Genomic DNA, 72089 nt, shown 5'->3' with positions numbered 1-72089 from the left:
TCCAACTCAATTGTCCCATTCCTCCCAGGCTAGGTTGCCCAAAATAAACAGCGGTCAACGGTTACGTTCAATCGTCACGCCTAAACTTTCTTTTTCAAAAGGTACGGTGCTGAGGAGTGTTTTCAGAGAAAATTGGGTATTACCATCCGTAGAGCGATTTAAATCTCGGGGTGTAACAATGCAGATCGCCGAAACTTACTTTTGACATGTGAAAAAGGCGATTTTCAGTTACAAAAAGCTATATCCGCCGAAGGCGACCTCCATTACACCCAGACAATCGGCACGTTAGCACTATCTCATGGGTGGAAGAATAGACTCTTGGGTAATTAGGTAATTCATTTGAGGGATACAGAGCAAAAGCACGTCGACAAAGAAAGAAGAGAACAGCACAAGCGCATACTAAAAACTGAAATTCTTATTGAAAACACGAAATTTTTATAGGGCAAACCCACGTGTTCGTGATTAAACAAAAAGACCTGCATGTGGCATCAAGATATCCAATCTCTGCTTTGTGTAGTGCTACCGAGGGCTTGGCGACACAACTGTCTCCTGCCTCGAAAATAAAATATGCTTCGAGAAGCTCACGTGTCGAGCGTTCTTTGGTCGACGTAGGAACTTTGGTTCCTCGGAAAACCGGGCTGCAATTACAATCAAGGCAATTCGATGAAAGGTTTGTTGAAGGCTGTCCTTTCATCGACAACCGTAGGTCATTCAACCTCTCATTGAAAAAGCGGACAGTGTACCCAATGTAGTCGTTGCCACAAGAGAGATAAACATAATATACCACTCCCTTACCACAGTCTGAGAAGCCGTCCCTATGTTTCAATTTACACTCAAAGCACTTCTCTGCAGTGCCCTCCACCTTTCGTTGAGCAGCACCACAAATTCTGCGTAACTTATTTGTCGCGAAAAACACCACATGAACACCGTATTTCACGCCAACCTTCTTGCGATGGCATGACACACGAAGCAGGTAGGGAATACTGATGAGTGCCTTCTTATCAGGAGAGTGGATGTTCTGAAACTTTTCAAAAAAAAAAAAGTGGCCGGGCTAAATTGTACTATTGAGGTTCCGAACGAAGGTGCTATACAATTTCTAGATCTGGTTATTCTGTTTGATCGTTCTCATGTTTGCTAGCTTTATTCACCACGTTCTCTAAAGCCAATTTTGGATTTTAGATCTAGCCACTCAAAGCTAATACAAAATGGAGTTGCTGTTTCTTGTCTGACGTCAGCTTTAAAGAAAACATGCCCACGTCTTCTCGCAAAAAACTTCACTAAGCAGCTGGAGCGGCTTCGGGAGGCACGCTTTCCAGCGGCCATTCTGGCTCGCCTTTGTGAAGAGATTCTGCGCAGATTGAAATCGGAGATGAAAGGTTCGGCTCGTGTGGCGAGTGAACCTGCTAAGAAGGCACCCGTCACTATTCCCTAACGGCATGGTGCGTCACGCCATCTGAATGAGTTCGGTGCGAAGTACGGCATTCTTGTAGTGTTTTCCACAAAAAATAAGTTAAGCAGCATTGGTGGGGCTGCCGAAAGAAAGGTGAAGGACACTGCACAGAAGTGGTTTGAGTGTAAAGTGAAACATCGGGACGGCTTATCAGACTGTGGTAACGGAGTGGTATACACCATTTCTTTCTTGTGGCAACAACTACATCGGGCAGATGGTCCGTTGTCTCAATGAGAAGTTGAATGACCACCGGTTGTTGACGCCACCCGGTAATTGCAGCCCGGTTTTCCCAGGAACCAAAGTTCTTGCGTGGCACAAAGAACGCCCCACAGGTGAGCTTCTCGAATGGATGGATGGATGGATGGAAGAACTTTATTGTTTGTCCGGCAGATTAACGGCCCGGGCTCAGGTCTCCAGTCCAGCAGGCCCGTGAAATGAGCTTCTCGAAGCTTATTTTATTTTCAAAGCAGGAGGCAGTTGTGTCGCCAAGCCCTCCATAGCATTTCACAAAGCAGCGATTGGGTATCTTGATGCGCGCATGTAGGTCTTTTCTTCTTGAATTACGGCCACGTGGGCTGTCCATATAATTTTTATGTTTACAATGAAGATTTCAGTTGTTAGTATGCGCTTGTGCTCTTCCGTTCTCCCTTTGTCGACGTTTTTTTTTGCGTAGTTTCCCTCATAATCTAGTGAATTGTTGGTTAACGTCTTTGAAGAAAATGCAGAAGACACTGAAGAGCGTTCTCATTCCCCCAAATGTCCCAAACCTTCCGACTCTCCCCTGTGTTATCTCGTATTCACGAAACATCAAAGTGACAAAAAAAATTGGCCGCGTATCTGCGTGCTTCGCTGCAAATGTCGTGTAAAGACGATAGAAGAGGCGCTGCGTGAGATATGGACGCCATCTGGCAATACGTCGGGGAACATGAGTGCTGTGTTGCGTGCTGGTAGTCCCGGCGCAGCAGCAGGCGAAGACCGGCGGTGACCAACGCGACCGGCGGGGACGCCAGCCAGCCCGAAAACGCGGTTTGGCGCGAAGCGCTGAAGCAGGGAAACGTCCGCACTGAACGAGTACTCTCCACACACTCTTTTATTTACACGTCGCCTGGGTAAAACAGGAACGCCAGAGCGGCGCCCACAACCGGCAGCCTGAAGGCCGCCCACAACGCTGCTTTTTCATTTTTTAAATATTTTTTTTCACCATCTTGGCCTTCTCAAAACTAAAGTTTTTCAACACCAACCCATGGCATCCGTACATTGCAATACAGAACCGAAACCGAAACACAACAATGAGCTCGTGCGAAGGGCACGGAGGAAGGCAAATTTCAGCGCAGTCGCATTTCAGCTTTGTTGAAACAGCGCTCACTAGACGACGACGAAGTAAAAGAAGGCACAGGACAGGCAGCGCCTGTCCTGTGCCTTCTTTTACTTCGTCGTCGTCTAGTGAGCGCTGTTTCAACACAGATGCACGCATACCAACTCGCCCAAGCTTCCATTCTTATGCATTTTCAGCGCAGCTTAAGAAACTAGGGTCCTTAAAATTACGTATGTATGCATTTTCTATTAAAGGAACACGCCACCTAATATTACCTAGTGATGTTGCACCTCAGATATGCATGATATTTACTTTTTGATCGACAACGTTCACAAGTATGGACAGCCGTACCAGTTCAAGACGGCTGGCCCTTGGGCAAGTGGTTCAAATTTGGCCGAGTGGCTGAATCGAGGGACGTGCCGACAAACAGAAAGACAGACAGACAGAAAGACAGACCAAAATTTCTGCGTTTAAGTTCCCCAAGAAAGACTATCGTCTTTAAAAAGGGAATAAGTTACCTTGAAGTGCAAATGTGTATAGTGCGTGTTTTACTCATAGTATTTACCGAAAGCAATTATCGAAAAAGTTCCTCTAGAAGCACACTCGAGATGGGTTTTCGCGTGCAACATTTTCTTCAGCCCGAATTCCCGCATCATGCGAGACAGGCATTGAAGGAAGACAGGGTCCACGCGGAAAGTGTCCTAGAGACGGTATCCCCGATCTCCGGCTTCTTGCGCTTGGCGCAGAACGTCCTACAATGCGTGTCTCCTTCGCCGTAATCTTTAAAGGAGAACTTTTTCTTGAGTAAAGGACTAAATTTTGCTCCTTAGCAGCATCTTGCTCATTAACAAAATTTTCGACAGGCACCGACGCACCTTTACATTTCGCTCCGAACTGCTGAAGAGGTTGTAGCAGTTTCCCAGAGAGAGAGAGTTTCTTCTAGCATAAAACTCACGAACAAGGTGCTATACAAATATTTTATACTCCGAAAGTTCTGCTTATAGCTAATATTATTCTTGTGCTTGTTTTGAGCTGTGCTTTGGGCTGTGCAACTGAGCTTTGCGATTTCCACGTTTCTGAAGCGTAGTAAGCCATTTATTTTTATTGTCACTTCATTTTGATTTGTCTTTTCGTGCACACGGGAGAACATATTGACAGCCTAAGAATCATGGTGCTACAGGCTGTGCGTTTGCAGCCCCAGCGCGTTGAAGAACACAAGAAAGAGAACAAACAAATAAATTAAAATAAAAACGAATTACGCTTCAGAAAGGTTAAAATCGCCACAGAGCATCAGCTTTCACGCTCGTCAGTCATGCCGTCGACTGCCCGGCAGTCCTCTACTGATCAGCCTATGTCACTATCCATGTGCTTGTTGTACTCCCCTGAGATTTATCGTTCAGTTGCACAGCTGAAATCGAGCGTTTAGCGCTATCCGAGCAAGCACAAAAAAAAAAGATTAGCTGTAAGCGGAACTTTCGGAGTGTCAACGAGTTGAACAACACCTTGTTCATGAGCTCTACTTGAGAAGAAACTCTCTGTCTTAGAAAGTGCTTCAACATCTTCAAACGGATCGGCGCAAATTGCACAGATGTGTCTGCGTCCGTCAAAAATTTCGTTTCTGAGCAAAATGCTGCGGAGGAGCTAAACTTACTTAGTCAATTACTCAGCAGAAATTTCTCCTCTGAAGACGACGGTTAAGGGCAAACGTCATTTTCGGACATCCTACACCAGGCCCAAGAAGGCGGAGACAATGAGTGCCGTCTCCAGGCCACTTTCTGCGTGGACCTAGTCTTCTTTCAATGCCTGTCTGGCGTTTGTTGCGCATTAGGGCTGAAGAAACTAATGCGTGTGAAAATCCCAGTCGAGTGTGCGTCCAGACGAACTATTTTCGATTGCTACTTTCGCCAAGAACAATACTGCGGCGAGTAGAAACACGCATACATACAAATTTGCATTTTAAGCAACTTTTTATCATTTTTTCTGTCAATTTGAAGTTTCGTGAACATGCAATAACATACTTAGAACCTATAAAGCATGGCAATGGCAACTAAATTGATATGCTTGCTAGGTGCTTGCACGTGAACGTCAATATTGGCATTTTGGTGGCTTTGTAACACGGATCTCCCAAAAATAACACAACAGGTTTTTTTGTAGATTAAGTTAGAGCACGCGCTTGGGTTTAATTCTGGCGAGTTTAAATGAAATTGAAGTTGGTTCTTTAATTATATTTCAAAATATTGCGTTTATAGAGACATGCTTTGACGTATGCATTATTGGTGCGCGTTTGACATCATTATCAGCACTCATATTTAGCACAATTGCTCAACTGATGTGGGGCAACACTCCAGAAAATTTTGGATATTCTGAGTTTTGGAGACGCGGAGTGAAAATAAAATCTGAAAATAGAGCAATGTAAAGCAATCTGCCATATATGCACTCAATTAAAGTGCGTTTTGGTATGACGTTAGAACGGTAAGGAACTTGTTGTGTTCCGTCAATCGTGCAGTTCCTTACCGTTCTAATACCATATGTGCGATTTTTCAAAACGAAATATGGGCAACAAAACTGCGCCGTAACAGCATTTTGTAAACGCACGTTACACATAGTATGCCAAGCAAAATTTTGAGACTCCCAGCTACAACAGTTGATTTCTAGGATTTCGTCAAAACTCCATTTTGTAGCATTCGCAGAAAGCAGTTCGGCTGAGTGGAGAAGAAGAACAAAGAACTTTGTATATAAAGTCCAGCGAAGTTGATTCCGGGGTGGGTCTCAGCCCCATCCTAGGCACCGGCGCGAGCCCTTGGGCTAGGGCGGCTTCCTCGGCTCGCTGGAGGGCTCAAAGTTTTTCTTCTATTTCGGAGCTGAGCAAAGCCTCCTCCCAGGTGCCTTGCGGTTCGAGACTGACTCCTCATGGTTTCTGTGGGCTTTGTTGACTAAGCTCGAGCACTCCCATAGTATATGATACAGGGTAGCCCTTGCAACTCACGTTTTACATTTGTGTGTCAAACAGAGTTCAGGGTATCAGAGACGAAAGATAACTGGTTTTAGGTAAGAGTGTGTTTGCAGTGGAGACCACAGAAATTTTTTGACTAGGCAAATTTTTTTTTCGCGGAACTAAGATTAGTTTCGTTGTCCTGGTTACAGAAACGCGTATTCAGGACCACGCCATATATATATATATATATATATATATATATATATATATATATATATATATATATATATATATATATATATATATATATATATATATATTCAGTGATATTTAAAGGGGGTCCTCGGACATGCACAGACGTTCATATCTGAACACACCCTGCAAAGCTAGGCGAACATGAACGTGGTTCAGAACTTGGACGAACCTTATCTCCGCTTGACCACCCGCATGTCTCCAATCTCCAACTCGCCTCCATCATCCACTCCCCTCCACTACACTATGTTAAACTCTCCATCTTCAACACGTTTCCCTCCTCTTTACTCTCACTTATATTTCCCACCCCATGCTAAGCTATACCATGCAGTGCCAATCAATCCATTACCCTCTCCTCTCCTGCTTTCTCTTCTCAAAGCCTGACCTCCATTAGTTACCCCTTGGTATATCATACAATACAATACTATGCTTTACCCTCTACCCCTTCACCTTGCCCGTTTTCTAACCCTCACATTATTTCTCACTTCCTCTTCCCGCCACTTTATATACTATACTAATGGTATGATTTTACCCTCCCTCTTTCCTCACCCTCTGGTCCCTCTAACAGCCCCTTGCTATACTATACAAGACGGCTATTCTCTATCCTCCCCACTCATTCTTTCCATTCCATCACCCTCATGCCTTAATGCTTTTACGCACTCCCCTCCGCCTCACCCTCACATCATTCTGCCTCACACTCACTTTCTTTCCCTACACTGCTGCTATACTCCCATCTTCACCCTCACATAATTCTTCCTCACCGTCACTTATCTTTCTCACCCCTTGCTTTACCATGGTATACATGACTATGCTATGTGTTACCCTCTCTTCTCCTTCTTTCTATCCTAATCACATCACTGCTATTCAAGCTCACTTCCCTTTCTCACACCTTAATATACTATACTGTACATAAGTACGCTATGGTGTTACACTTAAACCTCCTTACTCTGACTTCCATTTCCTACTCCCTTGCTATACTATACTAGAGATGGCCATGCTGTGTCTCATTCTCTTGCCTCCTCCTCACCCTCCTATGAGAACGTGCGGGCAATGGTACGGTATAATATATTGGTATGACGTGAGATATTTTGGGCTAGTTGGCTTATAGGTTCAGCAGGCAAGTATAAACGTCGCAAAGACAACACGTAAGAACATAGAAACACGCACACACACGAAGCGTATCGCGCGTGTGCGTGTTTCCTTTTCCTCCCGTATTTCGTTGTTTCGACATCTGGGAAAATAGACAAACAACTGATTCTACCATGCAGATAGGTTAGTACAGTCACGCGTGCTATTTGGTCGTGATGGGCAGAGTAGAATATTTTACTAAACTTTTTGCTACTCATGTGCAAAGTCAACATCGTCTTTTTTGTCCCCAATTGGTAGCTCGCAATACTGCCTAGACTGGACAGCTCTTAAATGACAATAAAATGAAACAAACGTAATGCGTTGAGTCGCATTGCAATGATAACTGAAATATGTGTACCGCAAAGAATATTTCTCAATTTCCTTAACCAAATACGCGACCATTCATAGTTTAGTTCAAGCAATCATAACTTTATTTATTGCTATTTTTCAGTATAATAATTATACACCATGCACGTGTATTCATACACACATCAGCTTGTTCGGAGCTGGGTTTAGCAGAGGAAATACGGCAACGTGACGACAGCTTCAGAACAAAGAGCGGACTGACATTTGTTCAAAAGTACAAACATGCCAGCCAATTGGCTGTCGAGTCACCTTATTGTCGGAGTATCGGCCTCAATACCAAGAAAGAGCGAGGCATAAAGACGACCTCAAGGCGAGGGGAACAAGATTTTCAATAACCGGGAGTCAGTTTACCGGAAATCGCTAAGAGTACATGCGTACGTCGATGGGTGCTTGACTCTTGGAAACGAGGAAACGAAGGCTCGTATTATCAGTACGATGGCTCCACCTCTAGAATGCCAGAGACTTGGAGATGAATGAAGTTAAGACGGGGAAAGGTAATGTTAAAGGTACTCTGGCTCCAACGCGGCCACAAAACAGAGCCTCTTTTTCGCGGCAAGCGCCAATCTTCTTGGTTTTCTCTGCGTGCAAAACTACTAGGAAGAGAGTTGGTAGGAAGGAATCAAGCGCGGCTTGAAAGAATTCCCTCGCAGCGAGACGTGCGTGGTTGTGTTCACTAAGAAAAAAAACCAAACACAGGCTTTTCGCTGGCGGTACGGAGTCAATCTGGTCGAGCCAGGAAGTAGCCTTTCTCAGTGCTGCGGGGCGGTCAACGGAGCTCCTTGGCGGATGCGACAAAACACGCCTTGAACGCCGATTGACGGCGTATAGCGCATCTGCGCTGCTCTTGTTCGCTTGATTTATGCGCTAGGTTGGTGGCCCATAGCACATCTTTGCCGCGATTCATATTCGCAGCCCATGTAGTTACAGAGGCACGCATTATCACCCAGCGCTGTCTATCGAGCTTGGTGGTCAATGACGCCTCCAATTGTCGGTCGCCGGAAACGCTTCCTGGATGGTGCGGCGTGGTGTTAAGAAGGCGCGCACTGAGCAGCCTCACCGGCGTAGGATAAGAGACACCTTTGAAATAACCGGCCATGGTGAGTAGCTATGCGCAGAAGGCGACCATACCGCGACGCTCACGGGCCAACGCGTTCATCCTCGTCTATTTCAGCCACCCCGTTTATTACCATGGATGCAGGCGGAAGAGGCTAAGAAAATCTAAATGTAGAAGTCAAAACAGCTCTCTGGGCCGGAAGAACTGCGCCGCTGAGCACGTGTGTCGGCTCACATTCACGGCTTGAGATACTTGGCAGCGTGTTGAACAGCTTCGAGCATCTTTGTTTATCCTTGGCAGAGGACTAAATCTCTTGTGTTCCATACGTTTCCGGACTGTGTGCCAACTTTGCATTTCAATGAAGGCAAGACTATAATTTTATTAAATTTCATTTTGTTTCTAATAGCCAAGACTAAAGGCCCAGCCACCACAATAAAATGACGAACACAACAGCCTCATTAATTTTACTGCAATAAAAATGCGGTTTTTGAGAGGTATCTGTGCCACCTGATGGAGGAATGGGTTGGTTAGCGCTGGATTATTCGCTGCCTAACATCACGGGACACGAACGTGGAAGGAGCTGCTTGTAGTATGTCGCACGTGACCAATGTTGTTGTTTAGGAAACAGGCAATTTCAGAAGCTGGAGCGGCAAGCATTCTTTCAGCAAATGTTGCAGTTCTTTGTTGTTTTCATTGGATCAAGCTAGAAAACCCGAACGGCCAGGGCACAGCGCCAATAGGCGACAGGGCGTTATATGCCCGATCATCGGTCCCTGAGATATGGCGGATGTCCTCATAAACAAGGTTGATCCCTCCGTCATAGGAATCGGTATAACACGAAAGTAAAACGTGGCCTTACAGAATTATTTAAATGTTTACTGCACATTGATATAAAAGAGCTTGCACAATCTCTATTTGTGTTTGGCTGCCATATCACCGTTTAACGTCGATGTACTATCGCGCTCAGTATGAGCTACATCACGCGAGCGCGTGGCCGTGCGAACTCGAAAGGTTTTACAGTGGCGCCGATCACGGCACATTTTTGAGTTATCGGGAGAGAGTTTGGCTGCTCGTCGAGCGCGCATCGCCCCCACTTGCTTGCATCCTCGAAGTTATCTATTTCGAAGCTGATATCACCGCAAGGCTAAACGAGGCCGAGGGTGAAAGCAAGTGAAGGCGATGCGCACTCGCACGGACAGCCAAACTCTCTCCCAATAACTCGAAAATGTGCCATGATCGGCGCCACTGTACAACCTTGTAAAGCGCTCGGTCACGCACTCGCGTGATGTAGCTCATACTAAGCGCGATAGTACTCGTATTGACGCTTAGTGGCACATCCTTATTTTGACGACTAACGCCCATGATCACTGATTTACTCAACTACTACAGCTACCACAAGTTTTGTGGTAGCTGTAGTAGTTGACGGTGGGACCGTAATCAGAGAAAGCGGTGTGACAGCCAGAAGAGCGTCGGTGACTGGACGCAGAACTTGGGCTAATGTCGCCATACCGCGGCATGTTAAAGAGTAAACAGGACACCAGGCTCGGCTAGAGAGAAACGCAACGCCCGTCGCGTATCCTTTTTATCCCGGCCGCGATTGTCCTCGGGGAGAGCGTAAACGGGGAACGCTGTGTTACAACCGACCGAGGCAGGCGCGAATCGTAGAGCCATTTTAGGGGCGAAGCACCTTACGTTCTCGGCGTGTCGGCGTCCATCGTCGTGTGTTGTCGCTGCGTGCATCGTCGTCTGCTGTCATGACGGTCCATTTGCTTGAACGCAAGAGAGGGCGCCATCGCATCAGCGCTCGCCGTGTCGCGCGAGAGAGCGAACTGCACTATGGAAACGCTCTTCCTGCAATTAACGCTGAACTACCAGCCCGCGAGGAATGAGAACGCACCCTGTAACAAACAGACAACGCGGTCGCAGGCAGCGTCTGCTAGAGAGTTTGTTGAATAAAAAACCGACAGCTCGCGCTGCGCAAACGTTCACCGGCCACCCTGTATATATAGACACTGAATGTTCACCTGCAATGTAGTGCCGGCGGGAGATTTCTCTTGTGCGTAGTTGAACAAAAAGTCACGGTTTCACCGCAAGGGCGAAGCAATGAATGCGATAGCAAGAAAAGCGGCATGTGATTGACGCGCTGCTACGCTGCAGAAACATATACCCACCGGCAGCAACTACCGCGCGAGCAGACAGGAAGGACATGGTTAGAGTGTACTAGAAAACATTCTAGTACACACTAGCAAGGTTCTCCCTGCGCAAATATTAGACGAAGTGAGCGAGCTGGCCGACGACATTTAAATGCGCCCGTTGCGCTCCTGGCGCCATCTCGCTGGTAATGAAGAAACGCTTATAAGCGCCTGCCATTTCTGAGTACTGCCAGCGGTAAAGGGTGTGTATATAACGCTCGCCGTTAGCTACCTGAAAGATCTGCGCTTTGTGGCGTAGTGGTTAGCGCCACGCGTTGCGGAGCGAACGGTCACTGGTTCGATTCCGCGCTTCGGAAGCATTTTTCTGTGGGTCTTTTATATATTTATACATACTTATACGGTGCATGACGGCGGCGGCAACAATCAGCCGTGACTGTCCATATAATTGCTATCGCAATGATACATATTCGCCGTGTGCACCTTACCTATAAGCGGACTGCGGCTCTCTGTGTCTGATATTCCTTCGGTCTCTCATTGCCCATTAGCAGTGATTTTGCTGTGGGAAAACACAGGCGCAAACTGCATGCTTCGCCCTTCACAGGTGTTATGTTAGTGGAGCTGAAATACCCATTTCCTACATGCTTCCTCTCTCCCCAATTTTTAGGGCCGAAGCTCCTTAAAGCGGCAACCGTTCGTCCCCGTCGTAGTGCGTAAACAGTCTTAACGCTAGTACCAGATCTTGACCTCCAAGGTGGTGCCGGTGAGAGATTTCTCCTGTGCGTTGTTGAACAATAAAAAATTCGCAGCGTGCGCGTTAACTAAAAGCCGAATTCTTCTGTCTCTCATTCCCCATTAGCAGCCATTGGCATGTTCCAGTAGGAAACGTTAGTAGAAGTAGAAGTGTAAGTGTTAGCTAAAAGCCGACTTCTTCTGTCTCTCATTCCCATTAGCCGCCATTGTTTACCTCCAAGGTATTGCCTGGTGAAATTTCTCCTGTGCGTGATTAAACAATAAAAAATTTTGTTCAAAACGCCGTTGATTGATGAAATAAATCTACGAAAGACGCCAGATGTTTTTGTAAAAGCAAAACGAAAAGACGCCAGATGTTTCTAAAGCAAAACGAAAAGACGCCAGCTGCCTAACGAAAGACGCCAGATGTTTCTCCTCTCCTACGGTCCCCCCCCCTATCTTTCCTCGCGGCGCAGCGGCGCCGACGCAGGCAGCGTCGCGAGGCAGCGTCGCGGCAGCGTCTTGATTGAAAAATCACAGCATATCCACGGAGTGAATGATGATGAGTGGGCGAAGCTGCGGAGGTTCACCGGTAAACCGTGAATCTTCGGTGAATTCTGCCCAGTACATCATCACCGACGTGAGCTCAGGCGCGTTTATCTAAAAGGTTCGATGAGAGTTATGACGACTTGCAGCTCACTTTATTTTACATGTACGCTGTGAATTTCCATTGTTTAGAAAACCATTGCTTTAGAAAACATCTGGGGTCTTTCGGTAAGCAGCTGGCGTCTTTTCGTTTTACATTAGAAACATCTGGCGTCTTTTCGTTTTGCTTTTAGAAAACATCTGGCGTCTTTCGTTGGTTTATTTCATCAATCAACGGCGTTGTGAACAAAATTTTTATTTTTTAATCACGCACAGGAGAAATCTCATCAGGCACTACCTTGGTGGTAAACAATGGCTGCTAATGGGGAATGAGAGACAGAACAATTCGGCTTTTAGTTAACGCGCACGCTGCGAATTTTTTATTGTTCATCAACGCACAGGAGAAATCTCCCACCGGCACCACCTTGAAGGTCAAGATCTGGTACTAGCGTTAAGGGCTCATTCACACTGGGGAATCCGCCCGTCACAGCGACCGGAATTCGCGCGCCGCCGAAATTCCAAATTGTTCACACCACTTAGCAACCGCAGCGCCGAAACTAGGGTGTCTAGTTGTCATCGTCCCTTCGCGCGAAGGAACGCTGGCATCGACGCGCTCGGCGTTGTGTACTCGTTGCGTTATGGCGAAGCGCATAAACAGGGGCAGGGTCGTCGAACTGCTGGGCTTGCTGGAAAAGGAACTTTCTGGCGATGTCTGACGAGGAGAAACATGCATTCGCCGAACAAGAAACGACGCAAGCAGTTGTGGGTGGTTCGTCCTGATTTGCAAGACGCGAGAAGCTTGGTCGAGCCCTGGTAATGCTACCCGTTTTGCGAGATCGCGATGATGTATTGCAAAGATGCTAATCGCGACAACACTTGGCAGTTGTCGAGAGCTACAGGATGATTACGAAAGACATCGCTGTTCCTGCGGGCTTCGACGACTGCGATATTAAAGCGCGCCGCCATTTTTCAAATGTTCGACTCGCGTTTCGATTGGTTCGCGGTGAGGGAATCCGGCGGCAGCTGCCGCAAAAATCGGTCCAGGACCGATCGGCGCGGAAAGGGATTTTCCGGCGGATCTCGCTACCGCCGAAGCGGATTCCGCGCGCTCTCGCCGCCGAATGTCTCAGTGTGAACGCGCCCTAAGATTGGTTACGCACTACGACGGGGACGAACGGGTGCCGCTTTTAAGGAGCTTCGCCCCTAAAAACCGACCGCTCGCGCTGCACAACCGTTCACTGACCACCCCGTATATATAGGCACTGGATTTTGACCTCCAAGGTAGTGCGTGTGTGCGATTTCTCCTGTGCGCGATTAAACTATGAAAATTCACAGCGTACATGTAAAATTAAAGTGAGCTGCAAGTCGTCATAACCCTCATCGAACCTTTAGTATAAACGCGCCCGATCTCACGTCAGTGATGATGTACTGGGCAGAATTCACGGAAGATTCACGGTTTGCCGATGAACCTCCGCAGGTTCGCCCACTCATCATCATTCACTCCGCGGATATGCTGTGATTTTTTTTAATAAGGATAGATGGTATTAGCGAGGCCGACGCTCGGGTAAAGCTCGTCACCTTGCAATCTGGTAAACTTTTGGACAGTGGTACAAATGTGTATCGCTTTTTCTCTGCGTTTCCAACGCTCACAAAAGAAAAAAAACGCGGTCCAGATTCACGTCAAGCGCGGACAGCAAATGGGATCTTGGTTACTGCTCACTATCCGCTGCAGTTGCCGAAAAGAGCGCCTTGAAAATATTGCTTCTACATGTCTGTGAAATAGACATGTGCACCGGTCCCAAAATCACCGGCGGCGCCGCACCGGTGTTTTCTCCTCCGGCGGTGGCGCGTGCACGGCGCGGGGTTCATCTGATCGGCGGCGGCGTGGTGCGGTGGGGTGGGGGGTGGGGGGGGGAGTAGATTGGAATGTTGGTGGAGAGAGAAATTTGTTGTTTTAAATTTTGAAAAAAAAAATCTTTCACGGAAAGGCGAGGCAGTATGCGATAGCAACGTGTCGTAATGTTGTACGAACTAAGGCTAGCAGCTAACTTTACTTCATCCGATCTCGCGTAACTCTACAAAACGCTGGTGCATGCGAATACGGCCGCTCCCGGAAGAGAAGCGGTTATCGTGCAATTTGTCGTATTAGTAGTCACAACACGAAGCTTTGAAATCACATCGCGCAGAAGGGCATACGAGCCGTTGCTGATGTCTGCTAAGAGTGCGCGCGCGCCAGCGCTCACGACCGCGCCCTTCAAGTCAAAGTTCACAGTTGCTGCTCGAGCCACGTAGCACCCCATTGACGTGCGCACAGGGGGGGGGGGAGGGCGACCGCCCCCCTTAATCACCTAAGAGGGGGGGGGACGCAAACTCTGCCTCATACATTGACTTACTAGGGTGGGGGGGCGCTGCTATGAACGTTTGCCCCCCCCCCTGACGGGGAACCCTGCGCACGCCTATGCAGCACCCCCTACACCTGTGTTCCTTCATGCTTCATAGACGAGCGTAAGATGAGCGGGGCGTTTCTTTTCTGGTCGAGGAGCAATCGACGGCAGGCCTCACACGCAGAATGATGTTATCGCATGCACGCTCCGTGCGACGGAGATGGCCAGCTTGTTTAATATCCGCTTCAGCCGCGTTCCTCACCAGCGCTCGTGAGATTTTACTCGCGACTACAGGATACGATGCGCGGAGCAGTGTTATCGATTTGGACTTTATACCGAACATGACGGTGACGGTACAAATATGTCCAGAGTGTCCATATAATATTTATCGTAATCAATATACAAAAATCATGAAAGCGGGCTAGCCTTTTTTATGCAGAGCCGCGTCGTCTTCGCTGTGAAAAGTTCGTCCGTTGGAAGAATAAAATAGTCCGGCGCCTTTTCCAATGATTTCGTTCTGGTCTTCACTGCCCTTCTTAAGTGAGATATGCCCTCGCCGCATTCATATTTCTTCATAAAGCACGCGTACAATGTCAGCTGTTAGCGTTGAGCCTATCAGGATTTTGCGCTGTCGGCTACACCCTGTTATCTCCTTTGCGCGATCGTAAATGCACAAAATGGAGCGAAATCAGTTGGTAGGGGTGGGTGACGGCATGGGAAAGCAGGCTGGAAGACAAGTCACAACTGATATTTCTCTCACATGGACTAATCGAGATTAGTGATAGGCCTCTACATTTGTAGGGCAACGAGTTCACATTATTCAGGTCGATGTTTAATTAGCTATGCTACGACTGCGCGCATGCGCTTTAGGTCATCTGTCTTTACCGTGTTTTTTCCTAAATAAAGCCAGTTGATGTTTAGCGCTTGCCCTGTGCACTGTCTTCTCTTCTCAGCCAGTTCGTTGTTTTACTTCCTGTTTGCGCTAAAAAATATGACGTCTGGGACCAATTGAGAGTATGTGCCCTAATGATGTCATGTGAATCACCGTTGTGGCGTCACGAAGTGTGCCATAAAGACGACAAACGCCAAGAAGGACTAACGCGCTCGATATTGTATTTCCAGAGGCTGTTTTGGGGCCTTCTAAATAGAGAGGGCGTACAAGCACGGACGCAAGAGAGTAATAAAGACACCACCAACGCCGCTAACAACTGAAAAATCGCACAGCGGCGGTATAAAAGGTAGACACAAATAAATACTTATCTGCTCATTCCCAGGCACGAGGCGATACCTATCAATCGCACGCGCGTGGTGGTCTACGCGAGAGAGAACTGTTCACTGTCTTGAGTTCTGTCTTGTGTCCGTGTTTGCACGTCGTGTCTCTTTAACATGAATGCCTACCAACTAGCTAAGCTATCTGTTATTGCAAGTTTTTCAGCGCCTTCCACATTTATTTATCGATTCGCTCGAGTAAAAATGAAATGAAAGAAGTGTACTAATGCATCGATACATATTTTCTTTTTCCATGCAGAGTGCACTAGGTGCTCGGCGAATATGCTAACCAGAGAGTTGCTTCCTCGCCCTTTAAGGCTGGAGGACGCCGCAGCGTTTAGGTCAGGCAATACTCGCGACACTTCTGGAGGAGAGAAGGATACGACTTCTGGAGAGCTATTCTCGATGTGTCTATCTAAAGATGTCCATCCATGTACATAGAGCGCATTCAGTTACTCCAAAAAAGCGGTGAACCGTGATGGCACCTCGCCCTTGACCACATCGACGCACGAACACACCAGCTCATTCCCAGTGTAAGAAAAAAGTGGACGAAATGTACAGAAACAAGAACTTGTCAAGTCCGAACTTGCATATGAATGTGTTCCAGATGTTTGAGAACGATGCAGAAAATGCATACTGACCTTGACAGTATCATTAGACGGGCGGATGCTTTAAACCTAATCCGATGGCTCTCGCGATCAGAGTTTATGCACGGCCTCCGAGGTGTGCGCCCAAAAGCAGATCTCTGGGGGCTGCGTTCGTTGCGTTGAAGCGCATTCCGTCCCTCCCATTCGTGTCGAGAGTTGTGAAAGCTTCGGGATGTCAAAATGACGTTGCAAAAGAAGAACCGGAAACAGAGGGCGCGCTGCTCGCCGAGCTCCGGCCAATCAGCGGCGGCTGAAATGAACAGTCTATTACGTGGAAACATCTAGAACCACGTGTGAAGAGACGTATTTTATGTCCATATTCCCCGTCCATGTTAAAAAAATTGGCCGTGTATCTGCGTGCTTCGCTGCAAATGTCGTCTAAAGACGACAGAAGAGGCGCTGCGTGAGATATGGATGCCATCTGGCAATACGTCGGGAAACATGAGTGCTGTGTTGCGGGCTGGTAGTCCCGGCGCAGCGGCAGGCGAAGACCGGCGGTGACCAACGCGACCGGTGGGGACGCCGGCCAGCCCAAACAGGCTGTTTGGCGCGATGCGCCGAAGGAGAAGAAACGTCCGCACTCAACGAGTACTCTCCACAAACTCTCTTACTTACACGTCGCCTGGGTAAAACAGGAATGCCAGAGCGGCGCCTCCTGTCATTCGTACAATGCAATACTGAACCGAAACCGAAACACAACATGAGCTTGTGCAGAGGGCACGGAGGAAGACAAGCTTCAGCGCAGTCACATTTTCAGCGCACCTTAAGTAACATTGTAGGGCGAGTAGGGCCAGAAGGACCGTCACGACGAAAACCTGCCTCCTCAGTCGTATTCGCCTGGAACGTTGGTGTGGCTTCGCGTTCCCTCCTCCGCTCCTGGCCTTTCCACAAAGCTACTGCCTAAGTACGAAGGTCCCTACCGCGTCCTACGTCAAGCATCCCCAATTAACTATATGATTGAGCCTGTTCAATCATCTACGGACCGCCGTCGTCGCGGCCGCGAGACTGTTCACGTCGATCGACTGAAGCCGCATTATGACCCACCAGTTGTACCTGTTCCTTAGGTCGCCAGGATGGCTCCTTTTCCGCGGGGGAGTGATTTGTAACATGGTAGGGCGCAGACAAGAACGCCTGCGAAAGAAGAAGACGAAGACGGTTGTTGTTGGCGCTCGCGCTTGCTCGGCTTGGACCGCTGATCGCTTCAGCGTTACTGTCTCAACGTTAAACGCATACCATCAAGGTCTTTAAAATTGCGTATCTATGTATTTTCTATTAAACGAACACACCACCTAATACTTACCTAATGATGTTAGCCTCAGATATGCGCAATATTTATTTTTTGATCGACAACGTTCACTAGTATGAACAGCCATACCAGTTCAAGATGGGTGGGCGGTAAGCAAGTGGTTCAACTTTGGCCGGGTGGCTGAATCGAGGGACGTGCCGACAAACAGAAAGACAGACAGACAGAAAGACAGACCAAAATTTAGGCGTTTAGGTTCCCCAAGAAAGACTATCGTCTTTAAAAAGACAAACGGCGGCGCGCCGCAATTATTGGGCGGCGGCGGCGTGATCCTTCTCAGGACCTCGGCGGCGGCGCGAGCGGCGCGAGCAAGAACAGGCGGCACACATGTCTAGTGTGAAGTGTCCCATTTTACCCGAATTTGGTCCAAGGTTGCCCCGGTCCTAAGCATCATGGGTAGTATAGACAGGGATCTGGCAAGGGGCCTAGATGGTTTTGTGTACAAGGTCTACAGATATGTAGACGACTATCTAGTTCTAGGCTGAAAAGTTCGCGAGGATGATTTCAGAAGAACTGTATTAGAGGCCTTTATATCTCACGGCAAAGTATTAACATTTACTTCCGAGGACCCGGTTGATGGTAAACTTCGATATCTGGATCTAAAGGTAGAATATTTGTCTGACCACGTGTGATGGGCGTTTTCGCCGAGGGTTGGCAAGCCGCTTTTGCATTATCCTTCAAATCGTCTAAAAAGATAGTTAAGAATGGCATAGTCACCAATTGTTTTCGGTTAGCATTGTCAAAATCTTGTTCTCACAGAATCTTGATGCGTTTCATGAACAGGTTGCTCGACTGCGGGATGCAGGATACCCGGTGATGGTGTTGCAAGCTAATGGCAGCAGACGTTTAAGAAAGCTAAAACAGGAAAACGAGCCGTCGTTGCAAAAGGGAAGGCAGGCTGTTTCTAGCTCCCACGTAGTAGTGATTCCTTATGTGCACGGGCTGTCTTATAGAATAAAAAAGGTAGCAGGAAAGCACGATGTTAAGGTAGTGTTCTCGGACAAGAACAAGATCGGAGCTGTATGCGCCTTGGTTAATCAAAAAGGCGAAAGACTGACCAGTGCACAGGAAATTTGTAGTAATTAACACACGTATTAGTTTGTTAACTGTGACATCAATGTATTATACAACATTCCGGTGTCATGTGATCATGTGTACTTAGGGCAGACTGGTAGGTGTATTAACACTAGACTAAGAGAACACATGTCCAGTCTGAAAGGTCGCCCTAGCACATATTTAGCGCTGCATTGTAGTGAGTGTGCATGCGAACTTTGGTTCGAAAGTACCACTATTGTATACAGGCATCGAAATAAAACTTGCAGGGAGGTGACGGAGGCATATCACATTGAAAGGTACAAAGGTAAGTGTGTTAGCCACCCATCGGTTTCTCTGCTTGCAGAAGAGTTTTTGCTTATGTCAGAACGTTAAGGCGTGTGATCATGTGATGCTGTGTGCGCTTGTCACATTTTTTAACCTGATCGAGCAGAACAGTGGGTTGTTAAATATGTGTGTTCTCTGAAAAATAAATCAGTTTTTAGATCGCGCCTGTCCTCGTAATTCTCTTTTAGTCCCTGTGTGTTTTGCGCGAGTAAGTGAAGGATCATTTTACTCATTTACTAAATAGAGCCTGGTGACTCACTTGTCACACAGAAACAGACACTTGCTGCTCTCAATATTGAGTCTTTTCAACGAACCATACTCGGGCATGATTTTACCTGGTGGTGCTAGCCCTAACAGGACAGCTATCACACCGTTAAGGTTGCGCAAATGCAGTATTTTTATTTTCATTGTAGCGCATGCTTCATATCCAAACGCGGCGTCTATCGCAGTCCACATTAAGTGCAGCTAATTACCCCACTCGTGAAGTATCGGCTGATGTATACCTGTCAGCGGTCGCCTTCGTGTGTGCGACCGCTGCACATTGAATGCTTGAAACAATTCTAAAAGTAAACAGCGCCCTTAAATTTTTGTATAATGTTTCTGTTCAAATACATTTTTTTTTTCATTTCATGCCACCTGAGGACATCGGTGCACATGCGTACCACTTTTCATGCCCTGCTATACAGTGGTAGATACATGTACCACTGTTTTTCTCAGAATCTATTGTGCCGATTTTCTTGAAAATTTTGCCAAACATTTTCTTAAGTCAATCTCAATGTGCTTCTGATGACTTTAAGACAATAGTTTTATTTTGAAGGTAGTGCCTCACAAAGGTTCAAGGCGTTGACAATATGGCCCTTCTACCGGAAACGCGACGAATGAGACGGACGCGTAGCAGAGACGCATTGCAGGAGGTAATAACGGAGGCCACGCTCCTGACGCATTGCTTCAGTTTATCGCTCCCAGACGGCGACATCGTCCGCCGACCAAGAGCACTGTTAGAGGAAAGTGTGAGATACAGAAGGCGCGTTTGTAAAGCCTCCACAGTGTATTATGGCAACGCAGTGGGTAGCGCACCCGGCATCTGGTGTCGTGGACCGAGAGGTTCTGGCTTCTACTCCCGTTGACGGAACTTTTTTTCTTTCGCATCTGATTGTGTCCATTTTTTCGCCGCCATTTCCGAGACGCAAATGCGTTACAGATGTCTTGGCAGACCGCGGCATAAAGCACTTTCGTCCTAAACAATTCAGGAGCCCTTGCCCTATCAGGAAGAACAGGGCGAGCGAAGCTTGACGTGGGCGTGCCTAACGTATCACTTTTCTCTTTCTTCCTTTCTTTCTTTCTCAACATCACATGGTTCAGTGTTCCATCTGAACTGTTCCCTTCCTCCATGCCGGCTATTGGACGTTCATCTACGTGCTTAGCAGAGCTATACCTCAGCTACTACAGGCAACAACGGAGGTCATACGTGAAAATGACAGACGGCAATGAAATGTGGCAAACTGAAATGACGAGCCACCTCGACAAGAATACCAGATTGCAATATCGGAAACGAGTGATCGTCGACAAGCGCACGATGGAGCATGAATTATTATAAAACGGCGCATGCAAACACGCATCTGACCAGCCCACCTTCAATAGCCGCATTTGTGTGCGCTCGCAGGCGCCAGGTTTCTCGCCTTCGAAGCCACCGGCGAAATGTATGATTTGTGAAAGCTTGGCTTAATAATAAAAAATCAGGAGTACACACCAGACGTGAGTCCCAGCCTTCTGCGTGGCAAGCAGATGTTCCGCAGAGCCATTCCGATCTATTGTACTGTCTCGGAAAATAAAAACCTAATACAGGCGTCATAATATTGCGAGAAGTCTCTTGAACACGTGTAATATTCCAATAAAATTTGTTGCTGGGCTAGTTGGTGCATAGTTATAGTAGAATACGGTGACGCAAAAAGAGACAAGGACGAAACAGGAAGAAGAGATGTATACATACTTTTACGTGTAATATTGCGTGGGAAAAGTATAGAGTCACAGCGAGCGTCACACTATATGAACTTCGCAGTTAGTGATTCGTTCATAGGCCCACAAATTATAAGTCGCTCGGCCACAAATATTTACCATCGTCAACAACATCATGACAAAGTGTGCAGCCGCGAAGGTGTGCGTATTGCTTTACGGGCGAATAGTAAGTACTGCCCTATTTCACGAAATCATGAATTACGGCGTAGTGGGCACTGCAGTGGCGTCGGCATTAGTTTTTCGGAGGGGGACACGCCTTTGATCTGACATGGGGTACGGGCGGGTAAGCATGGTCCAGCGTCATTTTGTGATCTGTATCTCATGGAAAAGAAAAATTCAAGGGGGGGGGGGCGGGTTTGTTGTGCCAATAACTGGCTACAACAATGGGGCACTGCACAATTATACATACAGAACGCCCATTTTAGGGGAGTTCAAAAAAAAAGCCTATGCTTTGCGCACAGAAATTCGTTTCCTCGCTGAGCGTTGCAGGTGTCCACTGAGCAGATGAGCCTGGCAGGCAAATGAGGAGGCGATGCGAACGAGGCTGGATTATGCTATCGCGCTCGTCTTTCCGCTTTCGCAGGTGTACTGACTACCACGAGACTCTATATTCGGCGGGCGAGCTATCTGCGTGGACGAGAAGCTGCAATTTCGGCGTGGTCTGCTCTGTAGCGCGCATCTCACGTTTTGAATTTCAAGCAGAGGAAACACGCTTGATAGCCTTGGGCATCTGGCAACACTGGCGAAGTTTTAAATACTAATTTGATCATCGTAAACCGCTGTCATAGCTCTCATCGCAAAGTGCCAGAGATGCCTCTTGCCATGCAGGCTAATGGATCTAGCGCGACAGAACGCGATATTCAACATTACTGTGCCAGGGACAGCGAGAAACTGGAAATACCGACAATGTATGCGACACAAAGTATGACATGGGTCATTTCCGTTACGTAGTTTTGAGTCCTGCTTTGGCTTTCATGATGGTGGTCTCGTTGAAGATGGCGGGTCACGATGAGACTCACACACACTTGTTGCATGCGGGCAACAAAATATTTCGCAACTTACCATTGTCTTCGTTTCTTTTTGGTCGATGAATACAGGTCACTTTTCGAACACTCGTTCATGCTAGCTTACACGTCTCGACTAGCGCTCGCTACAAAGCAGTGACGTCATCCTTGATTACAGCGGTAGGAAAGTGTGAAATTGACGTCACAAAACAAAAAAACGCAAAACAGTAAAGAACGAATACCCTCAGCGAAATAAACTTTCTCGCCTACAGAGCAAGACATCATGAACATAATATGAAAGCAAATATGTATGATGTCATTTATGCAAAGTAGCATGGAGAAGTTTGTGCTCGCAAATATATGCTGCAGCCAGACATGTAGCCAGGAATTTTCTTTCAAGGGGGACCCAAGCTAAGTTATCTTTTCCATGCCAATTAACGCTCACTGTTCGCCACGAAGGTACGCTTGTACGCCTGATTGGTACGCCTGTACGCCATTAGTACGCCTCATCTCATTGCTACGCCTGTGACATACACCTCAATATTATTTGACAAACAAAGAATAAATCATAAATGGTGTAGATTGGCGCAGGAAGCAACAGCCTGAAGTAAACTGCGAATAACAAGGAAAGAGCAAATCATAGTGTCAGGTAAAGATTTCTAGTAGGGTTTTTTTAATTAGCTCTGGAAGAATTATAGAGGAAGACATAGCAAATTCGTGAACTTTTACTCATTTCTTCCTTACTATCCGGAGCCGAACTCCCGAAGCTGACGCAGTCACTTACACTTGGAGAAAAGAACAAAATCTCTTGCTCTGACTCGCCGTGGTTGTGCTTTCGCGCAAGAATGGAGGCCAGATCTTTAGATAGCTAAACTATACTTCACTTATCCATATAAACATAGATATGGGCAGTTTCTTATTTACAATGGCATTGTTGCCATGTAACTTCGCAGAGCAGGCCGAGCAGGCGAGTTTGTAATATGCAGAGCGCTCAACGCATGGCAACGGCAGCGGTGCGCTATTGGCTGCGCGCACACAGGGACGCCGCTGCGGAGTTCCGCCTAGCAACGGCCGCCACGACGCATGCCACGGCCACGGCCCACGACGAGACGACGCGTTCTCCTTCTCGGGGTGCCTTTCACGGGAATTTTAAACGGTGAACGTGGCCGCCGGGCCCCGTGGAATTTTCGTCGCCGCTTGTGAACTGCTACTGCTCTCGCGTTGACCGAAGACGCCGTCGTCGCCGTAAGGTTCGACTGTGTTTTGTGCATTTTGTTTTGTTATAACGGTGAACACGTTCGCCCATGAACATTTGTGTTGTCGCCACTGTCTTTTGTGCCTTGGCGCTGCAGCAAGACGCGATCAGCCGTTGTGTTCCACTGTGCGTTTACGCTTTTTTTTTTTTTAACAGTGAACACGCTCGTCCTTGAATATCTGTGCTGTCTGCTGTGTCTTTTGAGCCCTTGCGTTGTCGCAAGACATAATCGTTGTTGTGTTGGGCTGATTGCTTTTGTTTATTTTTTTAACGCTGAACACGCTTTCACGTGAATATATGTGTTGTCGCCAGTGTTTTTTGCGATCTCGCGTTGTCGCAAGACGTGATCGCCGTGGGTTCGAGTGTGCCTTGTGTTTTTTTTTTAATTTTTTTTCGCGGCTGTGTAGAAGATTACGGCTTGAAGACAAACACATCGTGGGTTGTAGACTTCGTGAAGTCAACAGCAAGGTGTTTCATAACTTCAAAAATAAGTTGCGGAATCTTCTGTGGTAATTTAACTTCATGCTTAGGGGATAATGTCCAATGATCAGCCGTTCTCAATTAGGTCGTATTATGTGTGCACTTGGCCCCCCTATACGTGGCGTGCGGTTGGCAAAACAAAATCGAAAAAGTGCCGCAGCCACATAAGTAATTGTGTTCTAGTTATTTTCATATGTTATGGCGTAGGTACCATAGGATGGGAAAATAATGAGAGCAATCAGAGCGCAATGTGAACCAGATCTACATTATGGTTGGATCTCACGAAAGTATTCCACAAACTTGCACATTTCACTTAGGTCACCAACTTAAACCTAGGACAAATATCATACAGTTACATCCGATACTTCCTAACGTATAGGAAGGTTACCTTCAACATGGGGGAACTCGAGTCCGAGGTGAGGGGCATGGACAGTTTAGTTACACCTCAGGGCTCCATGATATTGCTCATGCTCTTAATCTCATTATGACAGGATTGTCAGAAAAAACGTGAAGACATCGAAGGAATCAATCGCTCCGTATACACCGATGATGTTGCCATATGGATCTCGCAAGGCAGTGATGGGTAAATAGAACAGAAGTTACAGGAAGTGGTAGATAAAGTGGAACTCTACCTCACAGGCACTAGGCTTGAATTTTCACCACAGAAATCAGAACTTCACAGGCCCATACTTAACAGGAGGTGGCCCAAGAGATACATGAAGGAGAGAGAGTGCGAGGAGATACAGACTTGCACGAAAAGGTCCCCATCATTGAACAAATTAGGGTCCTTGTACTCAACATTGAGTCGAAGCGAACTAACAGCAATACTCTTATAAAAATAGTGACTAAGGTCACTAAGGCAACTGGCTGACCAGGAGAATCACAAACAAGTGTATCACGGAATGAAGGAGGCTAGCATTCTTAGGCTTAAATGGAACAAGAAAGAAAAGGACAAAATCAATATTTTCGTAAGGAAAGCTTTTAAGCAGGCCCTAGGCTTGCCCGAAAGCACCAGCATAGAGAGATTAACGCACCTGGGCATGCATAACACCTTAGAAGGATTGACTGAAGCACAGTTGGAAAGAATTGCCAGCACCGCGACTGACAGAATATAGATAAATTACAAACAATATGCAGCAAGGACCCAAGGTTTCATCGGCCAGAGATTGGGAGCCAGATTGACATTGCAAATTTACTAAAAAAGAAATACAAACAAAATTCAATTAGGGCAGTAGAACGAGCACAGCTAATACGACCTAATTGAGACGGCTCAAGTGCACACATAATACGACCTCATTGAGACGGCTCATCATTGGACATTATCCCCAAAGCATGAATTTAAATCACCACAGAAGATGCCGCAAGTTAATTTTGAAGTTATGAAACACCATTTTTGCATTACCTTTCACACCTTGCTGTTGACTTCACGAAGTCTACAACCCATGATGTGTTTGTCTTCAAGCCGTAATCTTTTACACAGCTGCAGGCGTCTTGTTCATCCGTGATGTTCGCCCGAACCACGTCGCGAGTTTGTAATATGCAGAGCGCTCAACGCATGGCAGCGGCACGTCAACGTCAGGCGATGAACTGTCATTGTCTTCAACGCATTCGATCGCGCGGCGCGCCGACGTCTCACATACGCTGCTTTCCGTGGTCATAGCCGTACAACACCGGCGTTGCAGGGCTGCGAAATGCGTTGGCAAGATCAGCCGCGAAAAAAAAAATAATAAGAAAACACAAGGCACACTCGAACCCACGGTGATCACGTCTTGCGACAACGCGAGATCACAAAAAACACTGGCGACAACACATATATTCACGTGAAAGCGTGTTCAGCGTTAAAAAAATAAACAAAAGCAATCAGTCCAACACAACAACGATTATGTCTTGCGACAACGCGATGGCTGAAGACACAGCAGACAGCACAGATATTCAATGGCGAGCGTGTTCACTGTTAAAAAAAAGAAAAAAAATCACAGCATATCCACGGAGTGAATGATGATGAGTGGGCGAAGCTGCGGAGGTTCATCGGTAAACCGTGAATCTTCCGTGAATTCTGCCCAGTACATCATCACCGACGTGAGATCGGGCGCGTTTATACTAAAGGTTCGATGAGTTATGACGACTTGCAGCTCACTTTAATTTTACATGTACGCTGTGAATTTTCATTGTTTAGAAAACCATTGCTTTAGAAAACACCTTGCGTCTTTCGTTAAGCAGCTGGCGTCTTTTTCGTTTTGCTTTAGAAACATCTGGCGTTCTTTCGTTTTGTTTTTACAAAACATCTGGCGTCTTTCGTTGGTTTATTTTGATCAATCAACGGCGTTTTGAACAAAATTTTTATTGTTTAATCACGCACAGGAGAAATCTCACCAGGCACTACCTTGGAGGTAAACAATGGCTGCTAATGGGAATGAGAGACAGAAGAAGTCGGCTTTTAGCTAACACTTACACTTCTACAGAGACAGAAGAATTCGGCTTTTAGTTAACGCGCACGCTGCGAATTTTTTATTGTTCAACAACGCACAGGAGAAATCTCCCACCGGCACCACCTTGGAGGTCAAAGGGTAAGACTTGTTACTCACTACTACGAGCACGACGAGGGACGAACGGGTGCCGCCTTAAGGAGCTTCGCCCCTAAAAAGAAACGCACAGTGGAACACAACGGCCGATCGCGTCTTGCTGCAGCGCCAAGGCACAAAAGGCAGTGGCGACAACACAAATGTTCATGGGCGAACGTGTTCACCGTTATAACAAAACAAAATGCACAAAGCACAGCTGAACCATACGGCGACGACGGCCTATTCGGTCAACGCGAGAGCAGTAGCACTTCACAAGCGGCGACGAAAATTCTACGGGGCCCAGCGGCCGCGTTCACCGTTTAAAATTCCCGCGGAAGGCACCCCGAGAACGAGAGCGCGGCGCGGCCGTTGCTAGCCGGAACTCCGCAGCGGCGTCCCTGTGTGCGCGCAGCCAATAGCGCGCCGCTGCCGTTGCCATGCGTTGAGCGCTCTGCATATTACAAACTCGCGCCCACTGGGCAGCTCACGCGACCAGAACGCTCGTGAGAAGGCAGGTTTTGACCATTTCGTGGCTCTTCCCTGATCTCCTCACCGCAATTCATGGCATCCCAGCACGCATTGGGCAACAGAAACTTGTTTTGTTTTCGCTGGTGATAACGTCTCCATTTCTCTCTTCGTTCCTTCAAAAACTGCGTGAGCGAAATGGCCTGAACGACCGACAAGCGTGTTTTTAGGATTATACGCTCAAGAAACACACAACGCCACAGCACTACATTCCATTGAGGTTCCCTCTGCACACTTACGAACGACACAAGAACAAACTGCCGACATACTCATCTCTGCGCCCTGCTGTGATTATTATGTGGGCTAAGACCTCTTACACACAAGGACGGTCTAACGGAAACTCAGATGCTTTATACTGGACACTGGACGGAACTGACGGACACGTTATAGACACACAATTGAACAGATAACAGTCTATCCACTGTGAACATAGTATATCGACTGAGATCACAGTCTATCGACTGTAGAGCACGCCGACGCCGAATGAATAATCGACGTCGGCGTGTCGCGGCTACCGAGGTCACGAGCAGCATACGCGGTGGGGAGCGCGGGTCCCGCGCAGGCCGCTCAGCCTAATGACATGGCTGACTGTCCAGCGTGAGATACGCTAATAGGCATCTTCCTTCACCAACCCACAATTTACATACCCCATAGGCCGCGCACTTCGAAAAGGCTAAATTCGCGAATTCCTTATTTTATCATATTTCTCACCAATTTCAAGAAATCGATAAGGGGAACAGCAGGGGAGTGGTCAATACTGTCACGCTTCTTCCTGTCCTTGTAAAACACTGCTGAGAGACTTCTTGATGAGGTGTTTATTCATAACACAATAGTTGTTTTCTTTCTCCAAATATAGATCCTTTATCAAGCGCAGGGTGTCGTACTAGGCGGCGGGGAACTATTCACCTGTTGACACACGTCACACGACCTAAGAATTTGTCTAGCCTCCCACTGCTATCCTAGGCAGTAGATATCGATGAAGATTCGCTTGTCCATCCGCGTCACACCATAGTGATCAGCGTGGATCCCTTCATGGGCTGACCTCATTATGGCCCTAGAAGGTCTTTTGACACCCCCCCCCTCCTGGTGGAGTATTTTACCATCTGAAATTTTGGGCTTCCTATACATGTGCTTCCTATTTTGTGCTTCCTGTGTGTTATTATGCCAGTAATATTCATTTTCAATATCGTCCGTTATTGTCGGTTGGCCCACCTTTTCAAAGCAATGTTTCAGGGTCCCATCACACTTCAGGGCTTTAAGTTCCTTCGCTTTATCCCCGCGACCGTAGGCTGCAGCGCCGGCAGTGGGGAAGTGACCGTGTAGACGTTTTCTTTGTCACAGCGATAGGCTCGACCCCCGACACGCTTTCGGTTCTTGAACTTTTGGTAATCTTTTATGTCTCCACTGATCGCATCAACCGACTTTCGCAGCTCTCCAAAGCGCTTCATCTTTTCATGGACTGATACAGTTGATTCTTTCACTGTCTGCATGCTGGCTCTGAGTGTCTTTAAGTCTTTAACTTTATCTGTGAGGCCTCGATGATTGGCACCGCTTTTTAGACAATGCGTCTTTCAGGTCATTCAACAGTTGGACATCCTTGCTAACCTCGGCAAAAGTTTCTTTTACTTTTGCCAACTCCTTCAACTTTTCTTAAGCTTCAAGCTTTTCTGACACAGTAGCCCCAGTGCTTGCATGCAACTCTTCAGTCTATAAGGTACAATTCGTTTAGTGTATGAAGGCTGTTTTGCAGCCTCTGTATACTGTCGTTTCATGTCTGCCAGGTAGGCAGCTGTGTTACCTCCGCTAATTTTTGGCTGTGTCCTTGGTCGTTACATCGCTTTGTTAAATTTTATCAATCTCATGGACTTTATCAAGTTCTACTGACAGAACCTTAATATGCTGGTATCCATCCTTTGTTGCTTGGTTGAATTCTTCTGTGGCATTGAAGTCTCCGCATCTCATTTTCTGGTTTGAAACTTCAGCGACTACTTCGGCAAGCCCAACTTTATCTTTTTAGATGCGAAGAATCTTAAAGCGGAGTTCACACCGATGGTAGTGGTGGTGGTGGTGTGTGGCATGACCACCCTTACTTCGCATGCGCCAACCCTCTTCACACACCACCACTCCCCTCTCCCCTATTCCCTCCCCTCTCCCTTTCCCCCTCTCCACTTCCCCTCTCCCCTCCTAATCTGAAACGTGGGCTCGACATGCCGACATTCTCTCCTGCGCAATGCCGCGATGAGCGCCAGCGCATGTGCGTCCTCTCCACCTCTCTCTCCTCTCCTACGCTGCCCCCCTCTCGCGCGCCTGTCGACCGCGTTCCCCGCTCGCCCTGTGAGAATTAACAGCCAGGGTAGAGGGAAGACACGACGCGCGTAGCCTTCCCCTTCGCGTTCCACGACGCGAGGTCGGTAGCATTCCCGAGGTCGGTAGCTTGCCCAACGAACGCCAACGGAACGCGATCGTGCAGGTGCTCCGGCTTCGCATCGCCTCATGGATCCCTTTAGTGGGAGATGGTGTAGTGTGTTATCATCTGAAGTGCTTTCAAAATTAACAATGCCAGTGTCAATTTTCTGCACTTTGTCTTGTATCAGTTTGATCTCCGCCCTGCACCCTTCAAGCTCGGTGCGGTATTCCTGAGTCAGCACATGATTGCTCCTGGTAAAATCTCCAGCATCCTTCACTAGTGCGTTCAGTCCAGTTAAATCGTACGATATTTCGTCAACCTTGACATTAAGTCAACTATATTTTCGCAGATCATCCCTGATGATGCGCAGTTCATTGATATCTTGGTCCATATCATTAAGCTCAACTGTAGACTTTAGTTCATCAATAACTTCCGCGCACTGCTCAATCCTCTCCACCTGCTGGATAAAGGCTTTCTTCTTATCTCCTCAGCTTCCTGTAAGGTCGCCAAGTAAGGTATGTTCAAGGTCGGTGACAAATGCCATTACCTGCTTCATGTCCTGAATACCAGAAATATAGCTCTTCGTCTCAGTCACCGTGGTACCCAGTTTCGCATATGCTTCCACATTTTCCTTCAGTGACTCCACATACAGAACAATACCTCCGATCTTGAGATCCATAGTCTCATTCAGCGCTGCAAGGTCCAAATTGCTTGAGATTCCTGGCAGCATCGCCAAAATTGTTATGATTATGTGGGCTCATGCCTCTTACACACAACGATTGCCCAATGGAAACAGAGAGGCTTTATATGGACATGGGACGGAGCAGACCGACACGTTATGGACGCACATACACTTTAAGAGCTTCTAGTCTATCGCCTATATTTCGTCATACACAAGTCATTTCGCTGTGATCCTCTGTCAGAGCGAAGGTGACGCTCTCAAGGCACGTCGGGCCGCACGATGACGCTGTCACCGTAGGTACAGGCATGGATCAGGACAGAGGCCCGGCGCTCACAATTCCGGGACGTTTCCCAGCGCACTATATGCCCAGACATGCCTCGGATGCACCGAAACATGCCCACGCCGGGTCAGCACAGGACCCAGGTCACGAGCCTTAGGTAACCGCACACTCTATCGGGAAGGCGGGTTCCGCTCAGGCAACTAAGCCTAGCGACATGGCCGACTGTCCATCACGAGAGACGCTAATAGGCATCTTCTTCTTTCGCCGCTCCTCAATTTACACGTGCCACAGGCAGCGCAGTGCGAAAAGGCTAAATCCCTCTAGCACCCACCAAAGAGTGAGCCCATCAGAATCTGCCAACGGCGGTCTGCCCTTTGTGTCTCTTTGCGTACACAAGGCATTACTCGTCAGACGCCAAAAGAGATGGTCATTACTGGTACCTATCTTGGTCGCTCATTCCACAAACGTTTTGCAGATGAAGACGGGCAGCTGTCAAAAAAGCCTTGCCTATCCTTCAGAGAGGTCTAATGTACGACACACCGCCTATTTGGACATATAGGGGTGGCAGAATGTGCTTTTTGGAGAGGTCATTGTCGATACCCCCCCTCCTACGCGGTGCCATACTTACAGATATGTTTGCGGAAACGTCACAGTTCGTTTCGATCTCTCATTTACTGCTCAACCAAGTGCCAAAACCGCCTCGCACTCTAATTTTGGAAAGTGTCGTGACGATCCGTGGCCGCCAGCCCCGTGAAACCAAGTAGAGTGCAGGACGCTGCGTTTCTGGACGTACTGCATCCACCGCGGTTGGTTAGGAAAACACCTACGTCGTGCAGCTTGACCGATAAATGCATAAGCGCCATTCAAAACACACCGAAATATTATCCAGTTGACTGATAAATGCAGGAGCTTCATTTACCACACACTGAATTATTCTCCAGTTCCGGAGCCACTTCCTCTGCGTCTCTTTAAAAAAACAATTTTGGTTTTTTAAAACGTTTCACAAACATCACTTCAATTTGTTAATTTTTGCTTTTCTTTATGTCTAGCTGTTGCTTCGGATCTCTCCCTTAGTAGTATACTTTGCTTTTAAACTGCTTGAGACTCTTGTTTCCTGCTGCTATTTCTGCACGAGAAGCATTCTTGCTTTGTACAATTCGGGAAAAACGTAATGAGCTAACGGGTGACAATCATATTGCTTCTCGGCTTAGTAAAGTCATTGTGGGGTTTGATGATGGACGCTGTTTTGCATTCATGATGGACGCTGTTTGGCACCGAAGCTTACACACTCCATGAAATGCCGATATTTGCAACTATTCAAATGGTATGAAAAATGCAGCCGTATGCACAGCCACTGCGTAGCCTGTGCAAAATTCTCCCAAATATCTTACCTACAGTGTAAAACTTTGCCGTACTTTTTACTCTGAAAGCACTGGCAACTGATGCTGCCAAACGTCTATTGCAACAGAAATTGACAACCGTCTTTCAAGTGTACAGTCATGCATGCCATCAATGTAATGATATCGCGTAGCAAAATCAAGCTACGGTTTTTTTCGCTCCGCAGTATGTTTTAGTAAAACTATATAACAGCTCGTATAATGTACGTTGCACCAATTTTGTGTTTTGTAGTGTTTAAGCCTTAAAATATATTATCGTGCGTAAAACTCCGGCACCAACGTTTTCCCGTGCTGTAGCCGACTGTGGAGCATGGATTGAAGCAATCTAAATCATGCACACGAACATTTCCTGGCTTTCTAACGTTACGGCCATAATATATCATGTGACCTGAGAAACGAACACACTGTCATTTTAACGGTCTTTTGCCTTTGCAGGGCGAAATGAATTTGAACAGCCCTTTCACGTTTAGGTAACTGTTAACACATACTACTGGAAAAAAGCCATGCAGATTTGTCATTTTAGGTCATTTGTCATGCATAAGAAAAGTTAATCTCAATCTTCAATGCTTATGCCGTCTGATGCGGTGAATTCATTCGAGCTGTCTTGCACAGTACCAGCGCTGCTGCTTTCTACTATGCACGTACAAAGTCACTTAAAGGCTAAAGACTGTGTGCATGAATTAGGCCACTTCTGTAAAATGTGCAGTGCAAATATACTGTACAGGCAGCAAATGTAGCTGAAACGGGGCGACATTCCCACTAATAACAGTTATTTAGTAGCTGCGCCAGCCTCAACCCCCTAGATTTAGTAAATTCAGCTGCCCATGTCCTTTACTGCTGAAGTCGAGCGAGGTTCAGTGTGTACCTCGCGTGGGCAACAAGCAAGAACGCTTCAAGGCCACACGCGAAGTTTTGTTGTGGTGTTGCACTGGTGGAAGAGCCTACAGTGAACGCATTCGTCGGCTCTTCTGCCTACCTCTCCGAATGCCCTCCCTGAGTGTCCGATTCGAAAATGCAAGGAGCGCGCGCATCTGCTAGTAGAAGAGCATGCGAGCGCAAGCATCTGTTGTTGTTTAGGGGTCTGGAGTTTCTCGCGTTGTCTGTGACGACTGCTTCAGAACTGGCGAAACGAAGGTTGTGCGTGCCCGTAGTACGGTACTTTGGAGTAGCCACATCGTTCGGTTGGCTAACTGTGTTTGGCTACTTGAAAACAAGCATAACCAAGAAAATAAGTCTTACGCTTGCATAACAGAGCCTAGCGGAACTAAGCGGCCGCGATTTTTGTCACCCAAAGAACACTTGGTGTGGCGTGAAATTCACACACAAAGTGACAATTTGTTTCAATTTTTTTGCGCCTAACGCACTGCACATGCATATATGTTTCTTGGATTTAGGAACTATGCCATTACTAGCATTCATTTCAGTGTTTATTCACTTCTCTTCTAGCCCTTTCCTCTTAATATGTAATTTAACCCAACTCCATTATTTACACATTCATATAAGTGAGTAGTGGCAGGGTATAGCTCTTGCAAGCTTTCGTGATGACAGATACTGGAAAGCTCCGACTATGAATACCATCGAAGTGTATTCCACCCAATTCTAACATTCTTGATTTTGCTCTTAATGGATACGTTAATAGAAACTACATGACCAAAGTAAATATACTTATCAATTCTATTCTTTTACAACCTGTGGTTCATTGATCTGTGCCCTACCAGTTCAACTTTATGCTTTCTTCCAACTACATGTTAAGACCTCCCTAGTGTTTCACCCTTTTTTCTCCTTCATTCTCTGAATTTCTCGTGATTCAAGTGATCAGACAGCGCCATCACATAATAGCAAACTGCTAAATATTTCAATATAAACGTTTATTAGGAAACTCTGAAATACCAGCTTTCTAATGCATTCCGTAAGCATACAATCAACAGCATTGCATACGTAGTTTTTCTATGCCCGACACCATTAATAATTGCAATTTTACAACTTTTTCAAAGGGGGACTAAGCTTGGGGCATAGTCAGAATATAAATTTGTGATATGCTTCATCTGCAGTCTGGTTGTAAAATGACTGCCCCTATTTACTACGCACGCAGCCAACAAAATATTTCCTCCTTAACATGTAACGCAGCTGCTTTGGGTCATTGCAACATAAACTACTGTCAATTTCAGATGCGTGTAATGAAAAGACATGTAGGTGGACTGAAGTTCGCAAGACCATGCGAGATAAAATTAAACAATAAGAGGTAAAAAACTAATGGAGCTAGAAAAACTATCCAGATTACACGGTAATCATGCACCTATCACTAATCTAACAGTTTAAAAGCCATAAGGAACAAAATGTCCGAAAAGAAAAAGGCACAGGCTTATTAAGTTTATTCCTCACGGATTCTATATTCCTTAAGCCAACATTTGTTTCTCGTTGACTAGAGGTGTTTTCAAACCGCATTGACCTGCAAATTAGTTTTAAGCTAGATTGTATTCGCAGCATAGTGCAATCATACAAAATTCCTGAAAATTGCTCAAGTAGCATTTTCAAACAAAAGCTACTCGGGGATAGAGCGATGCGAATTGCCCAGAAAATGTGTTTAGGTTGTCACCTTTATTTTGTGTGCTTATAAAGGTAGACTTTAGCCAGCAGTTTTAACATCCTAAGATGACTTGCTCTAGTGGTAGGATGGACAACTCCTGCGGTTCGATGTACTCAATATTTCCACCTCAAAAAATACAATCAAGCATCGTGCTACTTACCTAAATATTCCACTCAGATTCCGTTATCTTTTTTTTGTCTGACTGATGACTTTGGGGTTCACTTTCCCGGCTTTCTTCACCTTGCTGCCGTATTGTGCCTTAATGCCAAAAAGTGCCCTGTTTCGAATACAGAAAAAAACAATGCTGCATATAGCAGTTATGAAGCTACTCAGAAGATTTTAATTAGATCCGTAGTAATTTCCGAAACACATTCAAGAAGATATGCAGATTCTAAATACTGAAGTTTGGTGTGTCAAGGCTTTCCATAAATAGTATTCATAAGATATTGCTTCTTAAAGATTCCCCAATGCAGCATAAATACTAACGACTAACGTGGAGCACAGTTTAAGTGTACTAATATTTCTTCATATACTGCAGCAGTGTCTTTGTGATTTAAGCATTTGCCTCCCGTGCGGATGGCGCGAGGTTCAATCCACAGCGCGGCCGGGTGCCCACCAGTGATAAAACAGGTGCTAGATCCTTTGGCCTGCTGCGGGGCATATCTGCGTAATACTGGGATCACTTGGAAAATATCTTATATGTAACCTTGCGTTGAGAGAGGTATCATTAGCCATGGCCCTCATTGGCCAAAGTTGTCCTTGCACGAAAAAAAGTCATCGTCATCAACGCAGCATTATTCTCTTGCCACATTGCTGACTAGATGCATGTACGCTACTGGTACCCGTCTTCCAACTTGAATTTCGAGGATGAAGAGCGCTTGAGAATAAATGCTACAGGATGGTGGTACCATAGGTTGATCAATCATTTCATTAATTCTGGCTTGCATAGGGTTGCAGGTGGTGAGGAAAAATGACCTGTGATACCCAAGACAATAAAAGCAACAACCCAGTGGCTCAGTTGATATGGCACGCATCGGATGACTACAAAAAAGATGTTTTGTATCTTGATGAGGCATAGCATTTGAACAAAGGCAAAATGCAAAATTTCCTATGTGGCATATGATGTCGCTACAAGTTTAAAAGCCGCAATCTGAATTTCAATAGCCACTGTCCTCCACTCTGGCTATGAAAGGCCCAATGTGACTTGGCTAGACACTAGGGTGCCTATGGTTCGTTTTATAGCGCAGTCACATTGGGACGTTAAACTCCTTAATAAAGACGTAATCAGTCACGAGTCAAAAATGTTGCCTCTTTGCTGCAGCAGCCTAAGAGATAGCATTCAGAGGATGTAGCACATATCGATACACTGACGCACACATGGGTACGTGAATTATGCAACTACTGTAAAACCTCACTCTTTCTTCTATTCATGCTGAGAATGAGCATTGCGCTGAACCGGAAATTACAGAATTTGGGTGCTTAAAATATTAAAACACAGATTATATGTGGGAGCTTAAAAAGGGCACTGTGGACGACAAGTGGGCGTTCAATGGCAAATTAATGCACCTTGAGAGAGACTTCTGTTACTAAAACGGAGTGTTTGTAAGCTAGAAAACTAGAAAAGACACACGTGCACTGAAAGTTTAGGGGTGTGCATCGCAGCCGCTAGGCTTTTACCGCAATTTATTTCAAAATTATCATCACGAGAGCCTTCCCATCATTGAAGAAACGAGTTTGAATCAAATAGAGGCAACATTTTATAATCAATTCTCACAGTAAACACGTATTTTGCTTTCTTGAAAACGACGTTATGCTCAGAATGAGACACAGAGGATTTTCGCTGACATGATTATGTCTCTTCAGTGGTGCTTTAAAGTGCCAAGGCTACAGTAACAGGCTATTATAGGGAGGCGTTTTGAATATGAGAAACCTATAGGACGCTAGCAGATACTACCGCAAGCACAAGACACACTCTTTGCAGGTCGTTTGACACCAACATTTGGAGAACAGTTCTTACGTTAGCGGTTTTCTCATGCAAAAAGGAGCAAGAATATTTCCCTATGAAATGATTCAAATAGGCACCTTTGAATAAATTCAAGCATTGGCTCCACTACATTAGCACAGCACACATGAAAAGGTAAAATACCTGGCGAATGACATGCAGGAATGCTGTACATAGTTAAGTCTCCATTCGCTCCCAACACATGGCGATCAACAAGAAGGAGGTAGTCTTCTGTGATTCACAAAGTCATCACTTAGGGGTTCAAGCACTGACCACTATATAGCAGTCTTAATAGTTCAGCGGTTTCCTATTATATATTTGAACATGGAATTATGGCAAGTAAATTCCATCAAAAAAGAAACTAGTGCTAATGAATTGTGCATACTGATAGATCTCCTGTTTTTTATATGCTGATGCAACTGCAACAAAATGATGCTAAGTGGTTACAAGTATCGTCAGTTTTCATTTCAAAAATTTCGTGACATTTTGGAGCTTTGTAGAAACGCAAAACATATTCCTTTGGTTACGGTGCTCACAAAGGGAATGCACATTTTCCACTATAAAACCATCCAGGGTTCCAATAAAGAGGTTGATCAACTATTTTAAACACACAGCACTGAATTATTTAGTCACAGCTTACAGTCGCAACAAGCTACTTGCTCAGCATGACATCAACGAATATCTCATCCAATGAATAGCCATCAAACAGTTAGGCATGCAGGCCGCAAAAGCAGCCCTGCGTAATAGAACATATAAAAGGGCACATGCAACCTGCAATACTTGTAAAAAACATGTTACTAATGCTGTAGCAGAATATATACCAAGCAATTGCATGTACACCACATACTGAAAGTTCGTTCCTGCTGCAATTATGCCTGGTCACAGGGACATATCACCAAGTTCCTCTACTCAGTCGAGGCAAGCAGGCCTACAAAAGAGCGGAATGAGAGCTTTTGAGCTTAGAGGACAGTCATTACAAAGTAAAATTGCACCTGAGTGGTGCAATGAAAAAACCTTAATACCATAAAAAAAAGTACTGTGCCCCAAACAGCATAATTCAGGAGATTTTAGGAATGCTTACACGAAACGTATATAATAGGAGGTTCTGCTGCAGATGTAACCTTAGCCTATTAAGGCTGTGACATATTCTGTTGCGCCCATTGCTGTCTGGCTCAAAGGTTATGCACGCAGCCTACATGCACTTTAGATAAGCAACTGTAGACAGGCCCAAGGACGTATTGGATTTGCAGCTTAAAGTACGAAATTATTTGTTTTATTCTTACGCTGGCCTTCACAGAAACATACCTCTCTTCTGCACAAGTTCAATAAAGTTATTCCCCAAAACCAGGAGGCAATTAGCTTGATCAGACCAAGCAGCTGCGCATTTTCACTTTTATGTTCACCTTCCAACACTTCCCACACCTCGATTACAGCTTTTTTTCCGCGCCTTTCCGTGTAGAAAAAATTTAAGATAGTGCACTTTTTTCTGTTAACGAACGCTCAAGCGTTTCCTTCAGGTCAATATTGAGAATGTTCTTAAAGTGGCTTTGAATGCCACATGCTGTGAACAAGAACGGCCATGCGATCTTGTGCTCTGGTATCCTCACGCCTACCTTAAGGATTCTTGCTGCAAATAGCATGTCGATTCCATTTGCACACTCGCATCATTTCTGTAGCATGGGTCCTCCTTGAACATAGCTTGCAGCGCAAGCTGCTCCCGTCTGAAGACCCCAGGATCCCCAGGCGGGGTAGCAACTGTTCAGCTTATAAAGCTTGAGCGCTTCTGAGGCTGTCTCTGATTGCAGTTCCTACTTTGGGATTCGTCTCATTTGATGTTTTCTGCCCTTGTGACATGCTGATTCAGAACATAGTCGTAGCCATTTCCAATGAGTGTACCATCGAAAACAACGTTAGGAGATGCTGGATACGCATACACTACTTTCATTGCAATAACTGCAAGCTGCTTGCGTAAGGGGCATGGGCACACTATGAGAACGCTGTCGATTATTAGATGCGAAGCAACTCTTTGACTAGCCTGTGTAACGCTGTCCCTCCGTCCACACAAACGCGAGGCAACGCGCTTCCCTCGGCGCAGGTGTTGGAGCGGTGCCAAGTAGGTCACGCCGCAGCTGGACGTTGACGCCACGCTCCGCTCTGATGGGATGCAAAGCATCCCATCAGGGTTTCCTTCGGGGAGATGGTCCAATTTTTTTTCTAATAATTTTTCTGCGGTCTTTAGGAACTGTACGCTTTCCATCTAACACAGCTGTTATAAAAGCATTTGCCATAGTCTCCCCAGGCACACTGAATAACTCCGCCCAGTTTGGGCTAAGAAACACGTTGGTCCCGCTGGATTCCTTCTGAGCTAGTTCGGCTTGACCCATTTGTGCAGCTCCCTGGCTGTTTCGCGCAGCTTCCTGGCCGTTCTGCGCAACTTCCTGGTTCATGTAATCTGCAATAGGTGCACATATGCGTGCCATGATTTCACATTATCGAAAAAATAATCATCCAATATTTAATCACAGGATGTACTTCACAGAACGTGCAACGGATCTTACTACAGCCAAAAAAATAAAGAATACATCATGCGCCAATGCATACGCCAAGTCAAGCCTGACTAAGCAATAACAATGTGAGCAATAAATGTCACACCAAATCATACTTGATCATCTCTTAAAATACACACAAATGTAACAGCTTGGCAGTCTACAAAAAACGCCAGGCCTGCACGGAAAGCGCAGCACAGTCACAGCGAAAGCTCGAGGAGCGGCATTTCTAGAGCCCGTTATAAACTTTCTTGTGGCTATTAATACAACTACACTAGCAACGTACCCACTACGCCACAAATGGTAATTTTTCTGAAGTTGGAAGCACCCACCACGACATTACTCATGATTCTGCGGAGAAGCGAGGTACCATCTTTAAGGCATTATGTGCAGTTTCTTGATGCGACGGCTGATGACGATGAAGAATTATGACTGAGCCTTTTGTAATGGGTTGGAAGCTTTAAATGACCCACTATTTACGTAATTTGCATTGTGTGACGCCCGGTCGTTATTTCATTCTCTCACCACGCTTTATAACATACGCTAACGTGAGAAAGAGATAGAGAGAGGGAATTAACTTTATTGAGACCCTGAGGAAATGGATCATGGGAGCCTTATGGGCTTCCTTGGCAACCAATAGAAGTGCACTTACGAGGAACCCTCTATTCTATAAATCACAATTTTTGTGAAGGAAGGAAGCAGCCACTACACAATTTTTCGTCATTCCGCGCAGAACCGTGGTACCTGCTAAACACCTGTAAGGCATTGTGTGCACTTTGTTGATGTTGTGGCTAATGACGATGAAGAATTATGGCAGAGCCCTTTGTAATAGGTTGGAAGCATTCAACAACTTACTCGTTGCGCACTTCGCATTGTGTGACACCTACAGAATTGGCATTGTGCGACACTTGGTTGTTATTTTATTCTTCCACCACGCTACATTGCATATGTTAATGTGGTTCCTTCCGACATGAAGACTGTATAGGGTCTGATTGCAAAGCAGTTTGAAGCACCGGCATGGGTCTGAGGTGGGATACCGGGCTCCCACGCAGAAGGCCCAGGTTCGAACCTCGTTCCATTCTGAAATTGTTTTCTTATTTCGTTTTCTTTATTCTTATTTAGAGTGATAGTGGTTACGGACACCGGCTGCGACGGCGGACAACTGCGGCGTCAAAAACGGCCCTTGTTGTGATCTCAACAGCTTTCGCTGTAAAATTACCGATGATCGCTCCAGCACAAATTATGCCCCAATATTCTTGCACAGAAAAGGCTAAAGAAAGATGGAGCCGTTGCCAGAACCAAGGGCACCCGTGTTTATACACCGCTGTTTTTTTCGACTTAATTCTAAACAGTATTCGGCACTTCAACTGTTTGAGCTTTACGTTTCGGAATTCTTTGCACGTTATTACATTATGTTGACCTTTGCATTTATTTCTAGTGCAATTTCACCTGCAGTTGAAGCCTCTCGAATCTACGTGACAGATTGTGACACAGCACAGTTTACTGCCAAAACTGCTTATGTATATCGCTGAACTGCTTGTGCTTAAATACTTGGTATGAGTCATTTCTATAACATTTTCAACAACGCTTTATCTAGATTGGCTGCGCATTGAACCTCAAATCCTTACAATTGCTCATGAAGTACGCAACGTTTCCGAGCATGGATTGGCTTTAGGACGCTAGACAAGCCTTGTTCATTGATGAGGTTGAGGTCATCACAGCACTGCACACCGAGTTCTAAGAGTGTTGACAACTGCTAGACGTGTCTGAGCAGGCAAAGCGGGTAGAGGTTTCGCTATTTCCATCTTATCGTCGTCTATGTCCTTGGTGAACATGGTGCTTCAGCACAACAATTGTCTCCCCCCTGACTTCATAAGCAGAGAAAGGGTAAAATTCTTCAACGTTTTCGACTTGTACTGCTATGAAGATATGTCTGTTGTGGAGCTTGTATGCATTCGGCTCGGGGAAAAACAGCCTTTTACCTGCTTCACCACAAAAAAACCATTTTTTTGTTCCGAATGACAACAGCACTTGTTTCACAACAGTAGAGGTCATCATCGATGGCTAGTGGGACAAAGTTATGCACACAGTACTCTGTACTCTTGTACAAAACGCAACTACATATCACAGAGTTCGTAACATGAAAGTCTACTTTTAAGGCTCCCGTACATTTCTGGGGGAATGTTTTGAGATAAAAATGGCACAGCAGAGGTGAAGACGTCTGAAGTGAAAAACCCTTCAGAGTGCAAGTAGGCTGCAACAGCTTATGCTTCTAGGCAAGCGTGCTGCAAACGGCCCTGAAGTTTTGTGGACCGCACAGAGTTCTTAAAGTATGAATTTTCAAACTGCAAATTTGACATATTTATTAATGGTCCGAAGTGCATCAAGCTTGGGTATGACGCATGGAATGGTGTTTCGGTTGTAAAGCTTTTGAAGGAGAAAGGCGAAGCCTGTCTGCCTCTGCCACTACTCCTCCATTGAAATGGCCAGGTAGGCTGCCGGCTTTGCGGTGACTATTGGTGCACACAAAATGTCTACAACTTTTCTTAGAATGAGGTACAACCTCCAAACAACGTTTGTACTTTGAGTCTTGTGCCCCTTCATCAGAGGGAGAAGGTGAAGCAGCAGCCACGTTTTTACGGCCTCAGAGCCTAATTTCTTGCCGTGCACATTATTTCACAAGGCTCGCTAGAAGTATGTGGTCTTTCGTAGCTGAAATTTATATGTTATATTGCAATACTGGTAAGTGAACCATTGTTGTGTATCAACAAAATATTGGAGAAAAAGGGCCACATCATCATCAAAGAGGTCAGGAGCCATGCATGGGGCATTCCGGGCTTGCAGACATGGAAAAATGAAGCTTATTGAAAAGACTGCCTAATTTGACACCTTGGAATACTGTTCCTGTATTAGTGGATTTCTCAACACAAAATAGTAACTGAAGGTGTTCTTTTCTCACCTTGCATATAGGCTTTTGAGTAAAGCTGAACGTGTTATCAGGCAGTCCCTGCAGAAGTGATGACATGAGCTCAGGATTCCTGTGAACCCACCAATAAACTGGGACCCAAGGTTATCGCCAAGTATTTTCTAGAACAGCACCCTAGACTAGCGCCCCATCAAACGGTGTTCCGTCATTTTCCAGCAAAAAGAAGTCATTTATCAAAGGCTGAAAGGCTTTCTGTTGACCAAACAACTTCCGATCAGGCTCTAAACACAGAAGTGATGAATGTGGCCACGACTGCACCGATTGTGCTTTCTGAAATTCGCGAGTGTAAAGTAAGCAGCAACCAATTTGTGCTTCTTCCTAGCAGAGCCAAGAGGATTAGCCGCCTCAAAGGCATATTTACAACAGCAGCTGTAATGTTGGCTCCTTTAAGTGAAAAGCACACTTTTCAGAAGCTGGGGCATCACTGATATCAGCTAAGCAATCCCCAATTAGCGCACGCTCTGCGCCTAGAAAGCACTCTGCAGCCTCGGCATTGGCTAGAAGAAATCAACGTCTTCAAAATGGGAAAATAATGCATCTGCCCCTCGTTTCGGAGCCTGTTTAGACCAAGTCTTACACATGTTGGTTAACTGTATGCATGTACTTCTTGAAGTAAGTTTTGCGCTAGTAAGAAGTGCTGATAAGCAGTGCTGAATAATGCATGAGCTCGCTGAAAGCATCGTTGTGAATTGTGATGAAGAGTTCTGCTGTAATATCATCACCAGCATTGTCTTTAAGCGATGCCTGCCAAAAGGAAATGGTCCATTTGTTATTTAGTTCTTGAATATCAGTCACATTTTGTGCAATGCTGTGCACAGTGTTGACAGGAACAACAAGTTTTGACTCAAGCATGAGGTAAAAAAGACCAAGAGAACGCTCAACACAATCCTTCCATCACTTATTGCAACCTTCTGTTGTACCGTCACTGTACCTTAAACTGGCGGCATTAGCCAGATACTGATACAAGCCAGCTAATTGGCAGCCAGATGAGTAGAGTGAAGTGTTGACACATAAACGGTATGATTCCCTCTACTATGCTTTCGAGTTGTATGACTCTACAGCGGAGTCTTCACCATGAATATGCTACCGCAACAGCTAACAGGGCACTTCACTGCAACTCCAGCATTCACATGCCGATTCAGATGCTTCAGAAGCTTATTTTTGCTTTCAAAACTCTTATGACAGCCCTGGACCAAACACGTAAAAACTAAGTCATCATCTGGGTGAAGTATGGAGCTGTGAACATCACGCTCTTTCTGATGCTTCCTGAAGATGCGGTTTCTGAGAGCAGCATAGGTAACAAATTCATGACAGCAAAGAGAATGCACACAAGGAATTTTCTGAGACCAAGAGGCATTTACACCGTGAAACCATAAACCGACAGCGTCTTAAATTCAAATCCACACCTACTGCATGCAATATAGTATCTTATAGTGAAAATGACCACAATTTGGTGTTGAATACCACAAGCCATACACGACACCATAAAGAGCAAAGATGTAACTCTTGTAATAGCTCACCATCGCTTCAAGGCAGCTATTTATCACGGCAATGATCGGAATAAGCTTTGTGAGAAGCTCAGGTGGCTGCACAAAACACAAAAGGCGTCCTCAAAGCAGACACCATGCGGTAACTCCAATCCGCGATGCAAACTGAAGCCCTGCGAAAACACAAGAATACTATGTGTTCTTATTACGACAAGGAAACTCAGCGAGGATACTCATTTTGTTCGCTTAAAGCATGGTGGAGTGCAGCGCAATGTAGACGCCGCGTGGTTTTTTTTGTCTGTAATTCAGGCACCTCACTGCTACCGAACTTTGCAAAGGTATAGGCATGATACTGGCCAATACATTGCTGAATGTAAGCTCTCAACATGAGAATCCGGCTTTACCAGTTAGACACTTACCCTTGATTACAATTAAACGGTTCCTAAAACAAAAAAAACTTTTCTGAGGAGCGCCAGCAGACTTTCAAGAATACATTTTTAGCGCCGCCATTATAGCAGTCGCTAGCTTTGGGTAGAGGATGCGCGGGGAAAGCCTGGGCACCTGTTAACCCGCTTGTCGCCGACCGGTTCTCGAGTACATTTTGGAACCTAGCCACAGTACCCAGAGATGGCGCCCGTGATGTCACGTCAAAATTAACAGGTTTCAATAGCATAACACTAATATTAATAATTTAGCCCTTAGCTGGTCCAAATTATCTGGGCCTTAGCGCCTGCAATATATAACGCATACATAAAAAATTAGGCAGATCCCACGTACCGTGGGAATGGATGTTATGCAAAGCATGCGCAGGAAGGTGACAGTGTCGCAATTTTTCACATAAACGAGACTTTACGGAATGACGCTAGAGAAATGTGGAAGTGGTATACGCCACCCGTATCTTGAAGGGTCGCATATGTATTATGTAACCTGGTTTACAGCTGCGTAACAATGCCAACAGCAACATAGGTGTTACCAGCACCAGACACGGTAAGCTGATATGTAGCGAATATATTCTTTAATACTGGATAGTGCGAATCCAAACAGGACAAGAAGGAACACAGAAGCACAGGACAGGCGTTACGCGCAACTAAGCTTCATTCAGGAAAGTTTCCCTAGATATATACACAGCCGAGTGGCACGCGCAGGCGCACTGCACGTACGTTGTATTCACAGTTGCAGTTGTTAGAGTTGCGTTACAGTTGTTATGCTTATACTTATCCGTTATGGCGGAGAACGCACGCACGTTTCACGAACGCGTGTGCACATGTGGAAGGGGTTCTTGGCAGTTCTTGAATAAGGTGATCACCGGTACCAGCAGCTGGTCAGCATTGTTATCATAACCGTTCCTGATCGCGGCTACGTGCGGTCTAAGTGCAGTGAAGTCCGAGGTACTACAGTAGAGCTGGTAGAAACCGCGGATGGCTTTTACGAAGAAATTACCTATGAGGCCTTCTGTCCCGGACGTGGCACCGAAATCTCGTGATGCCCTTTGCACATCCAGACGTCTTTATGCCGTCTAAGAACCAGGCGTTGTTGGGTTTTGGTAAATCAATGCTGAAGTCACCGGTAATCATGTGGAACATGGTCCTCTTGGCAGACTTATTTTAAAAAGCATTGACCCCCGTTTTTGTGTAATGAACGTGGTCGACGTTGCGGACCACGTGGACAAGTGGATGGCTGCCCAGCGTCTTCCAGAGGTGCTCTGTCTTCAGTCCCCTAACTTTCCTTGTGTCGGCCGCTGTGGTGCAATGGTTACGGTGTTCGTCTGCTGAGCCGAAAGTCGCGGGTTTCATGCCGGCCGCGGCGGTCGCATCGGCGGAGGCGAAACGCTAGAGGCCCGTGCATTGTGCGACGTCAGTGCGCGTTAAAGAATACCAGATGGTCGAAATTTTCGGAGCCTTTTACTACGACGTCTCTCACAATAATATTGTGATTTTGGAACGTAAAAGCCCCGCAATTAATAATAATAATAATATTATTATTATTACTATTACTATTATTATTATTATTATTATAAATTTCCTTCCGTGCCAACGTGTATGTTCGCGGTTACTGCGTTGAGACTGTTATCACCTGTGGCACATACACGCATAACATGAACTGGTGTGGGGTATGTGCCACACGTGACTGAGGGAAACGATTTCATGACGCACGCGACAGGTATTAAAGGCGAAGCATTTCTTAGAGAACTTTTGGCACTTTGAGCGTCTTATCTATCTATCTATCATCATCTATCTATCTACTATCTATATCTATCTATCTATCTATCTATATATCTATCTATCTATCTATCTAGCCGCCTACGTCTGGGTGCTCTCATGATCGCCTCCTTAGCTTGGTGTAGACCAAAATTAGCATGAGAGGGTAAGAGAATTTCACGAATATGACTCTCGGGTCATGACATGAATAACTTGAAAATCCTGTGGCGTACGCCGTCAAACTCTTCCTCCAGACACGTGTGGCACACACACGTTTAGCAAGGGCCGCGGTGTACGGGTATGCGCCACAGGTGATTGACAGTTTATATCTACCCAGGAACGGCGACAACAGACATTGGGAATTCAAATGCGATGACCAAGAAAAACTGACGTCGGCAGCGTTGACCAGGCGAACGGAAAGAATACGAGATTAGGATCCCAGCAGGAATCGAACCAAAGCATTCTGCGTGGCAATCTGGTATTCTACCACAGAGCCACGACAGGTCTATAAACAGGTTTGGGAAACAGCCTATGCAGGCGTAATGTCGGCGCAACGTCATTTGTGGTTGTGGAGCTGCCTATCTAATTTTACATGATAGCAATACATTACATATGCACTCCTACGATACAAGCGTCATATCAGATTAACGTCTGTGGTTCCCGCGTTGGCTGCGCTTTTGTAGCCATCTAATAAGCAGTACATTTGTATTCCTACGATTCAGCAATCTATATTCAAGCATTCCTCAACCCCGGTGGAATACATTAACGAAAGTTACATGTGATAGTCACATGATTGCGCAATGACGTGCCCTTAGTTTGGATAATACTGGCGTGTGTACTCTAACGCGTAGGCTGACATTACGTAGCACCAGAAGTTACCCTTTAAAAACCAGTCTTGTCGACGTGCCTGGTGAGACCACTATGTGCACACAGCTATGCACACAGCTAAGGGGAGAGGGGGAGCGTGTGCCGATTCATGATGGTGATAATTTTGGATCATGACATTTTACGCCGTGCTAGAACATCTTCGCTGTTATAAATGTTGGTCTTCTAACAGCTATGTGACTGAATATACAGTGGCAACAGAATTTCTAATGCTGAGAAAACATGCCTGTACCCCAGTAGCAAGTAAACAAAATCATGTGGGCGATGTAAATGTCAAATTCCTTCTTAAAGCTCATGTGCAGTTTCAGAGAGTCAACGAAAGCCAAGACGGTTTAGAAACCGAAACTGTTGCGCAGTGAAAGCGAACGTGTGGCGGAACACAAAGCCTCCTTAAGCTGCTGATACAGAATACGCTGTTAAACTTAACAGAATGAAGCAACAAATACTACAGTACTTCAGCGAAAAAAAAATGATTCCGCAATTCGTACCGCTTCGAGCAGCACAGCAACGCAACGGCGGCACATTCGGAACGCGTACGCCAATCAAGAAATGCTTTGCAAAGGAAACTGCGCGAACCCGAAGCGTTGCGTTTCGAAAGCGCGTACACACATGGGAATCCAAATGATCCTTAATGGCTCAAAGAACGCCGTTAAACATGACTACATCGCCGTTGAAAGCCTAAATATTACATCACATAAAGTAACAAAACACTGCTTGCACGACTGGTATCGTTTCAAGCTGCAGTACAATCTAAAACAACGGGAACATATTCCGAAAGCCAACGATAATCTAGGCCAAATTTAACAATCTTGTGAATAAAACAGCGCTACAGCCCAGCAAACGCGCGCGAAAGCGGGTACCCATATCTCGAACACAATGCGCCGTTAAACGTGACTATATTGCAGTTGAGAGCACACAAAACGTTCGAGATTACTTCAAAAAACTAAGACTACTTACATTCGTCATATCGTTTTCGGCTGACAATTTAAGCAACGACGGCACGTAACGCCAACGCAAATCAAGACAGAGGTTTTCTCCGAATCATTAAATAACCCTGACGGTCACGCTTTTAGCTATGGAAACAGCGCGAACTTCAAACTACTGCGCACCAAAAGTACACATGTGGAAACTTCAAACCACTTTACGCTGCACGCACGCAGCACGCCGTTGAATATATTAGCATAGCTATTGAATCCAGCAAATACATAAAATCTACGCCAGTCAAACGAAAGGGCATTTAAATACTTCCAAAGAACACACATTATTCGCATTCGTCACTGCGCGAATAACTTTTGAGAAAACAATCCGACGTACCTTCACCTGGCGAACAAAAAACAGCCTGACGGTTTGCTGGATCTTCAAAATGGCGAGCCTGGCGACGCATCGCGCGCCGAGCCGGCTGCTCCTTGCCGTATCTGCGCAGATACGGCAAGGAGCTATTGTGCGTGTGCCCAAATTTCGGCGCGCACTAAAAGGCAAGGGTGCACCGGCGCGCCAAGCAATCGTCGCAGCGTCCACACACGTGCACTCAGCGGCAATACCGAGAGGCGCGCGCATGACGCCGCTCCTCCTCTTACTCTTTGCTTTCTTCTCTCCAAAAAACCAATGCTCATGCGCGCGGCATGGTATACGGTAAAAACACCGTGGTTTACGATTGCAATGGCGTCACTGCGTTATTTACGCAATAATGGGCGTAAAAATAACGGTCCGTTTTTACAGTGCAGAACAGACAAGAATATGCTACACACGTAGTTCAATGCTCAAATTTTTTTCAACGCAAATTCGGCGTCCACTCACTGCACCAACTAATAGGAAAAGAATCATTGGGCAAGATAAAAATACTTCGACTATGCAAAAAACAATCTTCGCACCATATATTTTACGCAAGATCGAAAAAAAAAGAATCTTCAGTGAAGCGAGCACGAAGTCTATACAGTAATAAATTGAAGATTTCGCAGAAGGAAATCAAAAATACAGCGCCTTATTATTGTGTCACAGTAAGCACCATTTTTACTCCATAGTATAGTTACAGAGACGAAGCCCCTGCGAATACTACGCACCAAGAGAGCCGCACACACATATATACAGTCGAACCGCCAATAAAATAATGCGCAACTACACAGGCGGTGTGCATGTCAACATTACGACGTCCTGAAATTTTAGATTTTTCATTGAATCGTAGATTGTTGACGAGTGTCACCTGCGGCAGCAGATCGACATTTCGAAAGGAATATTGAAAAAATGAGAAAGGCGAAATGTTCCAGCATTTCTAAAGGGACGCTTTAGCAATGTGTATGAACAGTGGCAGTAGCGATATAAGTGGCGGGCGTGCCCCCCTCCAAGTAGGCGAAACTGAGAACTGGCGTGTTCTAAACGTTTAACCAAGACAATAAAAACGTCTAGGTGACGTCGCGGAATAGAAGCGAATGGTCTAGAAAACGCCGTATATCTGTCTAATGTCCCGCTAGGATCCGTTTTAAGACCACCTAGAAAACGTTTTTTAAAACATTGCAAAAAATCCGATTCTATAAAAGGGATTGCTGGATACCTGAATTATCTTATTCCATTGTCTTTGAAAAGATGTTTTCTAGACGTTTTTAAGACGTCACGCAGTATCTGTTTTCTTTATGCTGTTTGTTTTTGTGCATGCCATTACTGCACGTTTATGGGAAGCCCTTTTATTACATTAATCACAGATACTTTATTCCGTAATTACTATTACAGAGTGAGAGCTCGGTAGATTCACAGACAAAAGTCTTTGAAAAGATGTTTTCTAGACGTTTTTAAGACGTCACGCAGTATCTGTTTTCTTTATGCTGTTTTGTTTTTGTGCATGCCATTACTGCACGTTTATGGGAAGCCCTTTTTATTACATTAATCACAGATACTTTATTCCGTAATTACTATTACAGAGTGAGAGCTCGGTAGATTCACAGACAAAAGTGGTGATATCTTAATTTATTATGTAAACAGAAACGATTCTGTACAACACAGAAATGTAATAACCACAAGATATAGCACACGACTAGATAACCTCTACAGAAGAGGCAAAAGAACCCAAAATATCGCGGTAGTTAAAATGCAGCTATAGTATATTTCCTTCAATAACACAACTTTTTGTTGCACAATTCATCATTAGCAAATTTTTTGTCATACACCTAACATTGCAATATGAGAAAACTTGGGATCTTTCACAGCTATTCTGCAATATGTAAGCGTCGACTCAATTAGATGTACTAAATGAAACACAAGGGTGAAGTGAATAGAAATTGTCGAAAAAAGAATGTCGGTAAAGCCAACGACTCTACAAGGGGACGAAGACAAGCCTCCATTTTGAAACGTTTCCCCAACCCTTCATCATCCGCTGAACTTTTTTCTTATAAGAAGGAGAGAGAGAGGCGGCATGTTAACTAGCGTCCATTTAGCTACCCTGCTCATGGGGAGGCGAATGAGGTAGTAAAAAAGGAGGGAGACAAATTTCACAGAGCGAACGCACACAGAGGAGAGTATCACAGGTCACTTAATTCTGTTGCCTTTAAAGGGACCCTGAAACTGTTTTGACGATTATGTACGAACACATTGAGCCGGTAGAACAAGTCCTAAGGATCATTTACAGAGCGATTTAAGCTCTGTGCGAAAACTGCGTAATTTATTACAACGCTTTAAAGCTGCGATCGCCACCGATCACAGCGGCTCAGCCAAACGCGTTTTCAAACCGCCCACTTCCAGTGCGCGTCGTATTGGAAGCGCGACGTCACGCAGGCGGCTGACCTGATTGGATATGTCCAGTACACTTCACTGAACCTCCGGTGGGCAGCGAGCGTCGTCTGCCTGTGTTACAACGTACTCCGTGTTGACGTGAGCTGTACGAGAGTGCTTATCTTGAGGTTTCTTTTCTTGGACATAATTAATTGCCCCAGCCTTGTTGTGTACCACGTATCTAGCAATTTATAGCAATTGGTGACTTGTAAAGTTGCGACATCGTGCAATGTTCATGAGGCATCTGGCGAGCAGTATCCCTTCAGCTCGTCGCTGCAATGAGCGTCGCGCTCTCGCTATCCGTTCACCGTCACGATCCACGTTTTTGTGACTGTAACTTCACCCATGAAGACACAACCACATTGCCCGAGTTTACGCTTATCTGTGATCGTTCTCGAATTATTTTTGTTTGTCCGCATGCTGTTGCAGACATAGAGTTGGTTGCAGATTGTCGCCGTACAGGAGAATAAAATAAGATCTGCTGGTAGTGTGGCGGCACCTGTCGGAGCAGATATCAATCACTCCGCGAGCTTCGTCTTTGTTGGGCCTCCGAGATTACGCGCAACCCGTCGCGAAGCTCAAACCTTCGAGTGCGCTCATGAGAGCGCTGCGATCGCCGGCGATGTCAGGGTGTCTGTGAGTTGAGGGTGCAAGGCAGTGGTGAGGAGGAGGTGTATAGATATAAATTCCGTAGCGGCCTTCGTACTCAGTGCGTCGCTTAATTTCTGGTGCAATAATTTGGGGATGCTCCTGCCTAAACGCTGACAAAACTTTAAAAAACCGTTTCAGGGTCCCTTTAAGTACTGCAGGAGGGTGCGTGCGGTTTCCTTGGTGTTGTGCTGTGTTGACAGACTCCCAAGATGTTTCCTTCAGTAAAAGACCGATCATCAAGCCTCCTGAAGGTACACTGGCACACTGGTACACTGGAGTGTTCGGCGACGTTGTTGAAGCTGGGGACAGCGGCACAAGAGATCATCGGTAGTCTCTGCACAGTTGTGGTTGTAACACACTGATGAATCTTCCATACCTATCCGATAGGTGAATGATTTAAAAGACGCTACGCCGAGCCACAGTCAACACAGCAACATAACAAAACTGCAGCAAAAGGAAGAGTTGGCCTAGCTGGTTTGCTGGTTTGCGCTCATATTAAACAGCTGAAAAGACGTAGGACACAGAAAGTCTGGACAACACGAGCGCTGTGTTGTGAAGTCTTTCTGTGTCCATGTCTTTTGCGCTGTTTCAATATGAACGCAAACCAACTAGCCCAACTCTTCCTTTTGCTGTAGTTAATTACTTTTTCAACAGGCTCTATTATGTGTGCTAACCTCGACTTCACTAATCCGGCAGTATTAACTAGCTACAGCAATCGTGTTGTCAAGTCTTTCTGTGTCCTACGTCTTTCGCGCTGTTTCAATATGAACATATCCAAAAAACGTGGAGAGTAGAAGTGGACAGGAATAAGGTTCTGTCCGGTTCTACTGTCCATCTTTTTTTTTATTGGGAATCAACCTAATTTTTCAAACATGATATTAACCAACTACCCCAACTCGCCATTTTGCTCCTACACAGCATTGTAAGCAGTAAAGCAGGCATGCATCAAGCACCTGGTGCGTCTCTCTTCGTTTCGAAACATTCGTTCAGTAGCCCTAGTTAAGACCACAGTAAGTGAAAAGGGGCTCCAATGTGTAGAAAACACTGATGACAAAGCAAACCTGCAAAATAATATTTGGCGTATTCAGCCAAGAATGCGTAATAAAAACAACGAACGTAACTGGCTAGCAAAATTACTGTTGCTGAAGGGTAGTGCACAAAATTAGAACTTTTAGGAACTTTCTTTAAACATGGTTTTGTTGGAACAATTGTCACTGAAAAAAATGTTGGCAAAGTACTCTGGCATCAATACAGATGTAACACTAGATGTTCGAAACAACAGGCGTCATCTTAGACATTAGCTAAAATATTTGTGACCGCAGCATCAATGTTTCCACTGTGCCCACTAAATTGTTCAACCAACGTCGGTGACCATACACTGCACCAAATCAAGAAGAAAAACAATCATTGGGCTCAATAAATATACTTGGACTACGCAAAAAAGAATCTTTGCACTATACATTTCACGCAAGATCGAACAAAATTCTTCATGAAGGAGCACGAAGTCTATATGAGAATAAATTGAAGATTTCGCTGATGAAAAGCTAAATACAGCGCGTTATATTGTGTGCCACCGTAAGCACCATTTTTACTACATTTTAACTAAAGAAGTAATGGTTTAGGCTTGCATGCGTTATACTCTATGTACGCAACGAACGCTATCGGCGTATTCTATTGTAAAACTTGCTGCTGGACATGCGTCGTACGCCATCCTCTTGCCTGCTCACGCTAAGTGGCGAAAATAGCATAGCGCCCAACGAACGCTGTTTTTGAGTACCCCATTCTAAAACTGCCTATTACGCGGCACAGTAGCTTAAGCTAATTTACAACTTGAAACAACCTCTTCAGCGGCCCAGGAAAAAGTCATTTTACTGAAATTAGGTTAACAAATATAAATACAGTTTCCGGTCATGTTCGTTGGAACATGAATGGAAACTATGACCTGTATTTACCTTTCGACAGCATTGTCAGGTATGCTAAAAAAATTTCGTAGTCACGTACTGAAACATGTCGCACATGCAGCCCCTGATGCAATGAAGCAAGCTTTTTCGTTTGTCACAGTTCTCAAATACTGCGCGCTAATGCAATAGAAATGAACTTACCTTCAAGAATGACAGAAGCTCGTGGCTTACAAAATCCACATATCCAAGGAAAACTAATCGTACGTCAACGTAACCACGTCCATCCCTCGAGCATAGAATAAAGGAAGTTGCGAGAGCGTCCCACGCGCAAGCTGATGAGTGCATTTTTCCGCACGGAATCTTACGGGACTTGGCCTAACCGTCTGTCAGCGTAACAATCGATCCACAGAGGCATACTTGCATTCGGGTACACAAGTTTAACACGCAGCGAAGTGTAGTTCTTCTGTTTCTTCATGAATCACAACACAAGCACGAATGTAGCAAAAACCGGCATGGCCGGCGAGGCGCGACCACCCATGCGAAATCGGCGAGCTTAACTGGCATTGCAGAAGCAACATTCGCGCGGATGGATACAGTCAGCGTTAAGGCCTTCGTGAGGAAGTTAGACGGTTATCGCTGCTAATAAATTAGAGTAAAAAACCTAAAGTGCCCTGTTAACGAACAATGACGTCTTCATGATTGCTGGTGCATTGTCGACACCACACGCCTTTATCCTTTTGCGCATTACTTTCTTTATCGCAAACAGAGATGGCATGCGCATCCTCAAGTTAAAATTTCAATTCGCGGTGGTTCATGCATGCCCATGCATGCATGGACCAAATGGCGCGCAATCCGCTGTTCGGCAGTAAAACTTCGTATAAAGTGCGTCTTTCAGACGTCACAAGCGTTTTTAAAACGTCGAAATTGGTTTAGAATCCAACAAACGTCTTGAAATATCTCTTTACAAGATGTCGCGGACAAAATGGTCTTAAATAGTACATTTTCTAGACGTAACGAAAAACGGATATATTACGGCATTTCTGTGCTGTTTTTAAAGCGTCGAAATTGGTTTGGAATCCAATTTATTCCATTTATTCCTAAAGTTGACGTTTCCTCGACCATGTGTGCTACCCGGGTACCTCAGGCTCCCAATGGATGCGTGTCTGGCTGACGCGTAGTGAAAAAACTGTGCGCTTCGGCTCCGTAGCATTGCCTGTGCTGTAGTATCCAGGTACACGTTCGCTATTAGACGGCCATGTATGTGCAAGGCTCCCGAAGAACAAGTGTGTGCAAGAATCCAACAAAGTGATGCAAACATAGCCAACGTCCCACAAACATCGAGGGAGGTCGTGTGAAAGAAAGAAAGAGATAGCTTTATTGGGTCGAGCATTGTGGGGACCAGGTGCCCGCCTAAATTATCACTGGTAGCACTGGAACCTCGGCTGCGCCCTCAGCCAGCTGCCCTGACCACAGTTAGATCTTAGAGTCCGAATTGAGCAGTGCGGAAAACCTCGTATGTATACGAGCAGTCATACTGACCGAATGATGCAGACGCGAAGTGAAGCCGAGAAAGCGAGAACCAAGGCGACCCTATCGGAAAAAACAGAGTTTCCAGCGCCTCCCAGTGCCATTCAGCGCACTGGCTGGCACTGGAAACGCTGTACAGTTTGTGCCAGTGCGGTGAAACACGCTGGGAATACTGCAAAGTGCGGCCCAGTGTCTTACAGCGCACTGGGGGGCACTGACCACGCTGTACAGTGTCTGTCGCGCGCTGGGACACTGGCGGCACATTGAAAAAAAAAACTGGGCGCGCCCGGTGGAATTCATGTGAGATGGGCATTGAATCGCGAGAGGTCGAAAGAACAGCTTATGGAGTATTTTCAATATATTATTCTATTGTGCGTCCTACACATGTCTAACTTTAGTTTTTGTTAAGCCACGGGCGTACGTATACGCTAAAGCAATCATCCGTCCAGAGCGCGCGCGTGCGCTTTCTCTGAAGGTGTGATTGAGTGTCGTGAATGCAGTTCATATAACTACATCGAACGAACGTATCATTTGCAGCACAATACGACATTAGTATTAGGCTGATAATCGCATCAATCTACTGTAGCAATCAGTCCTTCCATATGGGCTCGTACCGCTGAAACCATTGGCAACACTGAGCCAATGTGACGCTCAATCTCGTCGTTTTTAGCTTCTGATTTGTGTAGCCGAAGGTGCAAATATGGCCACATTGAGTCAGGTATGATCGAAACTACGTTTGAACGGTTATTAGATTTTTCGTAATTGAATATACACGTTCTTTACAGCGATCGTGGCACATGGAGTACAGCTCTAAGCCTAATGGTCGGTTCGGCTAGAGTGAACTACTGCGGCTGTATATACGCGGAACGTAAACAAAAAGGACGGATAATATGTTCAAACGGGTGAAGAAAACTAGGTGTTCAATGTGCAGCTCAGATGCACATGTTTTCTACATAGGCATGACTAGCTGTTTAGCGAGTTAGTGCGATGGCAGCAACACATCTCCGGTCACGCTAATATGCTTTGCGGCAAAACGTGCCAGAGAGATGTTACGATCCTAGGCAGCACACCAACAATTTATCTATTATCTGTTAGGGTACCGCGAGCACTGAGAGACTGAATCTGCGTGTCTACAGAGAAAATGAAAATACTGCCTACGGGAAGTAGCTACAACATGGTGAAAATGAAGTGTGGCATAGCGGTAACGTGTCGGACTGAGGACGTACGGTGCGTCGAGGTGGTGGGTTTGCCTACCGCTAGGTCACCCGTATTTTTTTTTTGCTTTTTTTGTCGCAGTGCTCCTGTTTCAGCTCTAATTGCGATCTCGATATCATCACAGTTTGAACGCAATTTAAAAGCCCGATATCGGCCGTACGGGTGTCCCAGTCTGGCGCGCGCCCGCGTCCAGCCTGCCTCCTGCCTAGTGCAGAGTGCCAGCGTCACAGTACCCGCCACACTGGTACAGTAATCATGTGACACTAGGACAGTGCCACTGGGTTTTCCGACAGCGGTCGACTTGCGTACGCTAAGCCTGTGTGACCTGGTATGTTTTGGATGACCTATTCGACAAAGTACAGGTTCCCTGGCCATCCACCTTCATAGAATCGAAGGACACTGAAATTTCCACATTTGAGGTCATGCATGATATGGTATTTACGACCTGACAGTTGACAAGTTAAACTCTTTCATGACGATGTTGGTATTTTACATTCACGCCCACTGGTTAAGGGTACTTTTTCAATGAATGAGCAAGTGCACCACGAGGAGATTGGCATTAATAAAAGAGCCAAAATGAGCTTTAAAAGAGCAAGAAGTTCAATGAGCTATAGCGGAAACGAATAAAAAAGTTACTTCTTTCTTTTTGTCTGTAGAGTGCCCTGCCGAATAACGTTTGCGACCTTCAAAAGTGAGCTATAAATTATCGCCCAAAAATTGTTTCCTTGCAGTTTCAGCGTGGTAACCAAAAGCAGCGCGCAGTTTCTGGGACAATTCGGAGACCGTAAGTTATCTGTCCAAAATGTTATGCGTTTGAGTTGTAGTGCGAGCGACGAATATCAGTAGATCTTTCCGGCCTAAAAATACACGTAAGGCGTAAACCGATATATCTAGGGTGTGCGGCTCTGCTGTAATGATCACGGCACAGTTGATAGTGCCATAGCTACAAAACATATTCTTCTGAGAGCTCGATGACCAAACCTATAACGATAAGCCATTACGCCTAATTTCAACATAGGGGTACAAATATTCCTTTTTATATGCCAATACCGTGCTTATTTAAACATGGGAATTGCTGACTCAAACACCTCTCGACTGCTGACGCGAAAGCCGCGAGATGGAATCTAGTCCGCGGCGACCGTACTTTCGATGGAGGCGAATACGTTTGTGGCCCGGATACGCAGATTTAGGGGCACGGTAAAGAACCCCAGGTGGTCGGAATTTTCGAAGCCCTGCACTGAGGCGTCCCTCATAATGATAGCGTGGTTTGGGGAGGTTAAACCACAGCAATTATTACTGAAATATCTCTAATGTAATAAAATCAGGAGAACTTTGTGTTCTCCTAACACTGATGCGATACTGTATATGTTATCCTGTTACATATAAACCGGTGTTGTCAACGAGCAAAAATCACGGTGGATGCACAGAATAAAAAATCATGTTTACTAGCCTGAATCGCATCCACGCATTGGGCGTGGTTGTCGGGTGTTCTACCTAGAAGACGGCTCCCCTAGACGGATCTACTGGTTAAAACTGCATAGCGAAAAAAAAAGCCCTGTGCAGGCATCCGGCAGCGCGTTAAACATGTAATATCGAGTGGCGGAAACGTAGAATCACACAGGCATTTTGTCATGTGAATTGCCCACCTATTTAAATAAAGTTTACAGAAATAATACATAAATAAAATTTACATAATTCATAATCATCATCAGCCAGATAAAAAAATTATGCCATCTCCCGCTAAAGGGGACCATGAGGCGATGCGAAGCAGCGTTTCGGCATGTCAAGCCCGCGTATCATCCATAGCAGTTTCCCGCTGACGTTGCCGTTTGCGCTGGGCTTCGCTAGCCCGGAGCTCGGGATCCGCCTGCCGACGTTTTACGTCACGCGCGTCCAGCCTTCCGCTGCTTCGCGATCTCGGCAGGCGTTAAAGTATTACTGCAACCGGAGCCGACGTTGACGTTGGAACTCATGACACAGGGGCAGCCAGCGCAGTGATGGCGCAGCCTTTTATCTAAACGAGCAGGGGGAGTGGAGATGGGTGTGGGAGTGGAGAGGAGGCGTGTGGAGAAGAAGTGTGTGGAGAGGGTTTGCACATGCGCAGTAAGGGTGGTCACACCGCACACCACCACCATCGGATTGAACTCAGCCATAAGATGCCATCTAAAAAAGTGTGCAACTGCGTAGGAGGGCACATTGCCTTACGGATGTCTAGTGAGTGCTTCGCTAATTCGCAAACTGAAGAATTATCGCATAGGTACTCTGCAACTTTAAGTGCGATATCGATTAAAAGAGAGTTGAAAACGGCCCATGTGGCGCGTAGAGGTGTTACTTTCTTTTCGGCATGCTTGAAGTGTCCACCCAGAAATGAAACGTGACATGCGAGTGAGGAGGCCGCGTGACCCTGGCCTGGTTACGCAATTGCGTTTCGCACTGAAGGTGGAGCTGAAGCGTTCTCCAAGTTCTCATGTACGAGGGGCGTTCAATAAGATTTCCCCTGACCCACTTCCTGGGGAAGGAGAGCGACGAAACTTTTCAGATTTACTGGTCCTTCTCTACATAGGTGCCACCCAGGGACACACACTTCATCCATCTTTTTATGCAACTGTAAACACTTCGCTTGTAGAAGTCGACAGGTTGCTGCAAAAGCCATGTCGTGACTTCAGAAATCAGAGTCTCATCATCTGGAAAATGCTTGCCCTTCAATTATGACTGCAACGTTGGAAAGAGGTGGAAGGCCGATGGTGCGAGGTAGGGTGAATAAGGGGAATGCGGTAGAATTTCAAAGCCGCAGGAGCGTGCTTCCCTCTGGGCAACATGTGAGTTGTGAACTGGGGCATTGTCTTGCAGCAGGTGGACGCCTTTGGTGAGCATGCCACGTCTCTTGTTTTTGATGGTCTCTCGCAATTTCCGCAGCAGTGAAGCATAGTATGCCCCAGTAATCGTGGCACCCTTTGCTAGGAAATCCATCAAGACTACTCCGTGCTGGTCCCAAGACTGTGAGCATGACCTTGCCCGCCCGAGGGCAGGGTGCGTGCCTTCTTTGGAGGCGGTGAGTCCAAGTGCTTCGATTGCATCGACTGGACTTTAGTCTCCGGATCATAGTGATGGACCCAGCATTCATCCCGTGTAATCAGTTTGTTGAAAAAGTCCTGCTGGTTTCCATGGCACGTAGTCAAAAGAGCCTGGGAGCATTCGACTCGTTCCTGCTTTTGGAAAGGTGTGAGCAGCCGGCAAACCCAGCGATCGGGTACCTTACGCATATGAAGATGGTCCTGAATGATTTTTCCATGGACCCCACACTAATCTTGACTTGTTGGGCTAGGTCTCGAACGCCAACGCGGCAATTTTTCAAAATGGCTGCCTCCACTTGCTGGATGGCGTGTTCATCGACAGCGGAGTGGGGTCGCCCTGCAATTGGAGCCGCCTCCACGGAAATCAGACTGTATTTGAATTGACGATGCCAGTTCTTCACTACATCATATGATGGGAATCCTCCCCATAAACCTCTTTTACCTCATCGAACGTCTCCCTTGGAGTGCGGCCTTTCAATTACGGGAACTTGACGGCTGCTCTGTCTTCCACTGCATCCATTATCACACCTCACACCACTTCAGCACCTCTACAAGAAAGACCATTATTAGTTTAAAGTTGCAAATTGGCACGTGACCTACAGTGACATATGTCATTACACATGCGCAGTTTCAGCATCCTGCTATAAATAGAAGTTAGTCAGGGGAAATCTTTATTGAACGCCCCTCGTAGCTGAGAACTTAAAACTAACGAAACCTTAAAAAAGGAGGTCCGGATGTGTTTCTCATGCTTCATGCTTGCTTTGTTTTGGATCTGTTTGTCGAAAGAAAACTAGGAATGAAGGCAGCGCATCTAGAACTTCAGTTACTGCCGTAATAATTGAGAGCCATGCAGGCGACGAAGCTCTGAATATATCATAGGCGAGGCTTAGTGGCCTTCAAATAAAGCTCCACTGAATGGGGGAACCACCGCAAGTTAGTTCAAGGCCAAGAAGAATATGTGCAATGGAACGTGACCAGACCATAGCAAGCATCTCAATAAAGAGGCGTACAACGCTTCCACTGATACAAAGCACAAAAGAAGCCATATCGGCCTTTAGTAATTCTCCCGAAGTGTAGGTATCTAACGTGAAACTCCCACAGCTAAACTTCCATTAATTACGCGGTCTTTCGGAATGACAATTCTAGAGAAAACAATCGCAACCGCCGCTACAAGAAGAAGACGGCTCCTCTAGCACGAGCTCTTTTTAATTTTTTACTTTGAGTGAACTTTCTTCCAGACATGCAGCGCTGCTTCTTCCCGTGGCATGGCGTGGTATAATTTGGCGACAGCGCACGACGGCTAGGAGACCTTCCGAGTAATGTGAGAGCATTGTGTTAAATTCAAGTTCTTTCCGAACTTTTTGCATATCTTCAGGAGTGATCGCCTGAGGCACGCTAGTGCACATACTGTTGAACCTTTGTCAAGCATTGAGAAGGTGGCCGACGAATTTGCTATCTCAAAGCCTACACTTTATCTCCATGCAAGCACCAAAAAAAAGCAGAGCAATCAAGCTCAGAGCAGTGATCGTAGACACAAATAACTGAGTGAGTGAGTGAGTGAATAAACTTTATTAAAAGTCCGGGCGAGGCGGGGGGAAGAGGGGATTAACCCCTGTCCCGTCCCACTCTCCGTCGATGATGATGGCGCCAGGTGACGGCTTAAAGCCCTTGGACCCGGGCGGCATCCTCGGCTTGCCGGACGGCCCAAAGTTGGTCGGTCAGCTTGTCGCTGGTGAGTGCCGCCTCCCAGCGGCAGCGACGCCGACGCAGCCGATCCGCACGCAGCAGTGACCACAGCCGCGGCGGCGGTCGGCCCCTGCCCTCGCGCGGTGGTAGCAGTTTGTCCCTGTCTAACATGATCAGCCTTTTTATTTACAAAGGAAGCGAAGAACAAGAGTATTGATGTATTCGACGAACAGAACCATAATATCCAGATCCGATCCGAAGTTTGACTTTCTTTTCACGCATCTGTGCATTTGCATTCAGCATCACCTTGGTGACTGGCATCCACAAACTGCTCAGGAACGCTTGTGAGGCCCCAACAAAGCCTTATTCATAGTTATTCTGAAACGAGGTAATATATGGCGCCAAGCGCTACGTCGAAAGGTCATGGCTATACTATTGGAAGGTTCTACTGTATTTCAACGCAAATGGAGCGGCCGTCAGTGAACCTCTACCTTAAAAGAAATGCGGCGGTCCCTACGACGTGCCTTCAGTAAAAAAACGACATAAGAAAGAGCTGGCTCTGATATTTTCTTCTTTCTAAGCATGATGATATAACATTCGCAGGCATTAGAAAGAATCAGGTAGCCTCCGCACTAATTGCTCACCGCAAACAGCGAGAACACGCTTCATGATGATGGCTTCTGTCATTACAACATTCAAGTACTCAGCGGTAGCAGACGACCGCAAAAATGTTGGCATGCTTTCATAAGGCCTTTTTGCCGGCCTTTGCTAGGTGCTCAGGACTGGAAAGTGGACCATTGCGGGCTCAAGAAAAAAATCGCAATTTTATTGAGTGTCATTCAATTGGTGGAAGGTAATTACCGGCCTCAATCATCCTGAAAGTACTGATCTAGACTAAGTGTGCTGACCAAGGCACATGGGATGTAAAGTATGCAGAGCTGTTCTTTTGGGCTACGTCGGTGCCACGACAAGAGCCGAAACTTCCTCATTCATTTGCCTCTGCTACGCAGACAGCGCCTCTCAAAGCAGTAGGAGTGGTAGCACACTGTTGTAGTTTAATGCGCTGCTTGGCACACCTGCGAATTCTGCCAAGATTGTTCGAGTTGCTACAAATAAACTTCCATTGTTATAACAAATAGGTTCCACATAAATACTTAGCACTTTCTTTAAAAATAAGCCTACTAACCAAAACTTGAGGATTTGCCTGAGATATTACTGTAAAGCCACATGATGTGTCAACATAAGCAAGGAGCTACCTTTATCTAGGGCACAATGAAGCAGCCCAATCTGAAACTTTCTGTTTAAAGTATCGCCAAAGCTCTGTGTGTAGGTCGGACATATTTCGCCACAAAGACTAAAATATTTACAGGTGCTAGTCACAATGCTGTAGGCAGTGACAAAATTGAAGGCAAAGCCGCAGAATATGAACAAGCTGAAGAAATGTACGAAAATTCGGGTGTATCTCCAGCCCTGTGGTATCGATGCTTTCGAATCAGTCAGCAACGAGGTGCTTATTCCGCACTGTTCTCCGTAACCAAGCCGCTAAAAATGGTTCAATGTCTTCCTGTAAATATGAGTAGGTGAGTGCGCGTAAATGGTTTACCAGGCACACGATTTCACTGTAACACCTAAACGTTAGTTATGGTCAGACGAAATGCGGTAGTTGAGTTCAAGAGTAAAAGTCCGTTTCATCGAGGAGAGACTTGCACTAGGACGCGCGGACATGCATATCACAAGGAATAACAAGTTGATGAATTTTGTCTTCATGTCCAGGGTCCAGAGGCACTAGACGACAATGGTCGAAAATGCGTTATCGTGATATCGTCTTAAGGTGTGGCCGGTCTCTAGCGTCTGCTCCTTCAGTGAGGTGGAGTATAACGATGAAATCAATTCCCGCGGTAGCGTTTCTTCCATGTAAAGGGCCAACATTCATCTAAATATTTCATTAGGTATACCTTGTGTGTTGCAAAAATCACACAGGGCATATTTGGCGTCCGGGGGGCTCTGTCTATCCCACTAACGTTGCGTTCGTAGTGAGTAAGTTTGCGCTTGTCACCTTCCCATCTGCTCAGCGTCCTTGGCGGCGCTAGAAGCGTATTGTAGCCCGCCTGCCATACGCTTAATTTTTTCGCTTGTTTCTCTTGTGTTGCTCTTTCAATTTCCTTGATGCGAGATTCAGGCTCTCGCTCAAGGTGAGGTGGCGGAATGATAGTGCGGGAAAAGCTTACACTGTTTCATTCCCATCTATGCCTAGGTTTAGCGGCACGGCTACGATTCTACAATCGTGATATCATAAAAAGATTCCGTGGGTCGCTCCTCGGTCGGTGCGAAGCCACCTACTCCGTTTTCTTTCTTCATTTCCTATTCCTTCAATTGCTTGCATCCCGAACAACGCAAAGGTCTCCTCTCAGTTTCCCTTTCTTAACTACCACCATCACAACTACCGGCACACTGCGTGCGCTTGCTGTATTTGCCCCAGCCTTGTTGTCTAAGAATAAGCTCTACGTTCTTAAGGAAAAGGCGTGTTCATCACGGCTCTACAAATTGGTGACCCGGAGTTCGCCGCAGTTTCGAAGTACTTGTGGAACCCAGAACAACAAATAGTGGCACCGTAACACGGAAGCCAATGCGCGACCGATAAATATGAGGTCTCTGCGGTATCCCTCCGAGTTTCACCTTACCGGGACCACATTAATTCCATCTGGTTTCATCTGGCTAAGTCGCAATTCGTCCTTTCTCGCGTGTACACGAAAAACGCAAGTACATCTTGTTGTTTCGGTGCTGTCACCTGCCGCCCCTGAAGAGGTCTTTAACCTGCTATTCGCCCTCCACAGCACCATACAGCAATATTCATCACACAGAAATGTCAAGAGTGCATTGCTGGAGCTAACTAATGCGTCACAAGTGATATCGTTTCGAACAGTTGCTCTACACAGATGAACTGGAAGACCACCGGCCAAGCAAGCTTCTTCGCCGTATGCGTCAATTGATTTGCGCCTTGCCTCGTCGACGCCATTTAAAATGACCTAGAAAAATTATTTTGTTATTTGGAGCGTCATCAAAGAAACCGAAGCCTAAACACCCCGTTCCCGGTCTCAGGCACAACGTAGGATATGTCTTCAATACCGCCGTTTTAAAGAGGGTGCCCGTTATTGCCCACAACCTTGCGCTTTATAGGGACACACGCAGGCCAATAATTGAAGGCGACAACCGGGCAAAGACCAACGAGAAAGCAGCCTACCTTATGTCACGGACCGAACCTCAGACCATCAGTACATGCTGGACATTGGTGCAGAGGTCAGCATCCTTCAGGCTCAAAGTTCGGACGAAATGATGAAGCAGACCCATTCAAGCTGTCAGGTCTAGCGGGATCCCTGGATACAAATTCCAACCGCTCAATGTGAACTCTGCTGACGCCGCGTGTTCTATTGTGTTTTCCTCCTTCGTGTTGTACGGCTTACCCTCATGGGCAGTGACATCGTAAACCACGATGGCTGCCTGCGCGACGTCAAATAGCAACGCCTTCTGGTCACTACTCTGTTGCTATCTGTACACGGTATTGTTTGAAATGACACATTCGTATCGGCCCCAACCATTGCAGAGGCGGATAGCCGTATCTCTGTGCCCCTACACTCTTATTCAAGTCCGTATAACGTCCGGCACATAAACGGCCGATTTTTATTACCACAAGGTACTCCATATAAGCGGCCCTTCAACCGCCATTAAGCGTGACAAATTCTGCGGTGACGTGCTGGGCCCGCTATATGCGGCCGCGAGCGGACGCAACGCTTATATGGGGCCCGGTGTTTATTGACGCGGAAAGGTCTCGAGCGGACACAACGCTTATACAGGGCCCGTTGTTTCATGCGAGAATTGAGATCGGCGCCGCGGCGAGAAGCGAGAGAGAAACTTATATCAACAGCGCCGAGCGAGCGTGCTCAGGCTCGAAGTCCACGTTGACGTCGTGTAGTGTTTCCTGTGTTGGCGCCGAATGCGGCCGGTGAATTTGAGATAAAGCCAGCGCCTCCCTGACCTTCGCCGATCGTATCTTATTTCGTGCGAAGCACGTGCGTGGGAAATACAGCGGCCGTGCCGAGTTACGTCAGTCGCCTCTGCTGCCTCGTTCGCCTCGCAACGTTTTTGTTTAAAGTATACAAGTTCGTATTGTAGACGTGCCTTTGTTTCTGTTTACTCGTGAACACGCAGTATTGTCACGCAAACAACGCCCGCGACGTCTACAAACTCACATGCGAAAGAAGTTTTCACCTTTGATCGCGTTCTCTCCCTGTTCACGCTGCTGACTTATTCCCCCTACAGTTCTCTCTCCCATGCGCGTCGAGCGGTGTCTGTCTCTTTTGCCCGCTCCTTGCGTGGTCTCTGTTTTTCGGTTGAGAATTTGGTCCCGCGATCGTCTTGGCGTGCTTTAACGTTTCGGCAGTGCCGATCAGGCCCTGCTGCATGGATGTACACCTCGACCGACGTCAAAGGCATTCAGAGAGAGCGTGCAGTTATGATGGCACGTGTGAGTGCGGGATGTGAGTGTGAGTGCATCAGATTGGATTGATCGCGTACAGCCGCCAGCCAGGGGAACCAGGCGTGCCACATCAAGTTGCCTGGTGCTCCTACTGCGGGCACTGCCCCGTGAACCATGCACGACTGGGTGAGTTTATTTCGATGCTCCCAATTTTGTGTTGTGCTGTTAGAAACAAAGCACCGCACCTAACGAGTCTTTACAGATCTGTGAAAGGCGCATAGGTAGATCCTCTTGCTCGGACCTTTTCTTCGAAATGGCATGAAGGTCGCAAATTGTCAGAAAGCGAAACACTGTTGCTCACTATTATGTGGTTCGCGAATCAGGAATAATATCAAGCAGCATCTACAATTGTGCACCTGAAGCGGATCTATCTCTCATATATTGCTCAAAAACGGAATCAGTATTGTCGGTGCATGACTGTCGTAAACGTTCGTAAACAATGTAACTATTTATCTGCGTTTAGGTACTGCACAGATATAACTTAGATATTAGTTTCTGGTGGAGAGTTGATAAATTACAATGTAAGTCTATAGCTAGCTCATTCCATTGAAGAATTTTTCTTTTCGCACGACAATTTTGTCACATTAGCAGCAATTTTCGGCGCAGCATATGAATAAAAAAAAGCTACATGTCTGACCAGGCGACAAATACAGTTTGTCAAGACCACGTTGAAAGGAGATATTCAGGGTAATTTTATGCCCAATTATGCTATATGCAAACAAAATACTTTTGAGTACAATAATGTTTTTCTGCCAAAGAGCTTCAATTTCATAAGAAAGAACAACATTCAATAAGCAGGTGGTGGCGCGACTCTCAGACGTGTGGCATTGACAGCCGAAAGGACCTGCAAGTTGTATATTAGTTATATACAACAGCACCATTCACTGCATGCATCTCTGTAGACAAGTGGGCCCTTTGAGTCTCGGTTAAAGTACTGTGACATTGATTTGAATGTAATTTGTATCATTCACTCAACGAAGATTATATGTCAAATTTCAGTATTAAAACATCCATGTAGATTGAAGTTTGTTTCCTTGGTGCTGCAAAGAATATTGATACTAGCCTATGCATAGCCACCTTACATGCGTAGCCACCTTACAGGATGAGTGGAACTGCTATGCATCCTAGTGTGGACGTGGCCTTTAGTTTTTCAATGTGGACTCTGTCGCTACGTCCACCTTGTTTGTAGCAGGGTTCCTTTCGCATAGGGCCCAGTCAATCCTTTGTTTAAAATAGTTTAAGATAAGTTCAATACATCTGTATGCACAAAGGTACACATATAAGCAATGTAAGTCCATGTGGCAATCCTTCGGGCCTTTTTGATTGTCCTGTGGTACTTCCATTTCCAACAGAAACAGAAACCAGATTTTTCCAGGTTTGCGCAATGAGCGTGACACTACAGCACTCAAGTTTAGTGCAAAAAGATGCCCACACATGCCATCTGTCACCACCTGTGATATGTCATCATTAGGAGGTGGCTTCAGGCCTCCATTTCAGCCTACTATTGAAGCAAGCCAAGGCTCTGCTTTCCGTGACTTATGGTCTCAGCACACTCACTTGGCTGCTGTTTTTACCCATTTTCATGGAACAGATATATGATATGAACATTGCGTGCGAAACACAAAGAAACGTTTGCTTATACACTTGTGGATCTGACGTTGTACTTGTGGCTGCTTTGAATGCATTAGCAAAATTTCAAGCAGTGGTACCTATAGCTGCGTATCCGGTGGCTGAAACTGATTTATTTACTGTGGCAAAACCACGCCCATAAAAATCTAAATTTATGCGCGGTTTTGCAGCTAAAGCTTGCAATATTTTAGTGCTGGCATTCATCCATCCACTACCTCTGAATTGTTAGCTTTTTGTATGAAGATGTGCTGTGCAGAACAAAAAACATATATAGTTTTTATTACTTCTTTCCATAATCTTGCAGATGTCCATGGGTTGCCAGGGCCCATGATTGTTTGGAGCTCGGCAACAAAGCTTATTTTTTGTGCTGAGGACGAGCGTTTTGCCCTGAAAGATGACTGTACGCTTGAAAAGACACTTTTCTTGTGTTTGACCATGCATTACATAGAAGATGTTACCCACCCGTCTGCTTTCGCCCAATTATTGGGACTAATTCAAAGTTTGTTGCACAAGGAAGAGAGTTTCCCACGTTGTTGGGCAAGCAGGAAACTGCTGCAGATTCTCGACAAGCTCAAGGACAACGCCAAACTTATGTCCTTTTTGGTGCAGTTTTATTTCGTTTCTGTGTTTTTTGTTACATTGTTAGGCTGGGTAGATAAGGCTGCTGCCTAGCTGAATTTTCACAAACTTTAGAGACATTTAAGTTTGTTTTATGTTCATGCGCTTTTCAATGCTCTTTCTTTTGAGGATACCTGAGTAGCAGGTACACTAGCATTGGAATCTGTGGCAGACATCATGTACAATAGTAGCTGTATGTGTGTGTGTGTATGTGTGTGTGTTCATATATACACATTCATTGTTCATTTTGTAGGTTTCCTCGGACTATAACATACACAGTCATCGTATCATTTCTGATGCATGTACTATGAAAAGTCCTATTTATTAGGGCATTATATTAGCATATCACTTGTCGTTCATGCACAGCTGATACCCATGTTTTGAAATTTTATTAGCTACTACGTACAGAAAAGCTGCGTCCTCAAACCTCAGGTCTACTGATATAGAGGGTATCTAGTTTAGTCATACATTTCTGATAAATCATAGTACCTACGTGCACTACACAGGTCATGATATAGAACAGCATTTTTTTTCACTGTGTATTCTACTCATATATGTAAATTAAGTGCCAGAAACACGCAGGAAGCACACCTCAAGCCATTCGTCTGTTTCCAAGGCTACATATATGGCGTCGATCAAGGCCCACTTGCAATACTTCTTTGTTACTCTAGTCAATTCTGTCATTTAGTGGTGCAATTTTGCATGTATTTATGGACCTGCACTCTGCAAGAAAGTAGAGTTCTTTCTACGTATAGGAGTGCGGAAACTCAAGCTAGGTCATTATCAATTAATTCTCATCAGATGAGAAGGCCTGAAACCCCTGAAGCGTAGAAAAACAACAATCGTTCTGTTCAATTATTTGATCACCTCTTTCGCAGTTCTTTCTTTCCCTTGTTTCTGTAAAAGTGTAAGATTCACTTATTAGTTTACAAACGCTGTATTCGTGTATACATTGTTGCACAGTTTTGTTTGTAATTGAAAATAAAATATGTCAAACTACAAATGTGCACTGTGTGTTCAGGCTTACTGACTGTGCAATAGAGTAAGTCATGCTGTTTGAAAAAAAACTAGGTAAGTTTGCAAAATATTTATAGCTGTTACTGTCTAGAGAAGGACCAGGTGACTTGTGAGATCACAGGGCCAGTGATAAAGTGCATGATTAAAGCATTGCAGAATGCATCAATCCATGAACGCAGATGATGGTACCAAGAGTTGCATAGCAATTGTGGTCATTACTGATAGAGAAACTGGTTAGGAATTTCAACTGAAGAGTTTTGAATGCATAAACTATATGTCAGAATGATACATCCATTACAGTGCTGCATTACTGAACTTGTAAGACTGTTCATAAGAAAATTTTTACTGATAACCGATAGGCCACTGACTGCTGTTTGGGACACAACTGCAAGGAAAGTGCACACGTTCAAGGCCAAATTGCTAAGGCAGCTTGCTAGAAAATAACAAGTGGACTGCCCCCTTATTGTTTTGAAAGGATACGTTCATGAGATCCAGTTAGCTTAATCTGATCCAATCAGCTTTCAAAACCATTTCAGGAAACTACTGCCGAGATCCTTTAGGGGGCCATTATGTGCACAGGTGCTGAAGTGGAACACGTGGAGGTTGAGAATTGAGCAATAAGGAATATGGCATATATTTAGGGTGATTTCATTTTACATTCATTATTTTGTTCACACAATGCCCTATTACTCAACAAGAGCATATAGGTGAAAACCTTACGATGCATCCTATTGTATATGTATTGACGTGTGTGCTCTGCAGGTGAGAAAGACAATGGCGGCATCAATGAACATCAATGCCTAGTGGGTCTTTGGGATTTTGCCGAAGACATCATATTTGTCCTTCACGATGAAGCGGCAGTGCAACCACACACGGACATAGGAAAGAAGGCACACAACAGAGTGCTGTGTTTCGTGTACCTTTCCTCTGTCCGTGTGTGGTTGTGCTGCTGGTTCATCATGAAGGACAACCAACTAGCCCAAGTTTCAGTCTTGTTAGACATGTTTGCGCCTGCCATTTTTGTGTCAACAAGCTGTCCTACTCTTGTAGAACTTTTCACTGTCTTGTGTTTGCGTTGTACCGTGACAATGTTCTCTATATTTTCTCTCATGGCTCTGCATCTCATTGTTCTGCTCAGTGTGCAGCTGTGCAGCAGCATAACATGTTCCTTTTCACTTAATGCACTAAATAATGGCATGGGTACTCGAAGAAATGGCACAAAATGTAACAACAATTAGCGTTGCCAGATGAAACACCTAAATGCCACAGTTCTACAGTAATGGGTGAAGGAAGGCTTGGAGCACAGAATGGAAATAAGGGACCCATGCATACATAAATAAGTGCCAGTCTGGCACAGTGATGGATTTGGACACAATGCCTAACTCACTGCAAAGATATGTCTCAACACTGCAAGGGAAAGGTCATGTTTTGAAGTGATGCCAGAAAAAGACAAATACATTTCAAGTCTCAACATTTAGTGAAGGACAAATCTAGTACTTATGCGAATACCCTTCATGTGGCACGATGTTGACAGATGGTGTGCCGTGGTAACTGCCATGGAAGCGGGCTGCATGTAAAGGATAATATCGAAGAATAGATCGCTGGGCAAGTTGGTAATTCATGACTACAAAGAACTGCGCGAAATAAACTGGCACAAGGAAGACGCTTGTCCGTGCGTCTCTCCTTGTGCCAGTTTATTTCGCAGTTCTTCGTAAAAAAGAATAATAGCTGCACATTTAGACGTGTATATCTGCATGCTTATGTGAGCGCTATATGAGCTGCTAATTCTGAAAAAAAGCTGCAACACTTGCTTGAACTACTACAGAATGTTTTTGTGTATAGCTAGTGTTGGTACTGGCAATAATCTTGAATTCTCAAGCACAGTTTGTATTAGCTGCTGTACTAGCCAAAGCTAAGGATGTTGCATGACAGCTATATTTAAATAAAGGTGCACGTAAAGCTACATGGTATGGAACAGGGGCGTAGCCAGGGGGGTTGGGGGGGTCACCCCCCCCCCCGAAAATTTTCAATTTTGCTTGCGTATATATACACACAGACATGCAAACGCATGCACAAACATACATAAAGCATGGTTGACTCCCCCCCCCCCGAAAAAATTTCTGGCTACGCCCCTGGTATCGAACATGAGGGAGGTTGACTGGGACACGTAAAGCTCAACATTTATGGGTGTGCTATTAGTGTGAAAGCATGCTTTTTATTGCAGCTGTTATTTGCAATTATGACACTTATTGAGTATAAGAATTGTTCCTCTATATCTACTATTTAGTATTATACGTGTTTACATGTCGTGTCCCATGATCCGAATCAAGCAGGATGCTACTGACAGCACATTTTAAGACAGGTGAATATTTATTCCTAGAAGTCAAGATTTGCCCGAGTTCAGCCACTTTCAGCATTTTGCTAGTTTATACATTAAAGCGTCGTTAAGCTCAAAGCATACTCGACTGGATGACGTGGAGTGAAGAAATACTGGCCCTTGTTGCTCCGATCACATCTCGTAGCCAAGGAAAGAATCACTTTCACTCGTCGACAACGGGTGGAATACGAAAACAACCTTCAACCTGCCATGTTCCCCAACACAGGGCCTCCACCAGATCGCTCTTCGGCGCTGATATGCGGTCAACTGAGGCATGTTGTAGAGCTTAACGTTCATGAACCTTCAAGGTGCAAAACAAGTGCATATTTAATTTGGGGTTGTTATTTAGATTTAACAGCGCCCATTAAATATTAGAATGTTTCAAGTTAATCTTTGCATTATTCAGTATAATTGCTCACATGATCCTTCTGAATCCTTCAGGCCACTTCTGACTTTTGAAGAAATAGCATGGTTTTGTCCTTGAAAGCTGGATCATATTGTGACTTCATTCGATTTCAAGCATTGCTAGCTTCTTTTGATGCGACGCTTGGCAGGAAACATATGTTCTAACGGGTGATGCAAGCGATTTCATGCGTGCTCTTTCCGCGCCAGTCATGCACTACGTTTCATCGTTTGTGGAAGCCAAGGGGAGCATCACTTCCAACTGTCAACAACGAACGAACCACGAGAACGACCACCTCAGACCCGCCGTCCTCCCAGCATGACAATTCACGGCATCGCTCGTCGGCGCCGTCAGCCTCGAGCTCGGGAGACTGCATTCTTTTTCTGCGAAGGCTCGTTGTTCTTTCGACTCAACAACGACGTTTCTTTATCGTCTATACTATACTCGGGAGAGAAATGAGCGCGCCCGTTCTGAAAGCTGGTCCGTCGCCCCGTACGCGCTGCACTACACCAAACCCATGCGAATAAGCGATGGTTTTAATCCGATTCCCTGAGATGAACCTCTAACAATACTGTCCGTATAAACGCACCGACATCAACGCGATGCTCGCGAAGGACGTGGGAGACTGTACTTCGCCGAGTGGAATGAGAGCTGACTTCCACCGCCTGTACTGCGTCAAACATCGCGGAAAACTTTTCTTTGGCGGCTGTTGCGCATCAGGGCACGTTCGGCTGTGTATGATGCCGGCAAATGGAAATGCACTCGGAAACGCATCGTTCATTGTTCACCTCTGTCTTAGTGCGAGATACGCAAGCAGTCGGGCGAGAAACATAATTCCACACACAAACTGACTATGACTGCCCGCGAGGGTTCGCTCGAACGATGCCTCTCATATATGCAAAATTATAGCGTTGTAGCCGATCGTAAAATCGTCCAAGATAACGTGAAGTGCATATATACCCTTACGGAAATGTCATATATGGCCCTTATATAATTATATGCGGCCATATATGAGTATAATGTCTGCATACATGGCTACCGCTCACCATATATGGATGTAAATAGGGTCATATATGGCGCGATTTGCCCATATATGGAGACAAATACAGCCATATATGGCGCGGCTGGTCCATATATAGAGTGAAGTGCAGCCATATATGGCACGGCCACACCATATATGTACATGTAGATCCATATATGGGGTTGTGCTACCATATATGGATGAACAACGTATATACGACACGAGTTACTAACATATATGGGGATTGTCATATAAGGCAATCCGTACAGGAAAGTGGCCTAATTGGCATCTACACCATGCACATTTAATTCGCCAATTATTAAGCGCTCAGAACGCTGCAGTTCCACTGCACCGAATTCACAAGACTTA

Source organism: Rhipicephalus sanguineus, chromosome 7 (genome assembly GCF_013339695.2).
Source record: "Rhipicephalus sanguineus isolate Rsan-2018 chromosome 7, BIME_Rsan_1.4, whole genome shotgun sequence".
Classification (NCBI taxonomy): domain Eukaryota; kingdom Metazoa; phylum Arthropoda; class Arachnida; order Ixodida; family Ixodidae; genus Rhipicephalus; species Rhipicephalus sanguineus.
Note: the sequence above shows the minus strand (reverse complement) of the source record.